Source organism: Magnolia sinica, chromosome 8, assembly GCF_029962835.1.
Source record: "Magnolia sinica isolate HGM2019 chromosome 8, MsV1, whole genome shotgun sequence".
Taxonomy (NCBI): domain Eukaryota; kingdom Viridiplantae; phylum Streptophyta; class Magnoliopsida; order Magnoliales; family Magnoliaceae; genus Magnolia; species Magnolia sinica.
This window is the reverse complement of record NC_080580.1, coordinates 16,269,975-16,342,063: the sequence shown is the minus strand read 5'-3', so window position 1 is coordinate 16,342,063 and position 72,089 is coordinate 16,269,975. Positions and strand designations below refer to the sequence as shown.

At 42.8% G+C, this 72,089-nt stretch overlaps 1 protein-coding gene and 1 pseudogene across 1 annotated transcript; both read left to right on the top strand.

The window, feature by feature from the left end:
• Positions 1-26,499: 26,499 nt before the first annotated feature.
• LOC131252988 (histone H2B-like) lies at positions 26,500-48,560 on the top strand (annotated as a pseudogene).
• Positions 48,561-62,028: 13,468 nt separating this feature from the next.
• On the top strand, positions 62,029-62,719 carry LOC131252986 (histone H2B). Its single transcript, XM_058253803.1, has one exon. It carries the CDS (start codon positions 62,112-62,114, stop codon positions 62,541-62,543), a length of 432 nt encoding a protein of 143 aa, XP_058109786.1. The 5' UTR covers positions 62,029-62,111; the 3' UTR covers positions 62,544-62,719.
• The last annotated feature ends 9,370 nt before the right edge of the window (positions 62,720-72,089 follow it).

Below are 72,089 nucleotides of genomic sequence, written 5' to 3'. Positions count from 1 at the left end.
AGTTGCAACATCTATAGCATATTACATGTCTGCATGTATGTGGCATGCAAACTTGGGTCACATAAGCGAGTGTAGCATGAAGGTAGTTTCTGACCATTGTTTAATTTCAGTTTTTAAAAGCATTGATTTTGGTATGTGCGAACATTGTATATATGGTAAATAGTTTGGGCATAGACTAACAAAATCATATTAGGGTTGAGAATCTCTGAATCCTCTATCCTAGCATTTTTATAGGGTCTAACCAACTATAAAAATGAACAATTGGCTAGTGGTGACTCTTATCAAACATAATACTCTCTTAATCACAACCCACGCTTCCAAAAGCCCTCGAGAGAGGCACCCGTGGAAAGTGAGTTGATTCCGTCCGAGTTACAGCATCCACAATGGGTCAAAACCCACTAGCGAGAATCTGATTCCCACCAGTGATGTGGCACCACTTAATTTGCCAGGTTTGCCCTATGGCAACTGAGGTGGCAACTGAGGCTTGGAAATGAGGGAAAGGAGCTACACTTTTATTAACTAGACCAATGAAAAATTCGTACCTATCTAGTATATAAAAGTACAACACATTGCCTTCATTTCTTAGGTCTCTTTACTCCCAAGAGAGGCGAGGGTTACTGTGAGAGGTGAAGAAGTAAGTTGGAAAACAAAGGTTTTCTAGGTTGAGAAGTGTACTCAAGGGCTTAACATGAGGATTCTCTCTACACCAAGAGGCTACTAGTCTTAAGAAAGTTTGTTGACAATCGAAGTAGGGTTGGAATCAATGATGGTTGGTTAGTTCTTTTCTTTCATATGAGAGTTTTTGGTTTCCCTCTTTCTCTCCCACATCTCCACAAGTTTACACCAACAACCCACATATAACATTCAAGCATCTTACCTTTGCTATCTTTCGCCCTATTTTTTTTAATTCTAACATTAGTCCACTTAGATTTGGATGTAGCATCTTATAGAATTCCTTAGATCCTCGAAAAATTCAAGTCCCATAAAGTAGAGACAATACTTTGTGCGGGTGGAAAAAGGGTGCTTAACTCCTTCCTTTTCCATCACTGAGCCCTTATTTAGAATCTTTAGCTATAGACCAACCATGGAGTCACTGGTGTTAGGTAATTTCATGAATTTTGAACCCTAAGGCGATTATATGGTTTATAACTGACAGTAGATTCTAAGACTCTTTTGGCTAGTAGCAACTCCAAATTGTATGTATCATTATACCTGAGTCAATACCACACCCCATTTGCATAACAAAATCAAAAGCCAAAGAGGTGAACAAACATCACTCGTGTGGGAGACATTCATAGGTTGTTAACATAGCAGAGAGAGAGATGTGTGTGTGTGTGTGTGTGTGTGTGTGTGTGTGTGAGGCTCATAAATCTCTTTTCCCCTATAATCTCTCCAAAAAAATTTAGGCCCACCATGATGTATGTGTTACATCCAATCCATTCATCAGTTTTGCAAGCTCATGTTAGGACATGAGATGAAAAAATGAAAAGGCCAAGCTATATGTCCTAGAGGGGGGGTGAATAGGACAATGCCAAATAAAAACTTATAACAGCGGAATAATAAAGAAAATGATAGCCAAATTAAATAACAATGCAGGAAAGTAAAACAACCTCAAAATTTAGATCTTGAGAGGTTGATACAAACGTTATTCTAAGGACAACCTTACACCAAAAACAGAGTTTATGGTAGGACAACCTTATTTCTAGAAAGGTCTTTGTATCAAGTCTCAAATCGAAGAGGAATACAGAATTAAATATAAACTGAAATGAAATAACTTGTAATTAAAAATGTATTGTTCTAGGGACAGCCATACACCATAAAAATGGCAGGGCAACCTTGCTGGAACAACTTTCAAATGAAATTAAAAATCAAGCTTATAAAGGAATAGCAGAAAGTAAATTCTAAGCTATTACAACATTCTCACAAAGCTTGAAATAATTACAGCATTCACTATGATATAAACAGGTGACACATAAAATTGGATCAAGGGACACTGTTAAGGAGCCACTACATGCGGCAACGAGCCACATGATCTGGATAAGGACTTGTGATATAACGTTGGTATCCTAGCTTCGCCAATATGATGGATGGAATGAACTTAATAATTACTTAGTTAAAATGATCATTCATCGCATCACATTAGTTTAGAATGTGGCAAAACAGCCGTTGAAGTCGCATGTTAAGGAAGTGTTGTCATTTGCGAACCAGGTGATCGAAATCACGTGTTGAGGGAGTGTCGAATGGTAAGAGCATGCATCATGTCATATCTTCATATGCGCATTTAACAAGAGTATTTAGAAAATATTTGATTTATTATTTTATCATTACATGCGCTGATTGGGTTGATAGTATGTATAACTTAAAATTAATGGAACCACTGAGTTAGCTACTCACTCCCACTTGGGACAGTGTTTTAAAATACCAACTAGGCATATCATTGATGCAGGTACTAGTGAGACCTCAGACAGGTAGGCTTATATCAGGTTATGCCAACACCGTTATGTTTTGGAGGATTGGGTGTAAATTGGAAGCTTTACACTTTAACCATCTTGGGTATGTATATTGTGGCTTGTATAATTCCCATTTTGGACGATCACCACCATTGAAATTGTATTTTTGATTGATAGATCTACTATTCTGAATTTTTCATTATCTCTATCGCACTTTGGATCCGCTAAGTGAATTGCATTACTCTGATTATCCGTGTGCGGAATGAATGTGAATCTGAGGTTACATGTGCATTCTCCTTAGGTTAACACCCGGGAACTCAGGATCGGGATCTCTGTACTCGGGTGCTAATTTTCGGGGCATTACATTATCTATGCGAAAAAGTCTCTTGAAAATCGTTTGTACTTGAAGTTACAGTTGTTCAATCTGAATATGGCGGATGGGGCTACCGTTGAGTCCCAAATTAATAACTTCAATGAGTTTGATTTGCAAATTGTTAGATGTGAAAGAAATGATGAAATACGAAGATCAAGCATGTATATTGTTGAATTCTCTCACAGTATCATATGAGTCGTTCAAGGACTCATTGTGCACCGATAGAATGATCATTAACGTTGAGACCTTTATCTTAGCTCTTCTGTCGAAGGTGATGAGAAAGAAAAAATGGTGGGTACTTCTACAAATGCACTGGTTACAAGGGGAAGAAATTCTGAGCGAGATAGTGGATCTTCAAGATCAAGGTCCGAATCCAATGACAAGGGCAAAGGCAAGTTGAGGTGTTGGAATTGTAGTATGTCAAGGCACATGAAAAAAGATTGTCAGAATCCTAAGTCGAGAAAGGAGAATTCAAATAGTTCTTCCAGAGAAGCCAACACTGCGGAAACCAGTGAGGACACAAATGGTGGTGACATGCTAACCACATCAAAATTCAGGTACTTCGACGAAGAGTGGATTTTGGATATGGAAACTTTGTACCACATAACACCTAATCAGAGTTGGTTCACCAGTTACAGTGAGTGCGAGGTGGCTAGATATTTATGGGCAATAATAATGCTTGTAAATTGGTAGGTGTTGGATCGGTGCACATCAAGATTTTTAATGGCATGGAGCGTATTTTGACCAAAGTGAGACACGTTCCTGATTTGAGGAAGAGTTTGATATCTCTAGGAGCACTCGAGGCACTAGGGTGCAAAATTACCGGGTTTGATCGTGTCCTTAAAGTTTCAAACGAGACATTCAGAGTCGTAAAGGCATAAATAAATGGAAACTTTTATAGGTTGATCGGGAGTACTTCATCTGGTAGAGTTGCAACATTTATATCATATTGCATGTCTGCATGTATGTGCCATGCACGCTTGGGTCACATAAGCAAGCGTGGCATGAAGGTAGTTTCTAACCATTGTTTAATTTCAGTTTTTAAAAGCATTGATTTTGGTATATGCGAACATTGTATATATGGTAAACAGTCTGGTCATAGACTAACAAAATCATATTAGGGTTAAGAATCTCTAAATCCTCTATCCTAACATTTTTATAGGGTCTAACCAACTATAAAAATGAACAATTGGCTAATGGTGACTCTGGTCAAACATAATGCTCTCTTAATCACAATCCATGCTTCCAAAAGCCCTCGAGAGAGGCACCTGTGGAAAGTGAGTACGTAGATTCCGTCCGAGTTCCTGTATCCACAATGGGTCAAAACCCACTAGCGAGAATCTGATTCCCACCAGTGATGTGGCACCACTTAATTTACTAGGTTTGCCTTGTGGCAACTGAGGCTTGGAAATGAGGGAAAAGAGTTACACTTTTATTAACTAGACCAATGAAAAATTCGTACCTGTCTAGTCTATAAAAGTACAACACATTGCCTTCATTTCTCAGGTCTCTTTATGCCCGAGAGAGGCGAGGGTTACTGTGAGAGGTGAAGAAGTTAGTTGGAAAACCAAGGTTTTCTAGATTGAGAAGTGTACTCAAGGGCTTAACATGAGGACTACCTCTACGCCAAGAGGCTACTAGTTTTAAGAAAGTTTGTTGACAATCGAAGTAGGGTTGGTATCAATGATGGTTGGTTAACTCTTTTCTTTCATATGAGAGTTTTTGGTTTCCCTCTTTCTCTCCCACATCTCCACAAGTTTACACCAACAACCCACATATAACATTCAAGCATCTTACCTTTGCTATCTTTCGCTCTATTTTTTAAAATTCTGACATTAGTCCACTTGGATCTGGATGTAGCATCTTATAAAATTCCTTAGATCCTCGAAAAATTCAAATCCCATGAAGTAGATACAATACTTTGTGCGGGTGGAAAAAGGGTGCTTAACTCCTTCCGTTTCCATCATTGAGCCCTTATTTAGAATCTTTAGCCACAGACCAACCATGGAGTCATTGGTGTTAGGTAATTTCATGAATTTTGAACATGAGTAGATTCTAAGACTCTTTTGGCTAGTAACAACTCTAAATTATATGTATCATTATACCTGAGTCAATACCACACCCCATTTGCGTAACAAAATCGAAAGCCAAGGAGGTGAACAAACATCGCTCATGTGGGAGACATTCATAGGTTGTTAACGTAGCAGAGAGAGAGTTATGTGTGTATATATAGATATATTTGAGGCCCATAAATCTCTTTTCCCCTATAATCTCTCCAAAAAAATTTAGGCCCACCATGATGTATGTGTTACATCCAATCCATTCATCAGTTTTGCAAGCTCATGTTAGGACATGAGATGAAAAATGAGCGAGATCTAAAAATAGAATGGGCCATACCATAAGAAACATTAGGTTAAAATACTCTCCATTCAAAACATTCCTAATGCCCACCCTAGTGTTTATATGTAATCTAACCAATTTATAAGATCATTGCCACAAGGATGAAGGGAAGGCACACATATTAGCTTGGCCAAAACTTCTATGGGCTACAAGAAAGTTTTAATGGCGGGCTTTCAATCACACTATTTTTTGTGGTGTGGCCCACTTAGTTAAGCATTTGCCTGATTTTTGACCTCGTGTCATAACATGAGTTGGCACAATGGATGGATGGGGCGGATTTAACACAAACATCTTGGTGAGCCCCAAGGATTTGTTGGTTAGGGCTTACCTTTTTCATGGACGGTATTTTACTCATAAGAGGAAGGATAGTTTTAACATTTATGAACAATATAGGACTTAATTTAACTACTATTAATAGAATTTATCATAAGGTAGCTTAATGAAACTTGTTTAACTAAATGAGGTGGTTCCAGCTCCATGGCTTTGTGGTAGAAAGACTTTGTTTCAACACTATGTGTTTATACCCTTTTTTTTCCTATACACTTACATGGCCCAATGAGATCCTGCCAATGTAAACACCCCACCTCAGGCTGATAAGTTGATTGAGTTTGAATATTTGGATGGTCAACCAAAACCCAAATCTTAAACCCTAACCCTGGAAGTCTAAACCCTAGAAACCTTAACCTAAACTCAACCTAGTTAGCCTAATCCTAAACCTTAGGAACCTAAAACCCTAGAGCCAAGTCAACTCACTGGGTCAACTCACCTGGTCAGCCTACCCAATCCAACAACCCAGTCAATTCACCTAGTTAAGCCCAAACCATGCCCGAACCAAATCCCAAAAGTAAACCCACCGAAGAACTGTGTAAAACCTCAAAATAACAACCTTCACGGTAGAGCCTCCACATTCTTGGAGGAGATTGCCTGCAAAGCAGGGAATCCGAGTGGGGACTGATGGTAGCTAGCTTGCCGCCAGCCACGTGTCACTCCCCCTCTTTGGGGTGGCGTCCCTCAAGCATGTGAGATATCCATTTTCCAGACCCTAAGTGTACGGTTGAGGTGTATTTACTCCGTGCCCATCTCTTTACCCAAAATTACCATTTTACGTACTCATAGGAGTATCGAAATTCTTGCCTGTTATATATAACTTGCATAAGTGAAGCTTATCCCATAGGATTACCAACAATTATAAGAAAACTAGGTTTGGAGGCTATAAATAGCCCCTCCTCTTCTCATTTCAAAGGATCCAGTAAATTCAGAAGATTCAGAGCATTCAGGGAGGATCAAGCATCCCTCCTCATCCTTTAAAGCCTTAGCCATCTAGCCATCCCTCTATCAAGGAGAGTGAGAGAGAGAGAGAGAGAGAGAGAGTCCAACCCTAGTCTAATCTAGCCTAGTCAGAATTCGAGTCTCCTAAGCCACCTAAGTTCAAATATGAGCCACTTGATCTAGCCATATGATACTATTATCCATCTAACTATTCAAGTTTCATTCAGTTTTATCAAATTAAAGCATTAGCATTATGCAACACTCATTTTCTTATTAACCCCCTTGCTCCTCATATACATCATCATTACATTGCATTTCATCATTTTCTGATATTTGACTGGCAGGCGTATGCTCTGCGGCTTGCCAATATAGCAGGCCTACTAAAAACCTTTAGCTTGTTAGCCATCATTTTATCACACATGTCACATTTCATCATTTTCTTAAATCTAACTAGCGGGCATATGCTACGTGACTTGCTAATATAATCGGAGCTTGCCCACCATAAACCTTAGCCAGTTAGCCGTCATTTTATCATAAGCATCAATACAACATCAAGCATTCTATACATCCCATTTGTACATACATTGCACCTTGCACTCGATCATTTCGGATGTATGATCTACGGCTTGCCTATATAATCCAATCCTGCTCATCAGAAATTCGGATCGATCAATCATCATTGTCATTGCATTACATTACATTTTTTGCACGTAAGAAGTAATCTTATTCCCCATAAATTAGTCAGATCCTGCAAAGTAAATATTGAACATTTGTATGGGCAGAAAGGGTGCTTAACGCCTTTCTTCTTTGTAACTGTGGTCAAGAGTCATCTTAGGGTTAATGATATTTAAATTCTCGATCCTAAGGGCTTGTTTGGGAGCGTGGATTTGTAACCCCCTGGATTCAGAACCCCTGGGATTTAGAAACCCCCTGGATTTGCAATCCTTCCAGTGTGTTTGGCACCCTAGAGTGTGAATTAACTTTAATCTAAAAGTACCTATTCGTAGTATATTTATAGAGATTTGAATTTAATTACTAAATCAAATTTAATATCTCTAATTAGTGAGATATGTAATTTTTGATACAATGGTTGTGATAAGCCCGCTGAAATATATGTTTTGCCCAAAAATGATGAAATTCCAAGTCTCGAATGGGCCACAAGCACAAGATCATGTCTGAGTGACTAACCAACGATTTTTAATCGTTGATTTACATGGACAATGTTTGGACGGTGCTGATCATCATTAGTGGGCCATGTGCCCAATAGAATGATAGTGTATAGTGACACACATGTTACACCTGCAACTATTGAAATGATTTTAGGTGTAATCCAAGCTCTCACCGTGGATTGCAAACCCCCTGGATTTGAAACCCCCAGTTAACTTATGCTGCCAAATAACCAGGGGATTGGAAACCCCCTCCAATCTCCTCCAATCCACTGTGCCAAACGACCCCTAAGCATTTATACAAGGTCTAGCTGACTGTGGGATTGAAATAATTGGTTATTGGCGACTCTGGTCAAATACAACACCCGCTTACCCTCAAATGAAAGCCCTTAAGTGAGGCAACCCGTGGAAAAGCAAGCCGATCTCCCATCTCCTAGGAAATCCTCCCTAAAGTGTCCACAACCACGTTCTGCATCATGCGCTAGATAATGGGCAAAATCTTACTCGTGCCTTCCACATTGCTTATATGCGATTTGACGCGATTAGATCACATGATTCAGAACATGCCACGTGGCAGTCGTGCCATTTGTGGTGTATATGACTTCAAGAGGAGTTAGAGATGTGCACATGAGAGAGAAAGAGAGCATTAAATGCTAAAGTTGTATTAAAATTATACTATGTAAAAGTAAAGAGTCTCATTAAAGCAAATCTCTTTCACCATTAAATGTCAGAATCTCATTAAAGACGATCTCTATTTAGCATTAAATGATAGAGCTTTGCTAAAAGCAACTCTCTACAGATGCCAAACCAAGTGACCTAAGGATTACAATAAATTTCCAATATATGAGTCCAGAGACATGAGGACTTCAACCGATGTATGCGAGACATATCTTTTGTACCCATGGCCATACGTAATAGGCCACACTTATGTGAAAGGATAAATGAGATTTCCATAACCGATTGTCCAAATCTTTCATAATGTTGAAGATTATATAAATAACATTACACAGAGCTCTAGGCCTCACGCCATTACAACCAATAACAACTTTATTTTCCTGTTCACCATGGATGTTTATCTTTTTATTTATTTATTTTAGTTTATACCCATCGTTGCTCATAACATGGGGCCCATAGTTAGCTTTAGTTAATAGTTCATCCCTCTACTATTCATCCACAATATCCCAATGGATCGCAACAAAGATCACTCACTTTCAAATGGAAGGATACAGGTAGAGCTGGGCATGTCTGACCTAATCCGGTGGATCCGACTTGATCTGACCAGATTCAACTCAATTCGAACTGAACCGACGGCCTAGATCGGTGCGGTTCAAGTAGGGTCAATCTGATCCGACCATTCATCGGATCGAGTTCGGTTTAATGCCAATGCGGACCAATCCGATTAGATCCGGTCATATAGTATGAAGTTAAAATAGATTGAGAAATAAAGGATTGAGGATAAAATAGAGTCATTGGATGTTTGCATCATCAGTGCTTCTACTTTTTTTGATGGTATGGTCCACTTGATGTTACGCCCCAAACTCGAAAACTGGGATTTATAAAATTCCCATTCGCCGAATTCGGTGCCGACAGCCTTCATATTACCCCATTCTCGGCTCCCAGTGCGCATACGCCAAATTTCGATCCTGGGATCCTACAAGGAGGATTTTTCAACATACATTTGTTTCACAAGAAGCATAACCACAAGTTTACCCAAATCACAAAAGCAACATCATCATCACATATCGACCGTTATAAATATTTGAATACAATGCTAAAAGGGAAATACATATATATATATATATATATATAAAATCAAAGCTCCAGAAGACAACTGCATGCTCCAAGCTCAACGCTGTTGTGAGGTAACGCCACTTGCATGCATACATCGTGCATAAGCTTATAGAAAGCTTAGAGGGTGGTGTAAGTGTGTGTAAGTGTCAAGTATTTAATACAATGCCATAATCATACACTATCGAAAATACTGGTAAGATCATAAATCATACGATATTAGAGTAAGTGAAAACACTGACAAGTCCATGAGTCATACAATATCAGAGTATGCAATACAGATCAGCTATGCAAATGAGGAGTCATAAAGAGCCGAATATCAGATGCCGATGATGCAATGCAATATACAATTCCTGATGAGTTCACGAGTACCGTCAGCCGTATCTAGGCCATATAAGTGCAGAAACATAGTAACTCCAAATGTCATATGCCGCGGATGTAATGCAATATGCGGTGCGAATGAAATGACCATACTGGAGTGTGAAGTCGGGATGATAGTACGTAGTATTGCAGGCTATGGGGTCCATTACAAAAGACTTCTATCCAAACCAGTCTCATACCTAATTTGGATAATCAGACTCAATGTGGTAAACTCTTGATCTCAGGTTAGTCGCACACCTCAACCAAATCATGGCCATTGTGAAGGTACACATAACAAATAGTTGCGCACCACCAGCCCGAGTGAATATCCAAACCAGTCCCATACCACATATCAATACTGTACATCTCTGGGATCATCACCAAAGCCTATTACACTTTACGCCAACTTGTCGCCCTTATTCGAGCACACAACTGGGTAAGTGGAAAAGACCTCACTATCCGCCTGCCAATATCGGGCCCGTTTCGTCGATAGCAGACCCATTCCTCAAGCTGGTCAAACTTAATCTAAATATTACCCCCTCACTCAGGCGGGTAAGGTCACACCCCCTCCCAACCGACCACGACACAGTGGGAGACGCGGCCTACTGGTATACGGCCTTCATGCGCTCATACATATCCATTTGGTCTCTACATTGAGGCATCCTCTGGTACCAATAGGGTTTAGAAATTTTCACCCAAGGCCATCTATGGCAGCCCGATGTTAGTAACAGATTTTTGGTGTCCCATCTGGCCATCCATGATATGCCTGTGGAGGCCACGACCCTGATGTCGCTAGAGCATATAGTAATCATAACACACAATGCAAAATGCATGAGTTATACAATCCAGTCATGCATCAATCCTACACATACCGTGTGCTCATGTGAGACAATCTCTGCCTATTAGGGAGTCTTATAACAACCTGCCCAATGACATATGCTATGGTCAACCACATCTCATAATAAACATGTAGATGATGCATATAAACATGTATCATGATGCTATGCTGTCACATACTCATAAAAGGTATCGACAATCGGCCTATACAATCGGCCTCGACAATCGAAATTGACCTCGAAAATTGAAATCGGCCTCGATAATCAGAATCGACCTCCACAATCGAAATCGGCCCTGATAATTGGAATCGGCCTCGACAATCGACCTCGACAATTGGAATCGGTCTCTATAATCGGAATCGACCTCGATAATCAAAATCGGCCTCTACAATCGGAATTAGTCTTGATAATCGGAATCGGCTTCGATAATCAGCCTCGACAATTGGAATCGATCTTGATAATTAAAATCAGCCTAACAATCGGCCTCGACAATCGGAATCGGCCTCGACAATCGACATCGATAATCAGAATCGGCCTCGACAATCAGAATCGGTAATCGGCCTAACAAAGGGCCTAAGGGCAGGTCACAATGTGGACATTTAACCATCATCACCCATTAATGTGGACATTTAACCAAAATTGCTGCCAAGGAGTGACCCACGTAGAGCCAAACTATAGTGGGCCCATGGCCTCACACAATGGCCCGATATACATCACCATGGGCCTCTCTCAAGGGCCTAATACACATCATGATTAGCTTCACTTACAGGCTATATATGCATCATATTGGGCCTCACTCATGAACCTTATTGTAACAACCCATCCAACCAGTACATGGGCCCCATATATATCAAATAGACCGCAATATATGGGTCGAAAAATACATCTCATTGGGCCTTACCAAATGGGCTGAAAATACATCACAATGGGCCTTATCATATGGGTTGAAAATACATCACAATGGTCCTCAACGCATGGCCCGAAAATATATCACAATGGGCCGCTCATATGGGCCTAATATACATCACCATGGGCCCCAAATACATCACAATGGGCTACAACCCATGGGCCTCAATATACATCATATAGGCCGTAACCCATGGGCCTCAGTATACACCAAGTGGGCCGCATCAATGGCCGCACTAATGGGCCTCATATACAATGAGTGGGCCACATTAATGGGCCGCACCAATGGGCCTCGACTTTCCAAAAATGAATCATATCGAAAGATCATCTAAACCACACCCTAAATGGCGGAGATGATGATTAAAAAAAAATCATCTGAACCATACCACAAATAGTAGTGGAGATAATGATTTTCACTGCTAAACAATTACCAGGGCCAGGGCCCACCATAGTGTTTATTCTCCATCCAATCTGATCATAAGGTCACAAAAACCTGGATTAAGAGGGAAAACAATTTTCATATTGATCCAGAACTTCTATGACCCAAAATGGGCCACACCATATGGGCCGGAAATACATCATTAAGGTGGACCCCATGGCTTGTTGACATCGATACAGCAGCTATATAGCTGGTGTGGCCTGCTGGCCCACCATCCAGATGGACGGTTTGGATATAACACAAACCTTATGCTCAGACCCACAGAACTTGCTAACGCAAGAGTAGCAGCAGTTGCGTGTGGGGTACACATAGATGGACGGTGAGATATAACACATGTCATGATGGGCCACATATGAATGGTCTGGGTCGAACACATACCCATGGTCAGACCCAAGAGCTGCTGACGTATACAACAGCTATGGGCTGATGTGCTAGCCCTCACCATTCAACAGATGAACGGTCAGATAAAACACATGCCACGTGGGACATTTAGATGGCAGGGATATAGGATACGCTCATCAAGGTGGGTCCCACCCACACGTGTGGGGTGGGCCATGTCCTGGATGGACGGTCGGATGAAACACATTCATCATGGTGGCTTCACCCACCACCGTCCAAATGCATGGACGATTGGGATAAAACTCATACATCACATGGTCCCTCGTGTGGGGTGGGTCCCACCGTCCAAGCAATGGACGGCGTGCTGTACATGTACATCATGGTAGGCCTCAGAGAACTTGGTGACATTAATACAACAGATGCCATGTAACTGCTGTAAACTTACAGCACTATGCACGGTAGGTGGGTCCCACATATAATATTATATATATATATATATATATATATGTATCTAATACTTATTATTATTATTATTTTTCTCTTTGGCTTGTAGCTAATGTCCAGGCCACGGACGTTCACCTGACGGACGGTTGGGATATAACGTATATCTCATGATGGGCCCACAAAACTTGCTGGATGGGCGGTCTGGATGGCATGCCACCATGGTGTGGGGTCCAAGCAAGTGGACTGGATGAATGAAACATTTACATAATGGTGAATCCCACGTCCATACAGAACTTGTTGACGGCAGTCCATTAAGTGGAGTTGGTGGGACCCACAACACTTCTGACGTCCAGCAGCAGCTATAAAGCTGGGGCCCACCGTCCAAGGCATATGGACGGTGTAGATCAAACAAACCCATCCCTTTAATATTTCTTCTCTCTTTCCCTCATTCTATCTCTATTCTCCCAAGCTTCATACGTCCAAGCAATTCCAAGAACAACAAGTGTGGCCCATTTTCCCACCCTCTCATCTCTCATCCTCACCATCGAAACTCCATCATCCATCGTTGGAGGTTGATCATAGGAGTTAAGGAGGCTAAGGAAGCAAGGAGAAGGCCGATAGGTGGGTGATCCACCGTTAATTCTCTCTTTAAGGGGCCCACTTATGATGGGACCCACTTGATGTATGTGTTTGTGATTAAAGAGGGGTCCATAGTGGCGGGGACCCTCCACTCCACCGATCTCTCTCTCTCTCTCTCTCTCTCTCTCTCTCTCTCCTTTCATTGTGATGGTGTGGATCCCACCAATATGTATTATATCTACCCCATCCATCAACATCAGACGGTGTGGCCCACCCTATTGCAGGTGATGATCCACACCATCCACTGTTTAGATGGACCCAATACACCCTTCTTTATATATATTATATTTTATGTAATATATATATATATATATATGATATATATAATATAATATATATTGTATATATATAATATAAGATATATATTATATATGTATATACATGTAGGTGGGCCACGTGCATGTGGGACCCACCATGATGCTGTGTTTATCCCAGCTGTCCAGCATCCAGAGACCTCCGTAGTACCCCATTCTCGGCTCCCAGCGCCCATTCACCAGGTTCCGATCCTGGGATGCTACGAGGAGGATTTTTAACATTAGTTTGATTCGTAATAAGCATAATCAAAGGCATAACCCACAAATAACAACCAAAAACTCCATCACATTTTTACTATGATAAAAAATTTTACAAGTACAATGAGCATAAAAGAAAATACAAGGTGATCAAAAGGCTCCAAAATAATCTAATGTGCGCTCCTGCCTCAGTAATACTGTGATCTAACGTCACCTGCATGCAATGGTCGTGCATAAGCTTACAAAAGCTTAGAGGGTGGTAAAAGTGTGTGTGCAAGGTGGTAATGCAGTTAGTATCAGAGTAATGCGGAACATGCTAATGAAAGCCAAGAATACCATTAGCCATACCAAGGCCATGCGGTGCAAAAAGAATGATGTTGGCCATACCAAGGCCATGCAATGCGAAATGCAACTCAAGCATATAAATCCTCATCTAAGTCCACATATCAATACAACTCAACTCGAATATCACCGGGTCTAGTACACTCCAAGCCGATTACGCCCCATCGCGCACAATAAGGTGAGTGGAAAAGACCTCACTATCCGCCCGCCAATATCGGGCTCGGCTTGTCGATAGCGGACCCATTCCTCAAGCGGTTAGACTCGGCCTAGCTTTGCCCTCTCCTCTCGGGCGGGTAAGGCGCACCCCTTCCAATCGACCACGACACGGTGGAAAGCGCAACCGTTTGGTAATCGGACTCGGCGCTCATGCACCCACTCTGCCTAGACGTTGGAGCAACCTCTTGTACCACAAGGGTTTAGGGACTTTCACCAGGGATATCTATAACGACCCCATGTAAAACAATATTTTGGTATCCAATCTTGCCAACCACGATACGTTAGTGGAGGCTACGACCCTGAGTCGCTAGGGCGTACAGAACCATATCACACAATGCGAATGCATAAATCATACTATCCAATCATACAGGAATCCTGCGCGTATCATGCGCTCATGTAGGGCAACACCCCGGTACGGGGCCCCTAGACAATCGTCGAAGGCATATGCTATGATCAGTCACTTCTCATATCAAGCATACATATGATGCGTATGATCATGAGTTATGGAGCTATACTACACATGTTATAAAGTAATGCATTATCCTTACAACGCAGATGGCCTAGACGGCCTACACACAACGAGTACAGGCCTATCAATGGGCCCTAGGGAGAGTCGTAATGTGGACGTTTAACCAACATTTAAACGTGCAATGTGGACGTCAAACCAACATTGCTCCCAAGGCACGACTGTCATAAACATCATTACATAAACCATGTTGGGATCACACATTGCAATGGACCTTAGGTACCTCCCATTAGGCCTTAAATACATCAAATGGGCCATATCACATGGGTCTTATATTCATCAAGTGGGCCACATCAATGGACCGCACCAATGGGCCTTATGTACATTGCAATGGGCCATAACCTGTGGGCCTTAGAATGCATCAAAATGGACCTAATCACATGGGCCTCATGTGCATCAAATGGGCCACACTAATTGGCCCAATATATATCAAATGGGCCTCAACCCATAGGCCCAATACATCTTAATGGGCCTAAACCCATGGGCCTTACATATATATATCCAAGTAGGCCTCAACCATGGGCCACAAATACATCTAATGGCCTTACAACATGCCAAGGTGGGGTCCACTTGGACTATGGATCTAGCTCATTCTCTAAGCTCATACCATGAAATGAGCTTTCAGAATAGTTGAATGGGTTGGATGCAACACATGCACAATGGTGGGTCCCATGTAAATGGATGGCATGGAGAGAACTCATACATCATTGTTTCTAACTGTCCAGCACTGGATGGTGTTGTGAAAACACCAAAGAAACCACCGTCCACGACTGTGGACGGTGTGAGTGAAACACATACAACAATGGTGGGTTCCACATGAGGCCCACCATAACGTTTGTTTGCAATCCAAACCGTTGATCAGGTTACACAGTCCCTAAATGCAGAGGGAAAAATAAATTTTATAATGATCCAAAACTTTTGTGGCCCAGAAAAGGGCTTCAATGGCAAACGTGCATCATCACTGTTTTGCACGGTGTGGGCCACATGAGTGCTGGATGGAGCTGAAATTTGGAGGGGGCCCACTTCTGGGAGTGTCCCACCTCGTGAACGGGTTGGATGACAAATAAACATCAAGGTGGGGCCCATGGCTAGAGCCGTGGGTTGATTCCGCCCCCCGTCCGCTGGTGCGCAGGCAGCGCCTGCTGCCAGCAGCAGCGTAACTGCTGCATCTCTTCTTCTTTTTTTTTGAAATCTTGTTTTTCCAAGGTTTTTTGTACATCTTGCGAATCCACTCCGTCCAATGGCCCTCCATGGCTCAAGACAAGCAAAACAAGCCTAATATTGGGCATATTTCGGCGTATAAAAATATCAGGGAAGGTTTCAATGGTGAAAACCACTATTTGATATGGTATGTCCCGCCAGAACCTCGGATTGACTCTGTTTTCGGTTCAACGCCTGAAATGAGGTTGAGAAGGGAATGGACGGCGTGGATTGAATATATGCATCAAGGTGGGGCCTACATGAGTGGGCCACCCCAAGGCTTTAGAGGTGGGCCCTGCTTAGGTGGGCCACCTCATGAAGGATGGTGTGGATACAACACACACAAAGTGGGCCCCACTCATAAACGGCTTGGATAAATTACTTACTTCATGGTGGGGTCTATTCAAGTGGGCCACACAACCTCATTATCATCACTAAAAAAACATAAAAAGGGAGGGAGAGAGAGAGAAAAAGAGTGGGACACGCATGATGGAGGGACCCCGACACTATGGGCCCTCCCTTGCAACCAAACATACATCAAGTGGGTCCCATTACACATGGGCCCATTAAATCAAAATCCAACGGTGGAGATCCCTTCTCCACTAAAATAGACGGTTTAGATGACCCTAGGTATGCAAGGAAAATAAACATCATGATGGGGTCCATGGAGAATGGCCCCATCATGGAATGATTATGATGATCTAAGTGGGCCATCGGCCACATCTTAGGGTCCAAAGTGAGATCCAAACCATTGATCGGTTGGCCTCACTTGGCTCATCTTAAAAACATTAAAACTACCATATCAAAGCACCCACCGCTTGATCTTCTTGCTCCCTTGGCTTCCTTAGCTCCTTAGCTTCGATTCCAACGGAGGAGATGAGGTTTGGATGGTTGAGATGGGAGATGAGAGGGGTAGGAAAGGTGGGCCACCTTTGTTGCTTGGAAAAGTTTGGAGAGACTCATACGTATGGTGTTTCTCTTGCTTGGGAGAGTTTGAAAATGAGAGAGAGACTTGTAAAGAGAGAGAGAGAGAGAGAGAGAGAGAGAGAGAGAGAGATTGTAAAGGGAGAAAGAGAGTGATGGGTGATGGAGTGAGTGATGGGTGTGTAAAAGACTTTTTGACTTTAAGGGTTTTGGTGTAAGAAAGGTATGGGCTTGTAAGAACTTTTTGACTTACGTGGTTGCTTGGGAATAGGTGAAAGGTGATGTGTACTTGACATGTACTTGACCCTTGATGGGATTGATTAATGGATTGAGGTAACATGTTGTAGAGATTCTCTTGGGTTTTGCAACGCGTGACTTTTTCCTCTAACCGAACGCGGGCTCACATCTCCTGGCCTGGGTATTGCCTCGGCGTGCGAGACGCGGCATCTGAACCGCGGCGATGGTATGGTCCCTAGCGTACAAGTCTCGGGTCAAGCCAACTCTGGTTGATGGCATGAGTCTTAGGGTCAGGCGCAAACATTGGATAAAGGTCGAAGGTTACCAGAATTCGATCGTGAAAGCCTATGGAATGGTACGGTATAGGATACGGGGCTTACAACTCTCCCCTCCTCGTCCAGCGTCCAGCGTCTCTGGATGCTGGACGTGAGGCAGGGGTAGCTAACAGGGAGTGCGTGTACTGTCAGGGGTGTGTACTAACAAAGCTAACAAAAAAATGCTTTTGAGGTGGGCCACTCATGCAGGCCCCACCTTGACGTATGTATATAATCCATGCCATCTATCTTGTTTCCCATCTCATTTTAGGCGTTGAGCCGAAAAATGAACTCAATCCGAGTTTCTGGTGGGCTATAGCATAGCAAGCAAGGTTTTTTAACCATTGAAATACACTCTAATGTTGATGTACATCAAAACCCATCCAATATTGGACTTAATGGGTTTGTATAGAGCTATGGAGACCAATGGCTGGGCCAGATCCACCTGATGCGGGCCCCACCCGGGGAAAACCATGAAAATTCCATTTTTTAAAAAAATAAATAAATATATATATAGCAGCATCACCTGCTACCGCTGACGCGTGCAGCAGGCACTGCTGTTGTAACACCCTGAAAATCGGGGGTCGTGCATACACTTGACTCCCGAGTTCCCGGGGTCACTTATAACTGGTTTTCATTAATATGCGCTTAAATCAAGTTTAAATGCGCAGCTTAGAGTTACCTGGAACATGGAACACAATCACAACTAGTCTACTGAAATAAAAAGAGATAAATATAGATATATATATATATATATATTTTCTTCACCTGGGTCGTGTGACCTCATGAACAGGTTGGGTGCAAATAAACAGTACGGTGGGCCCAAGTCCACGTAACCTTATCAGCGGGTTGGGTGGAAAATAAACACTTCAGTGGGCCCCATGTCTATGTGACCTTGTCAGCAGGCTGGGTGGAAAATAAACATTATGGTGGGCCCCACACGGGACCCATTGATGTATGTGTTATAATCCACACCTTCCATAGTGTGGGCCCCACCATGAGGTATGTACCTCATCTATGCCGTCCATCCTTCCCATACGGAATTCATCATGATGCATGTGTTGCACCCAAACTGTCTAATCATTTTTAAAGGATCATTTTTAAGACTTGAGAGAAAAATAAGATAGATCTATTTATCATGTGGACCACGATGCATGGTGAGGATTGAGCGGCTACCATTGAAGTCCCTTGGGACCTTATGATCAAAATGAATGGGAAATAAATGTTACGGCAGGCCTTGGGGATTTTAATGGTGGAAATCATTATCACCACTTAAATTTGGGCGTGGCCCATGAGATGTGGCCCACTTAACTTAAGTATGGCCCATTGTAATTTATACAAGGCCTACTAGTACGGCCCACTTGACGAATATAAGGCCATGTGACTAGGCCCATCTTGATGTAGTTGTGGCCCATCCGTTGGGGCCCATCTTGATATATACAAGACCCATGTACATGAGGCCCATTTGATGTATTGGAGGCCCATGGGTCAAGGCCCAATGAGATGTACATGAGGCCCATTATAACGTGATTTCACCATGATTTATGTGTTGACCCTTATAGTGGCAGTGCCTTAGGAGCAATGTTGGTTAGATGCACACATTGTAAGGATGATGTCTGTTAAATGTTCGCATTGTCACTCTCCCTAAGGCCCATCGATAGGCCCAAACTTGTAGTGTGTAGGCCGTCTAGGCCCGTCTTCATTTATGAGCAGAGTCCATCATCATATAGCATGTTTAGTATAGTTCCATGATTCATACTCATACGCATCATATGTATACTTGATATGAGGAGTGACTGATCATAGCATATGCCTTCGCGTAGATTGTTCGTAGGCTTCCTGATAGGCGAAGTTGCCCTACATGAGCTCGCGGTATGCGCAAGATTGTTGCATGACTGGTAGTGTGATTCATGTACTTGCATTTGTGTGATTGTGATTATTATATGCCCTAGCGACATCAGGGTCATAGCCTCCACAGCACATCGTGGGTGGCCGGATTGGATACCGAAAATATTGTTACTAAGCATCGGGGCACATAGATGTCCCTAGGTGAAAATTTCTAAACCCGATGGTACCAGAAAATGACTCCAACGTCGAGACCAAGTGGATATATGAGCGCACAAGGGCCGAATACTAGGAGGCCACGTGTCCCACTGTGTCGTGGTCAGTTGGAAAGGGGTGTGGCCTTACTCGCCTGAGGGTAAGGAGCAATACTAGGCTGAGTTTGACCAGCTCGTGAATGGGTCTACTATCAACGTGTTGAATAGGTATTGAGACTATTGGTTAGACGGATAGTGAGGTTTCTTACGGCCTGGGAAAGGGGCAGTGCCATTTGGAGTGTATGAAACCCTGGTGATTATCCAGAATAAGACTTGTACTGATATTTGATGAGTTGTTTGAGGCTGTGAATGAGGATTGATATGCTTGAGTTGTATTATGCATCGCATGATCTTGATATGGCCGATAGCATTCATATCTTGCACCACATAGCCTTGGTACGACTGCTTGCATTCATATACTCATCAGTATGATTTCGCATTGCTCTGACCTCGCATTCTGAGCACGCTTATATTACGCACACACTTACACCACCCTCTAAGTTTTCTATAAGTTTATGCATGATTGATGCGTGCAGGTGATGCCAAGACGCAGTCGTAGCCTCATTAGAGTTGAAGCGTGCAGTGGAGCTTGATTTTCGATTTATGTATTTTCCTTTCACGCATTGTATTCAAAAGTTTTTTTATCATAATGGATTTTGTGATGGTGTTCTTGTGGTTATTGTTTATGGGTTATGCTTATGGTTATGCTCATTATGAATTAAATTGATATTAGAAATCCTCTTTATAGGATCCTAGGATCAGAACTTGGTAAACGGGTGCCGGGAGCCGAGAATGGGGTTTTACGGAGGCTGTCGGCGCCCGATTCGGCGATCGAAAATTTTGTGAGCCCGGTTTTCGAGTTCGGGGCGTGACAGCTAACGTCCAAGCTATGGACGTTCACCTGACGGACGATTGGGGTATAACATATTGATGTTTTATTTAAACCAACCTGATTTAAATGGCATGCCACCATGGTGTGGAGTCCAGGCAAGTGGACTCGATGAATGAAACATTTACGTAATGTTGGGTCCCACGTCCATACAGAACTTGCTGACTGCAGTCCATCAGGTGGAGTTAGTGGGACCCACAACACTTCTGACGTCCAGCAGCAGCTATAAAGCTGGGGCCCACTATCCAGGGCATATGGACGGTGTAGATCAACATATATATCAAGTGGGGTCCACGTACATGTGGCCCACTTAATTGGATCAAGTAGATATTTGTATTTTCTCTCCATCCAGGCCTATCCAAACGGACAGGCAGGTGGATCTTGCCCGCTGGATAGACAGCGTGGATGAAATGCCTACATCATGTGGGCCACGTTCTGAGCATCGTGGATCTTCAACATACATCATGGCGGGCCCCACGTTCCCAAGCAATGGACGACATGGATATACGACACATGCATCAGGTGGGTCTCACACACTCCAAACTGCTGGATGGTATGGATGCAATATATCATCAAGGTGGGCCATCAAACTAGGGAGAAGAGAGAGGGGAAAGAGAGAAAAAGAGAACGGATGGAGGGACCTCGCCACTATAGGCCCCTCTAGACGATACAAACCATACATCAAATGGGTCCCACTACAAGTGAGCCCACAAATCATCAAATCTAAGCAAAAGAAACAATTCTAATCCTAGAAAACACCCACCTCGAATTTTCCTTCCTCCTTCCGCCTATAGGCTTTAAAACTTTAAAGGGGTCGATCTAATAGTTAAGATCAGCTTTAAAGGGTTAGATTTGGGTGGTAGGGAGTGGGCCATATTAGCTTCTCTCCCATGAAAGCCATGGACGTTGGACTCTCGTAGAGTTACTTGAAAATGGAGAGAGAGAATGAGAGAGAGAGGGGTGATGGGAGAGAAGTGATGGGAGAGAGGGATGATGAGTGATGGATGAGTGTACTTGGTTGTAAGAGAGATAGTTGACTTTAGCAGAGGGGTGGTTGTACTTGGGGATGAGACATGATTGATTGATGTGTACTCGAATGATAGGACATGTTCTCTTAAGATTGCACGACATTTTTCCTCGAATTGAATGCGGGATCACATCTCTTGGCCTGGGTATTGCCTCGGCGGGTAATACGTGGCTTCGGAATGCGGCGACAGCACGGTCGCTAGGGTACAAGTCTCGGGTTGAGCCGACTCTAGAATACGAGATACAACTCAGGATCGCGTGCAACTGCTATCTATGGTCACGGATCGCCGGAATTTGACCAGGAGGACTGCGGAAGCCTACGGAACGGTACGGGCTAGAATACGGGTCTCACACTTGAGCTTTGAATATGCATAAATTTTGGGTTCAACTCCTAAAATGATCTAGAAAAACGAATGGATGGTGTGGATCGACCACATGCATTCACAGTGGGCCCACGTGCACGCCAACTATACTGCTATGTGTGGCCTGGATAAATTTCAAATTAATTGCTTGTATCACACGCAAGCTACTGACAAGTGACAGGTTGAGTAGCCAGTGAGACTCCCTATTGAAGTGACGTCACCAGGTTTTGTGGGACCCACCATGATGTATGTGTTGTATCCACACCATCCATCAATTTGTAGAGATCATTTTAGGCCATGAGACAAAGAATGAGTCAGATCTAGATTTGGAGTGGACCCCACCACAAAAAAAAAGTGGGAAGAGTGACTCTTACCATTGAAACCTTCCTAAGGTCCATTATGATGTTTATTTGAGATCTAACGTGTTCACAAGTTAAGACAGACATGAACGAAGGGAAAACACAAATTTCAGTTTGATCGAAAACTTTTGTGAGCCTTAGAAAATTTTAATGGTGGGCGTCACTCTCTCCACTGTTTTCTATGGTAGGGTCCATTTGAGCTTTGGATCTGACTCATTCTTTGGCTCCTACCCTAAATTGACATCTCCAAATGAATGGATGGTGCAGATACAACACATATATCATGGCGGGTCCCATAGAACTTGGTCACGTCACTTCAGTAAGGAGTTTAGGCTCTAGCCTCTAGCTACTCAACCTGTCAGTAGGCAGTAGCTAATCCGCGTCCCACGCAAGCTACACAGGATAGGCTGTTGCAGTCTTGTAGATACGTGTCGTGCGAAGACGAGTGTATACACGCCTCAAGCTCTGAGTTGTACGAACGGCTCAAATTAGATCAAAGTTACATTGACCCCACCATAACGTTTATTTTCCATCTAATCTATTAATAATGTTAAAAATAACTCTAGCCTTCCAGCGACGGACGAATCTCTGTGCATTGATAGTCCTGGGCACATGTGGTTGTGTTATCATTAAATTGGAACCGTTAATCTGTGTGACCCCACCAATATTTTATATATATATATATATATATATTGAAAATAAATATCTTAATGCCCATTTTTCAGTTAGAACATTGGAAAATGAAGAGAGAAATTTTGGATGGTCCAGAATAAAAAGGGAAAAATGACTGTTAGCTTGATCGATTGATACTTCAATTTGTGTGGATCGTGGGACCTGCGTCGTCTGTTAGTAGGGCCCTACCTTCATCGACTCTATAATTACTTGCACGTTGGAGTGGAAACAGATCGAGACATGTGAAATGCATAACGTTCTAGAAACTCCTCAACGGACGGGAATTATGCCATTTCTCATTGGAGATGTGATGGAGACGCATATACTTTTATCCCACCAATATGGCTTACTTTTCTGGGATTCTCGTTCATGGGCCCTAATAATTCACTGGTAAACTGATCAGGTGGGCCACACAAGTATGAGAAAATGGGTAGCTAAAACAAATCAACTAGTATTCCATACTCATCATATTTACGTAGCCCGATCCGAACGGTACCGAACCTGATCCGATTCAATTTTCTTGACCGAGTCGGACTCGGTTCGGGTCAGGCTAGTAGTGCATCGAATTGGATCGAGTCAGATGACCTAGTCTCGGTCGCGGATTGAATCGAGTTCGGGTCAGGCCATGTAGAATCTGGACCAAGTCGAGCTGGATCTAATCCGATCCGACTCGGTCCGATCCCCAGCTCTAGATATAGGGCTTTCCTGTTATGTACAATATGATTCCGTCGATCATCTCACCATGGAGCCTAGTCCATACTAGATGATGAACGGATAATCGATTCATGACCATCTCACCACGTGCTCAGTTCTGATTGAGACCACAAACATGATGTCACCTCATCGACCATCTTGCCATGAAGTCCAATTTTGATTGAGCATCAAACATATTGTTAAAGGTCCACCCTTCATTGGTTGTCTTGTTATGATGCCTGGTTCTGATTGATTGATGAATAAACACTCATCACATACATCATGATCGTCTCGCTATGAAGCTCGATTCTGATCGAGCAATGAATAGATCGTCATTCACCTAAGTCAACTATGAGTGCCATTATTATAAAAATAATTAATAGAAGAACACTTTTAATTTTTTTATATATATTTTCTCTATTAATTTATTGTTGAACTTCAGTACGGAATCACGCTGAAAGAAAAATCCTTTTTAGTCCGTAGGCTCATGTCTATTGTCATAGGTAAAAAGAACTCATTAGGAAGGATTAACATCATTTTCTTTCATAAATCGCAAGAAGGAAGTACAGTATCAACGGTTGAAAGGACTCTAGATTCCATGTTTAGTCTCCAATCTGTTAGTCTTGATGAAGGGGACACTAACAATTTAATCAACCCTTGAGTCAGGTAGCCTCTGGCATGCCTGCACATCTTACTTACACATGTGCATCAAATCCAAGTCCTTGCTCACACAAGTGTCCTAGTTTTATTGAATTAAGAGCAACACTATAATTATACAATTGAATGCCCATGTGGAGCATATCCACCGCACATTTAGTGGGATACCATGAAAATATCAGACTAATCTAGCAAACACTGACCATTTGAGTGATGGACTTTAATATGGACGATTAGGATTATTGTAAAGCCCCAAATTTCAGGGTCGAGCACATACTCGATCCTCGATATTTCAAGTGTCACTTATACTTTGCAAAAGCATGAATTTACTATACTTTTAACATGATATTCGAGCAATCATAGAATTAAGCTAAACAATGAACTATACTCTGAAATAAATGTAGCTAAAGTAAATAACAATCCTCAAACATACAATGAACATCCATTCAAAGCATATGGTCCATATCCGGGGCCCAATATATATAATTTCAAAATAAGTAGAAAATTTGTCAAGTCTAAAGACTATCAAACAAAAGAATATCTGCCAAATCGAGTCGAGCAGCTAGGAGAACTCCTCTAGGTCTATGTATGTGTCTGCCTCAATAATCTCTGCATCTACAACAACGTCTGATTGGTGTTTTGAAATACCGTCCCATAGTAGGAGTAAGTGATCAATTTAATGGTTCCATTTATTCTAAGTTGCATATGCTATCAACTCAATCAGCGCATATAATGATAGCACATATAAAAAATACTTCATATCTAATCTTTTTAAGTGCATAAATGTTATAATGGAATGATGCATAAGTCTTACAATCCAACATTTCTTCAACAAGTGACTTCAATGCTTATTTCATAAATGTCACTCCCTCATTACGCAACTCCGTCTCTATTCGTAAATTACCTATCCTAATGTCACATGGCTCATCACTAGCATTATAATAAGTACAAATGATATGCATGATTAATCAGATAGTTATTAAGTCATATTCATTCAGCATATTAGGGAAGCTAGGATATCACTATTATATCATGGGTCTTGTCCGGATGACGAGACTTGTAGCGGCTGTAACGACTATTCATTCATGTCTCTTGATTTGTTTTTGGGTTCGTCAACCCATTCAATCACACATGCTAGGAAAGCTGCTTTCATCATTGTTCAATAATTAGTATGAGGAGGCTTGTCACCCTAATGTAAGCTCACTTAGAAAGTTGGACGTGGATCACTTTTGCATTATTAACGTAGTATCAGCTGGGGAGACAGAAAAACAGAGAACATTTTACAGTTTGTGTTGCAGGAAAGTTACGTCAGTAACTAGTAGCTACTGGAAGGTGCTGGTTGGGCCTATCATGATACATTTGGCTTATCCACGTTGTCCATCAAGTTTTCTAGATGATTACAGGGCATGAGCTGAAAAATGAGGTAGGTCCAAATCTCATATCTCATGTGGACCACCCAATAGGAAACCGTGGTGATTGAATGCCCATCGTTAAAAACTTCCTGAGCCCACAAAAGTTTTGAATGAAGCTGATATTTGGGTTTTGCCTTAACCATGTCTTGGTGACCTAATCAAAAGGTTCGATGGAGAATAACCAATACAGTGGGAAGTTTTCAAAGGTGGGCGTTCAATCAACACTGTTTTCTTGTGGTGTGTTGGACTTGAGATTTGGAAATATCTCAAATTTTTTTTTTTTTATAATAACCTAAAATGATATGAAAAAATGGACGGACGGCGTGTATAACATACATATATCATGGTAGGGCCCACAGAGCACTGTACAGTAGCGAGTCGTCAGTGGACAACCTACGTTCAGGAAACTCGCGTCAAAGCGAGGGCATTTTAGTAGTTATGTTGCAACCTCGGGTTTCTTTCACAATCCGCACGCCCAGATTGAAAAAGCTCCAACCACATCGTAGCCGTCAATACCCGCATCCAATTCCTCATATCCAACGCCGAAAACTTACTCCAGCTCAGCAATCCGCGCCAAACCTAACCCTCCAATAATCCCCATCTCCCTCTTACTACATAAAGCTTCCCATCTCCCCCCATCTCTCATCGCTCTCCTCTACTCTTCCAAACCCTTCCTCAAATTTACGATCTTGCCCCTCTCTCTCTCCCCAATGGCGCCCAAGGCCGAGAAGAAACCAGCGGAGAAGAAGCCAGCAGAAGAAAAGAAGGCAGAGAAAACTCCTGCAGAAAAGAAGCCAAAAGCAGAGAAGAGGCTTCCAAAGGAAGGAGGATCGACCGGAGACAAGAAGAAGAAGAGATCGAAGAAACACGCTGAAACTTACAAGATCTACATCTTCAAGGTCTTGAAGCAGGTTCATCCCGACATAGGGATATCCGGCAAGGCGATGGGGATCATGAACAGCTTCATCAACGACATCTTCGAGAAGCTTGCTCAGGAATCGTCAAGGCTGGCCCGCTACAACAAGAAACCCACGATCACATCGAGGGAGATCCAGACATCCGTTCGTCTCGTCCTCCCAGGCGAGCTCGCCAAGCACGCCGTCTCTGAAGGGACGAAGGCCGTCACGAAATTCACCAGCTCTTGAACTAGGGTTTTTTTATTTTGGTGGGCCGATTCGTGGTGGCATGATTGTAATTTCTTGGTCTTTGAAGGTTGTTCCGATGCGTTTAGTGGTTAGGATCTCATCTGAGGTTTTTGATGTTTTGCAATTGCTGTAAATGTCTGATCTTCGTTTTAGTTTATGGAATTTGATGTTTTTGTCGACCTTCTCATTGAAAGTTTGTGATTTTGAATGCGTGGTGGAAAGCGTAATCGGAGTTTTTTTTTAATACTCTGGCAATGTATGACGCTTGATACACAATTACTGAGCCTAATGTCGCGAACTCTCTACACATTGATATTTTCTAGAGAGTTGGGCGGCCAGATCGATCCATTAAGTCAGGTGGGACACATCACATGAAAGACGATGGGAGCCTAAAGGCTTTCTATGAGGGCCTCGATGGTGGGCCACACATTGTGATTTTTATTTATTTATTATTATTTATACACACGCACTCACGCTACGGTGGTTTTTCTCTGCAATGGGTAATCGAATCTTCAAACTCCTGTGGGTACGCCACACATTGTCAATATAGGTTTTAAGCACAATTTTGTATTCTTTTCATTGTGTAGTTCATTTGAGTTCTTTCATCAGGCTGATCTTTTGTTTGTACGGTGGATACAAGGGTTTTCATCTAATTAACGGTGTGGATTTCATATATACATGTTAGGGTTTGAGAGATTGGGTGTTTTACACGTTGATAGATGATTCTGGTTCCAACGAGGGTCTGGTTATGTTGCCACTGAGAGTGTGTGAGGTCTCTCAGCTTTTGAACATGTGAGTGATACTGTTTTGATCTGAGCTTTCCATCTGGTGGACCAGCTTATTTGCATTGTGGAATTAGGGACCTACTCAACTCACCAAGCCCATATAAATTAAAAATGGATTTGGTCCGTTGATCAGAAGGTCTTTATTGATTCCATTAGTGGCCCACATGGTAAGCTGATCTTCATAGTGGGGCCCACGTTTTCATGGTACGGATTGGTGACATATGGGCGCGAGATACCCTGGATGGATTCCCAGCCCTTGAAAGGTTGGCATGTGTGGCTCTTTGGTGGATAGGGCCCACTGGATGAGTGGTCCGTTGTATCAGCTTTACCGTTGAGTACTTTTAGAGAGTAAATTGGAATTAGATGTGTAATTGTTACTATATATTCGATCTGAGTGGGGGACCGCCCATGATTTGTATGTAGAATCCAAACCGTACATCCGATGAGCCTGCCCAGGATAACGGCACAGTTAGGGGATCATCTCTATCCGAAACTCAGGAAGCACGCTGCAGCGGAGTAATTAGAAGTGTACGCAAACCGGGCTAGCTTGGTTAGCTCTAGATTCAACTTGAACAAGCTGGATTCGAAGCTGATTTTTTGAGCTTGAAAGTGACGAATTGAACTTGGATCAAATCAATTTAGTGACTCGGTTACTTTGATATTGATATTGCTATTGCTCACCAAGTGTACGATGAAATGACTCAAAGAAGTGTAACAGGCAGCAAAGAAGGTATGTATATGAAACCAACATTTTTTTTTCTTTCTTCCTAAGTTGTAAGATACCTGTAAAACCATTACTACTGTCTCAAATGTAATGAGATTTTGAAAATGCAGTTTAGCCGTTTGTGAAAATGCTGCAATGATGAACCCAGCTCCAACCCGGCGTGATCTGGCCCAAGCTGCTGACCAAACCGAGTTGAGCTGGCTGGTCAGCCTCAAGGACCGAGCCGACGCAAGGTTGAGACGAGGCCAACTCGACTTGATTTGTCTCTATGTAAACCCCTGTGAGTGATGTACAGTCGCCCCTGGAACCTGCATAATCACGTGTTGTCTTACCGGACTTTTGATGCGTCCGTTCTTCCTGGTGGGCCACATGTCATGATTAGATTGGATGGCATATACACAAAATGGTGGTCCCCACATTTAATCTGAAAGTTTCTACCGTAGGCACTCGATCAGGCCTTACATAAAGGGGCGCATCCAATGGACGGTCTGGATGGCACCTATACCATTATACATCACGGTAACCCATCACGTGTCCCAACGAATATCATCATTCACTCTCGCACCTCTCGGTTTCTTTCTGAACCGGAATCCTCCCTGTGGGAAGCGGATTGCGTACTAACTTAGTACGTGGAGCCCACCAGTTGCGTATGTAAAATCCACTCCGTCCATAAAGTTCTATCCTCTAGTCTACATTTTGAGGCAAGATATCAACAAGACACGCGACTCATATGGGCTACACCACGTGAAAAAATGAGGATGCAATGCCAACCGGAGATTTATGTGTGGGGCCACTATGGCTATATCTTTCATCAAAGCCGTTAATCTGCTTTATCAGAAGGATCAGGATGAATGAAATGCAAAAATCAGCCTGATTAGATGGCCCACTGCCTGAATTTAGAGGTTTTAAGAGAAATATTACATTGTTTAGTGTAGCCCATGGGAATCTTTTATCAGAGAAATATTTTGCATCTACGGTTAAAATAAGTTTTACCATTATGGACGGAGTGGATTTACAAATATAGCGTGGTGTGCCACAGAGCCTGGGTGTTACACGCGCTGCTCGTATGACCTATGAGGCTTCGGTGGATTCCTGACTGTGGGGCTCACCATGCTGTACGTGTCTTACATCCAGCTCAGTTTAGGCCGTAATTCCAAAATTGAAGAAGATTCAAATCCCAGGTGGACCATACCACAGAATTAGATGTGTAAGGAATCCGACACCAATAAAAACTTCTTCGGGCCATCTACATGTTAGATGTCAAGTAAACATTACAGGGGCCATAGGAGGTTTTTAATGGTAAAAGTTCAATCACTACTGTTTTCCTATGGTGTGGTCCCCTTGAGATTTTGATCTGACTTAGCTTTAGGTTCAAATCATAAAATTATCTGGAAAAATGGATGAGAGACATACAACAATTTAGTAGAGGTGTACATGAACCGAGCTAGCTCGGTTAGCTCGCTCAACTCTACTCAAAAAAGCCCGATTCGACTCGGTTTGAAGTTGAGTTTGAGTTGAGTCAAGCTGATTTTTTGAGTTCGAGCTGAATTCGAGTTGGCTGTAGCTCGACTCGACTCGGATCGAACCCAGCTCGAATCGAACCAGTTCAGTGACTTGGTTACTTTGATTTTGATGTTGCTCACCAAGTGTTCGATGAAATGACTCAAAGAAGTGTGACTGGTGGCAATGAAGGCATGTATATGAAACCAACATTCTTATTCCTTTTTTTTTTTTTTTTAGAACTCCAAAACAGTGAAAATCCAAGACGTTACAAAGGTGCAGTCTAGGTGTTTGTGAAAATGCTGCAATGACAAACTCGGCTCGATCTTGCCTCTAACTGGCTCGAGCTACTAACTGAATCGAGCCGAGCTGGCCAGTCAAGCTTGAGGACCAAGCCGAGCTGAGTTCGAGCTTTGCTCAGCCAGTGGCCGAGCCAAGCCAAGCTGACCCCTGCTCAACTCCGTTTGACTCATGAACACCCTTACATGTTAGGGTCCACGGAGCACCCACCAGTAGCCATTGGCCAGTGGGAGGTGAGTAGCCAATCCGTTTCCCTCAAATATTGGATTGAACTATCGTGGCCCCAAGAAAATTATAACGGTGGGCATTCATGATTCAACCCACGCCGATTCTAGTGGTATGATCCACCCGGGCCCACCATAGATTTGGATCTGTTTTCTTTTTCGACTCCTGCTCTAAAATTATCTGAAGAAACGGATGAATGAGTGGATAGAAGACTTAGATATCAAAGGCTCGACCGGGATCGACCCAACTTGATGCATCCCCGCATCCACGTCCGCGTGAAAGCGGTTTCATAGACGAATCCGGCAAGAATTTACGACAGCAACACAAAGCCCTGTGGGCCTACTGAATTTTTAGTGGGAAATCCACTCCGTCCATCAGTTCCACCGGATCATGCTGGATGAGAAACCAAGATGAAACAGATACAATACTCAAGTGTGCCACGACACAAGAAACAACAGGATTGAATGCTCACCGTTGAAACCTTGATGGCCACCTGAAGTAACAGCTGAGGCTTATATGTAGGTATTTCTCTCATCCTGATGGGATTCACCTTATAAACGGTTTGGATGGCATTTAAACATGAGGGTGATCTCAGGAAAGTTTCAATGGTGAGCATTTTAATTCCCACTGTTTCTTATGGCATGGTCCACTTAGAAATTTAGATGTGGGTTATTTTTGCATTCTTAATGTAACATCAGCTGGCGACACTGATGGATGGAGAAGATTTCACACGGACAATTCAAGGGCGCGGATTGCCCACCAACGCTGTTAGTAACTAAGTAGCTGCTGGACGGTTCTCTTTGGGCCCACCATGAGATATGCGTCTTATCCACGCCGTCCATCAATATTTCCACATGGTTAGAGGGTAGAGTTGAAAATGAGGTAGATCCAAATCTCGTGTGACTACGCAACAGGTGTCGGCAACGGATTCGGCGATCAGGATTCCTGTGAATCCGATTTCCGGGTTTGGGGGCGTGACATCTAACTCGAACAGATCCGAATCCCTACTAGTCTGAACCAATCCGATTCCGACTCTGTCAAGAAAATCGAGTCGGATTGGATTGAGCGAGGTTCGATCGTCCATTTTTTCAACGGTGTAAAAATCCTTATTCTCACTATTTCTTATAGTGTGATCTACTTGATTATTAAATATACTTAAAATTTAGCATCAACCCCTCAAATGATCTGAAAAAACTGATGGACGGTGTGGATAAACCAAAAAAAAATAAATTAAGACGGTCCCATATAGTTTACCCATACCGTTCCATAAGTTCCTGCGATCCTCCCGATCGAATTTCGACTACCTTCCACCCTTACCCGACGTTTGCGCCTGATCCTAAGCCGAGTCCTGCAAACCGGCGTCGGCTCAACCCGAGACTTGTACTCTAGCGACCGCGCCGTCGCCGCGGTTCCGATGCCGCATCTCGCGCGTCGAGGTGATACCCAGGCCATGAGATGTGGGCTTGCGTTCAGTTTGAGAAAACACCGCGCATTTTGCAAATCCAAGAAAGATTTCAAATCATGTCTCATCAATCCCATCAATCACACCTCATGTCAAGTACACATCACCCCATCCCCAAGCAACCCCTAAAGTCAACATCCTCTTACACAAAGTACACCCATCACTCACCTTTTCACCCATCACACCCATCTCTCTCTCTCTCTCTCTCTCACACACACACACACACACACACACACACACATCTCTCACTCATTTTTTTCCTCCCAAGCAACCCACGTCCATGGCTCTCCATGGGAAAAGCTTTGTGTGGCCCACTTCTATCTCCCATCTTCACCATCCAAGTTTGATCTCAACCGTAGAAATTGTTCATTTGGAGCTCTAGCATGCATTGGTGGAAGAAGGAAGAAGAGATCTGAGGTGGGTGATTTTTTTTATGATTTTGAATGTTTAGAGGGCCCATATATGGTGGTACCCATCTTGATATATGCATTGTAAAGAGCGGCCCATGGTGGCGGGGTCCCTCTACCATCCGATTTTCCTCTCTTTCTCTCTTTCTATGTGTGTTGGTGTGTGGCCTACTTGATCCATGCTTCACAGCCATGAGGACCCACCACGATTTGTCTCCACACCGTCCATCCATTGAAGCGGATTCAAACCTCAAGTGGACAGCCATCCATCAGGAGATGTGCGGACCCCACCTCGATGTTTGTGTTGTACCAAGCCAGACCGTCCATCAGTGGGCCCGATCTGATTGGGGCCCAGTTGCTGGGGCTGGTACGTCCAGCCTCTAACGCTCCTGGACGAAGGAAAAACACAAATGTCTGCTTGATCAAACACTGCTGGTGGGTCCCACACGTGTGGACCCACCTCGTGCCCATGTTGTAGCTGGGCCGTCCATCTGCTGGACGGCCAGCACCTGCTGCTGTTGTCGAAGTCCCGTGGGTCCCACACATCGGGCACATGTGCAGACTTCAGGCCGTCCGTCCAGTGTTTCTGGATGCTGTACGGTCATATATTTATGTGTATATATTATTTAATAATATTATATTATATCATGTAGGCCCCACGTGGGACCCACCATGATGTATGCCTTCACCATCAGGGGCGGTGGGCCCCAACTGATGACGTCAGCAAGTGATTGGGTCTGATGATCCAGCTCGACCATCTACTAGGGCGAGCAATCCGTGGCTGTGTACTGGAGCCAGTCTCGTGGGTATTATCCACACCGTGCATATGCATGGTCCCACGTGATGCGTGTGCTTCATTCACGTCGTCCATTTAAATGGGACCACCACTATTTATGTACTTTTGATGGACGGTGGGCCTGTAGCTGCTGCACGTACAGCAGGAGCTAGGGGTTACCGTGATGTATGTATAATCCACTTCATCCGTCCATCTGGACGGTGGCAGATCAGGCCACCACTGATGGATGTATTTCATCCAAACCGTCCATTCATTTCATGTGGACAATCCCACCGTGATGCATGTTTTGCATTCAACGATTGCCCTTGCACTTTCTCACACGCACATGTTTATATATATATATATATATATATATATAATAATGTATATAATATTTAATATATTAATAATATCATATTGGTGGGCCACACGTGTGGACCCATCACCTCATATGCATCTGATATGCACCGTCCAGATCGTCAGACTCTCTGGACGGTGGCTTTCTCCGTGTTATGTTATATTATAATATAATGTAATATATTATATTATATTATATGATAATATATTATATTATATTATATTATCTATGTTAAGGTGGGCCACTACGTGGACCGCACCATGATGTATGTTGCATCTGCACCGTCCATTTGCCAGACGGTGCACCAGCCATGACGTCCAAGCCGTCCATCAGATTGGACGTGGGCCCACCATGCGGCATGTGTCTTATCCTAACCGTCTATACATTTGGTGAGCTCGTCCTTGGGCTTGACACTAAAAATAAATATAATAAAAATAATAAAAAAAATAAAGCTGATTCAATTCTATGGTGGGCCACGTATGTGGACCTCACATTGATGTATGTTATTCATCCAACCCGTCCATCCACCTGACGTACTAGCCACCCCACCATTCGATGCATGTGCTGCATCTACACTGCCCATCGATGGGCCCCACGACACCAACAATCCTGTGGGGCCCGCTGGTGTATGTGATACATCTAAACCGTTCATCCATTTGGCTAGCTCAAGGCTCGAGACTGAAAATAAGACAGATCTAGTGTCAAGTGGACCACACTGCCAAAACAGTGGGATTGAACGTCTACCGTTGAAATCCGTTGGTTCCAGAAGTTTTGGACCAATGTGATATTGTTTCCTCTCAGTTCGGGTCCCTGTGACCTTGTGAACAGACTGGATGGAAAATTCATGTTATGAAGGCCTATGTAAAATCTTGTACCGTGGAAATCACTGTCTCCACTGCTATTTGTGATGTGTTCCAACTGACCTTTTGATCACTCTCACCACCGTGATTTGTGGTATGATCCAGATGATCTTTTGATATGATTCATTATCCAGATAATGCTCTAAAATGATCTCCATAGATGGATGAATGGTGTAGTTGTTGTGGCCACTTGATAGGGCCCTGATGTGATGTATTTGGGGCCCATTTGGAAGGGCCTGATTGATGTATGAGACCCTTATGTAAGGCCCATTGAGGCTTGTCGTGGCCCATTATGATGTGAATTGGCCCATTATTGCGGCCCATTGTGATGTCTTTCCGGTCCATGTGGTGCGGCCCGTTGGTGTGGCACATTTGATGTATATTAGGCCCATTGATGCAGCCCATTGATACAATCCACCTGATGTGTATGAGGCCCATTAGTGCGGCCCATATCATGTGGCCCACCGTGATGTGTTCGTAACCTTTGGTGAGGCCCATGATGATGCATATCAAGTCCTTGTGTGAGGTCTGGGCCCACTATATGTTCGACCCTATGTGGGTCACTCCTTGGGAGCAATGTTAGTTAAATGTCCACATTGATGGGCAATGATGGTGAAGGTCCACATTGTGACTTTCCCGGGCCTTGCGACTGATTGCCGATTCCGATTGACGAGATCGATTTGTCGATTTTGATTATCGATCGATCCGATTGTCGTGACCGATTTGCCGATTCTGATTATTGATTGATCCGATTGTCGTGACCGATTTACCGACTCTGATTATCGATCGATCCCGATTGTCGTGACCGATTTGCCGACTCTGATTATCGATCGATCCCGATTGTCGTGACCGATTTGCCGATTCTGATTATCGATCGATCCGATTGTCGTGACCGATTTGCCGACTCTGATTATCGATCGATCCCGATTGTCGTGACCGATTTGTCGACTCTGATTATCGATCGATCCGATTGTCGTGACTGATTTGCCGACTCTGATTACCGATCGATCCCGATTGACGTGACCGATTTGTCGATTCTGATTATCGATCGAGGCTGATTATCGTGACCGATTTACCGACTCTGATTATCGATCGATCCCGATTGTCGTTGCTGATTTGCCGACTCTAATAGTCGATCGATCCCGATTGTCGTGACCGATTGCCGATTTCGATTGACATGACCGATCTGCCGATTCTGATTATCGATCGATTCCGATTGTCATGATCGATTGTCGATCCCGATTGACGTGACCGATTTACCGATTCTGATTGTCGATCGATTCTGATTGTCTTGACCGATTGCCGATTCCGATCGATGCGACCGATTTGCCGATTCTGATTATCGATTGATTCCTATTGTCGTGACCGATTGCCGATTCCAATTTGACGAGGCCGATTGTATATACTGATTCCGATTGTCGAGACCGAGTGCCGAGGCCGATTCCGAGTGTCGATTCCGATTGTTGAGGCCGATTTTGTTTGTCAAGGTCGGTTTTGATTGCCGAGGCCGATTGTCGAGGCCCATTGTGATGCATTTGAGGGTCAGGCGATGAAGCCCATTGTAATATATGTTAGGCCCATGTGAAAGGCCCATCGTGGTATGTATTATGCTCTTGAGTGAAGCCCATGGTGTTGTATATCAGGCCCTTTGTGCGACCATGGGTCCACTATCTGTTAGGCTCTATGTGGGTCACTCCTTGGGGGTAATGTTGGTTAAATGTCCAATTGTTGAGGTCGATTATCGATGCCGATTATCAGTGCCGATTGTCGATACCGATTATGAGTATGTGACAGCAAAGCATCATGATACATGCTCATACGCATCATTTGCATATTTGTTATGAGATGTGATTGACCATTGCATATGTCATTAGGCGATTGTTATGAGACTCCCTAATAAGGCGAGGTTATCTCACATGAACACATGGTATGCACAGGGTTGATGCATGACCGAATGGTATGACTCATGCATCTTGCATTGTGTGCCCTAGCGACATCAGTGTGTAGCCTCCACAGCATATCGTGGATGGCAAGACGGGACACCGGAAATCGATCTACATGGGGTGCTATAGATATCCCTGGGTGAAAGTCCATAAACCCTCTCGTTACAGAGGTTGCTCCAACGTCTGGATCGAGTGGATGTATGAGCGCATGAGGGCCGTATATCGTTAGCCGCGTCTCCCACCGTGTCGTGGTCGGTTGGAAGGGGGTACCGCCTTACCTTCCCGAGAGGAGAGGGCAATGCTAGGCTGAGTCTGACCGCTCGAGGAATGGGTCCGCTATCGACAAGCCGGGCCGATATTAGCGGCGGATAGTGAGGTCTCTTCCACTCACCTTGTTGCTCGCGATGGGGCGGCAACTGGTTTGGAGTGTAATAGACCCGGTGATTTCCCGAAGAGTAACCATACCGATATGTGGACTTATTGAGCAGGAGTTGCATACTCATTCATTCATTCATTCACTATCCACTCAGGCTGGTGGTGCGCAACTATTTGTTACCTGTACCTTCGTAATAGCCAGGATCTCGGTTGGAGCGCATGACTAACCTGAGATCAGGAGTTTATCACATTGAGTCTGACTGTCCAAATTTAGGTATGGGACTGGTTTGGATAGAAGTCCCTTATGATGGACCCCATAGTCTACGATACTACGTACTATCATCTCGACTTCACACTCCAATATGGTCATTCCATTCGCACCATATATTGCATTACATCCACGGCATATGGTATTTTGGGTTACCTGTGTTTCTATATTTATATGGTTTAGATACCGCATCTGATATTTGACTCTTTATGACTCCTCATTTGTACATTCATGCCTTGCATTTCATAGCCTTAGTACGGCTGATGGCACTCATGGACTTACTAGTTATTTCCGCTTACTCTGATATCGTATAATTCATGATATTATTAGTATTTTCGTTTATTCCGATATTGTATGATTTATAGCATTGTATTACATACTTGACACTTACCTTGTACACACACTTTCACCACCCTCTAAACTTTCTATAAGCTTATGCACGATAAATGCGTGCAGGTGGTGTTAGGTTGCAGCAGTGTTGAGCATGGAGCGTGCAGCGGTCTTTTGGAGCTTTGATTTTTGACATATGTATTTTTTCCTTTCAGCACTATATTCAACTGTTTATAATAGTGGATATGTAATGATGATATTACCTTTGTGATTTGGGTAAACTTGTGGTTATGCTTCTTATGAGACAAATGTACATTGGAAAATCCTCCTTGTAGGATCCCAGGATCGGAATCTAGCGTATGCAAGCTGGGAGCCGAGAATGAGGTACTACGGAGGCTGTCGGCACTAGATTCGGCGATCGAGAATTTTGTAAGCCCGATTTCTGGGTTTGGGGGGTGGCAGAAGTTGGTATCAGAGCATAATTTGGGGATGTCTGAAGATAACATCACATATCTATTGATAGCTACCCTACACTTTATGATTGTTGAAAACTTAGAATGGTTAGATCCCCAAGTTCGAATAACTTAGAGATTTTCTGACATAGCTCCCTACCGTTGAGATTTTAAGGCTGCTTAGTATTTCCATTTCGATCGTTTCGATCCAAGATCCGAGTTCAGTGGGGTCACCATTTTGTTGATGAGGTGTCTTGGGAGCGAGGTTGAGATTCGTGGGCATTATTCCCATCTCTTAGGTGTTCAATTTTGTGGGTATATTTTGCGATAAGATTTCCCTCCCTTTGAGAGCTCTGTATTGGTTGTGTTGTAGGTTAAATTTCGAGGACGAAATTTTTATTTGGTGGGGAGAGTGTAAGGCCCGTGTCCTACTCCGTACTGTTCCATAGAGCTTCTGCGATCCTCCCGATCAAATTTCGACAACCTTCCACCCTTATCCGACGTTTGCGCGATCCTAAGCCGAGTCCCGCAAACCAGAGTCGGCTCAACCCGAGACTTGTGCCCTAGCGACCGCGCCGCGCCGCGGTTCCGATGCCGCATCTCGCGCGCCGAGGTGTACCCAGGCCATGAGATGTGGGCTTGCGTTCTTTGAGAAAACACCGCGCATTTGCAAATCCAAGAAAGATTTCAAATCATGTCTCTCAATCCCATCAATCACACCTCATGTCAAGTACACATCACCCCATCCCCAAGCAACCCCTAAAGTCAACATCCTCTTACACAAAGTACACCCATCACTCACCTTTTCACCCATCACACCCATCTCTCTCTCTCTCTCTCACACACACACACACACACACACACACACACATCTCTCACTCATTTTTTCCTCCCAAGCAACCCACGTCCATGGCTCTCCATGGGAAAAGCTTTGTGTGGCCCACTTCTATCTCCCATCTTCACCATCCAAGTTTGATCTCAACCGTAGAAATTGTTCATTTGGAGCTCTAGCATGCATTGATGGAAGAAGGAAGAAGAGATCTGAGGTGGGTGATTTTTTTATGATTTTGAATGTTTAGAGGGCCCACATATGGTGGTACCCATCTTGATATATGCATTGTAAAGAGCGGCCCATGGTGGCGGGGTCCCTCTACCATCCGATTTTCCTCTCTTTCTCTCTTTCTATGTGTGTTGGTGTGTGGCCTACTTGATCCATGCTTCACAGCCATGAGGACCCACCACGATTTGTCTCCACACCGTCCATCCATTGAAGCGGATTCAAACCTCAAGTGGACAGCCATCCATCAGGAGATGTGCGGACCCCACCTCGATGTTTGTGTTGTACCAAGCCAGACCGTCCATCAGTGGGCCCGATCTGATTGGGGCCCAGTTGCTGGGGCTGGTACGTCCAGCCTCTAACGCTCCTGGACGAAGGAAAAACACAAATGTCTGCTTGATCAAACACTGCTGGTGGGTCCCACACGTGTGGACCCACCTCGTGCCCATGTTGTAGCTGGGCCGTCCATCTGCTGGACGGCCAGCACCTGCTGCTGTTGTCGAAGTCCCGTGGGTCCCACACATCGGCACATGTGCAGACTTCAGGCCGTCCGTCCAGTGTTTCTGGATGCTGTACGGTCATATATGTATGTGTATATATTGTTTAATAATATTATATTATATCATGTAGGCCCCACGTGGGACCCACCATGATGTATGCCTTCACCATCAGGGGCGGTGGGCCCCAACTGATGACGTCAGCAAGTGATTGGGTCTGATGATCCAGCTCGACCATCTACTAGGGCGAGCAATCCGTGGCTGTGTACTGGAGCCAGTCTCGTGGGTATTATCCACACCGTGCATATGCATGGTCCCACGTGATGCGTGTGCTTCATTCACGCCGTCCATTTAAATGGGACCACCACTATTTATGTACTTTTGATGGACGGTGGGCCTGTAGCTGCTGCACGTACAGCAGGAGCTAGGGGTTACCGTGATGTATGTATAATCCACTTCATCCGTCCATCTGGACGGTGGCAGATCAGGCCACCACTGATGGATGTATTTCATCCAAACCGTCCATTCATTTCATCTGGACAATCCCACCGTGATGCATGTTTTGCATTCAACGATTGCCCTTGCACTTTCTCACACAAACATGTTTATATATATATATATAATAATGTATATAATATTTAATATATTAATAATATCATATTGGTGGGCCACACGTGTGGACCCATCACCTCATATGCATCTGATATGCACCGTCCAGATCGTCAGACTCTCTGGACGGTGGCTTTCTCCGTGTTATGTTATATTATAATATAATGTAATATATTATATTATATTATATGATAATATATTATATTATATTATATTATCTATGTTAAGGTGGGCCACTACGTGGACCGCACCATGATGTATGTTGCATCTGCACCGTCCATTTGCCAGACGGTGCACCAGCCATGACGTCCAAGCCGTCCATCAGATTGGACGTGGGCCCACCATGCGGCATGTGTCTTATCCTAACCGTCTATACATTTGGTGAGCTCGTCCTTGGGCTTGACACTAAAAATAAATATAATAAAAATAATAAAAAAAATAAAGCTGATTCAATTCTATGGTGGGCCACGTATGTGGACCTCACATTGATGTATTTTATTCATCCAACCCGTCCATCCAACTGACGTACTAGCCACCCCACCATTAGATGCATGTGCTGCATATTCACTGCCCATCGATGGGCCCCACGACACCAACAATCCTGTGGGGCCCGCTGGTGTATGTGATACATCTAAACCGTTCATCCATTTGGCTAGCTCAAGGCTAGAGACTGAAAATAAGACAGATCTAGTGTCAAGTGGACCACACTGCCAAAACAGTGGGATTGAACGTCTACCGTTGAAATCCGTTGGTTCCAGAAGTTTTGGACCAATGTGATATTGTTTCCTCTCAGTTCGGGTCCCTGTGACCTTGTGAACAGACTGGATGGAAAATTCATGTTATGAAGGCCTATGTAAAATCTTGTACCGTGGAAATCACTGTCTCCACTGCTATTTGTGATGTGTTCCAACTGACCTTTTGATCACTCTCACCACCGTGATTTGTGGTATGATCCAGATGATCTTTTGATATGATTCATTATCCAGATAATGCTCTAAAATGATCTCCATAGATGGATGAATGGTGTAGTTGTTGTGGCCACTTGATAGGGCCCTGATGTGATGTATTTGGGGCCCATTTGGAAGGGCCTGATTGATGTATGAGACCCTTATGTAAGGCCCATTGAGGCTTGTCGTGGCCCATTATGATGTGAATTGGCCCATTATTGCGGCCCATTGTGATGTCTTTCCGGTCCATGTGGTGCGGCCCGTTGGTGTGGCACATTTGATGTATATTAGGCCCATTGATGCAGCCCATTGATACAATCCACCTGATGTGTATGAGGCCCATTAGTGCGGCCCATATCATGTGGCCCACCGTGATGTGTTCGTAACCTTTGGTGAGGCCCATGATGATGCATATCAAGTCCTTGTGTGAGGTCGTGGCCCACTATATGTTCGACCCTATGTGGGTCACTCCTTGGGAGCAATGTTAGTTAAATGTCCACATTGATGGGCAATGATGGTCAAGGTCCACATTGTGACTTTCCTTTGGGTCTTGTTAGGCCCATTCTCATCGATCCCGATTGTCGGGATCTATTTGCTGATTTTGTTTATCGATCGATCCGATTGTCGTGACTGATTTGCCGACTCTGATTATCGATCGATCCCGATTATCGTGACCGATTGCCGACTCTGATTATCGATCGATCCCGATTGTCGTTGCTGATTTGCCGACTCTAATAGTCGATCGATCCCGATTGTCGTGACCGATTTGCCCATTCTGATTATCGATCGATCTGATTGTCGTGACTGATTTGCCGACTCTGATTATTGATCGATCCCGATTGTCGTGACCGATTTGCCGACTCTGATTATCGATCGATCCCGATTGTCGTGACCGATTTGCCGACTCTGATTATTGATCGATCCCGATTGTCGTGACCGATTTGTCGACTCTGATTATCGATCGATCTGATTGTTATGACCGATTTGCCGACTCTGATTATCGATCGATTCTGATTAACATGACTGATTTACCGATTCTGATTATCGATCGATTCCGATTGTCATGACCGATTGCTGATTTCGATTGACGTGACTGATTGCCGATTCTGATTATCGATCGATTCCGATTATCATGACCAATTGTCGACCCCGATTGACGTGACCGATTTGCCAATTCTGATTATCAATCGATCTCGATTGTCATGACCGATTGCCGATTCCGATTGACGTGACCGATTTATCGATTCTGATTATCGATCGATTCCGATTCTCATGACTGATTGCCGATTCTGATTGACGAGGCCGATTGTATATACTGATTCCGATTGTCGAGACCGAGTGCCGAGGCCGATTCCGAGTGTCGATTCCGATTGTTGAGGCCGATTTTGTTTGTCAAGGTCGGTTTTGATTGCCGAGGCCGATTGTCGAGGCCCATTGTGATGCATTTGAGGGTCAGGCGATGAAGCCCATTGTAATATATGTTAGGCCCATGTGAAAGGCCCATCGTGGTATGTATTATGCTCTTGAGTGAAGCCCATGGTGTTGTATATCAGGGCCCTTTGTGCGACCATGGGTCCACTATCTTAGGCTCTATGTGGGTCACTCCTGGGGTAATGTTGGTTAAATGTCCACATCGACGAGGCCGATAGTCGATGCCGATTGTCGGATGCCGCTTATCGATACCGATTATGAGTATGTGACAAAATATAAGATCATGATACATGCCCATACGCATCATCTCGCATGTTTGTTATGAGATGTGGTTGACCATTGCATATTTCATTAGTGATTGTTATGAGACTCCCTAATAAAGGCGAGGTTATCTCACATGAACACATGGTATGCACAGGGTTGATGCATGACCGAATGGTATGACTCATGCATCTTGCATTGTGTGCCCTAGCGACATCAGTGTAGCCTCCACGTGCATATCGTGGATGGCAAGACGGAACACCGAAATCTGCTCTACATGGGGTGCTATAGATATCCCCGGGTGAAAGTCCCTAAACCCTCTTGGTTCCAGAGGTTGCTCCAACGTCTGCATCGAGTGGATGTATGAGCGCATGAGGGCCGTATACCGTTAGTGCGTCTCCCACCGTGTCGTGGTCGGTTGGAAGGGGGTACCGCCTTACCGCCCGAGAGGAGGGGGCAATGCTGAGCTGAGACCACCTCGAGGAATGGGTCCGCTATCGACAAGCCGGGCCCGATTGGCACGCGGATAGTGAGGTCTCTTCCACTCACCTTGTTGCTCGCGATGGGGCGGCAACTGGTTTGGAGTGTAATAGACCCCGGTGATTTCTCGAGAGAGCCATACGATATGTGGACTTATTGAGCAGGAATTGCATATTCATTCATTCATTCCTTCACTATCCACTCTGGTGGTGCGTAACTATTTATTTATGTGTACCTTCGCAATGGCTAGGATTTCGGTTAGGGCGCATGACTAACCTGAGATCAGGAGTTTACCACATCGAGTCCGACTATCCAAATTTAGGTATGGGACTGGTTTGGATAGAAGTCCCTTGTGGTGGACCTCGTAGTCTGCGATACTACGTACTATCATCCCGACTTCACACTCCAAATATGGTCATCATATTCGCACCGTATATTATATTGCATCCGCAGTATTTAGCATTTGGGTTATTATGTTTCGTATTTATATGGCCTAGAGACTTAAGCAGGATTTATATATTGCATTGTACCTCGGCTCTGATATTTGGCTCTCTTTAACTCCTCATTTATATGGCTGATCCGAATTGCGTACTCCGATATTGTATGACTTATGGGCATACCGGTATAATTCTGCTTACTCTATATCATATCTTGTCGGTATTTCTATTTATATATTGTTCGATTTATGGCATTGTATTGCATACTTGGCACTTACCTTGTGCACACACTTTCACCACCCTCTAAGCTTATAAGCTTATGCACGATAGATGCGTGCGGTGGCGTTAGGTCGCGGCGGCGTTGAGCTTGGAGCGTGCAATTGTCTTACGGAGCTTTGATTTCGATATTGTATTTTCCCTTCAGCATTGTATTCAAATGATTATATTAGTGGATATGTGATGATGATGTTGCCTTTATGATTTGGTTATACTTGTGGTTATGCTTCTTATGAGATAAATGTACGTTGGAAAATCCTCCTTGTAGAATCCCAGGATCGGAACCTGGCGTACAAACGTTAGGAGCCGAGAATGGGGTACTACGGAGGCTGTCAGCACCAAGTTTGGCGATCGTGATTCATGTTTACTCAATAGGATAAAATATCTCACTGCGAAAGCTTCCTGAAGAAGCTTCATGGGCGTGTTTGTTTTTGAGTGGTCCGGTGAAATCCCAGTGAAATGGGCCATAATGACGCTTTTGCCCATTTGACTGATGGAAGGGCGGCGTGCAGATGGCGGATGGAAAACACAGTTCACTTGCAAAAGATTTCGCAGGGAAATCTCGCGCGGATGCCTACTGCTAACGTGTAAAGCGGTGAAACGGATTGGCTACTCCCCTTGGCTGGTGGTTGGTGATCTGTGGGCCCCACCATGATATATGTGTTTCATCCATTCTGTTCATTCATTTTTATTGATCATTTTAGTGCTTGATCCGAAAAGTGAGAGGGATATAAATATCAGGTGGACCACACCACAGGAAAACAATAGTGATTAGATATCCACCATTAAAATCGTCCTAAAGCGCACTGTACTGTTTATTTGACATCCAATCTGTTGATTAGGTCATACAGACCTAGAGGAAGAGAAAAAGCAAAGATCAGCTTGATCCAAAGCTTTTATGGCCCCAAAAAGTTTTTAATGGTCAACGCTCATTCAACAATTTTTCTTGTAATGTGGTCCACCTGAGATTTTGATATAACTCATTTTTTGTCTCGTACCATAAAATCATCTGAAAAAATAGATGGATGGCATGGATGGAACACATACATCATGGTAGGGCTCACAGAGCACCGACCACTATCGCACGTACCGCTTACAACGAGCCGGTCATAGGCTAAAAACAAACGTGCGGAGTGTCATTCCTGGGCATTTGCAATCCCCTCCCCCCCCCCCCGGTAATTTCAAACGGACGAATTCGTGATGATGCCTGGTTACCTTACCAATGCATTTCCCTGAGCAAATAATAAATGCTCAGGGAGAATGTAATTACCCGTGAAATGTAAAAACAAACAGGCCCTATATGAAGGGAAGCAGATTGCGTAGTCAGTACGGTAAGCATACTGAGTAAACTCAGTGGGCCCCAGTGACATTCATGCATTGTATCCACTCCGTCCATCTCTTTTGAAACATAATTTTAGGGCATTACCCAAAAATGGAGCATATCCAAACCTCAAATGGACCACACCACTGGAAATAGTGTGAATTGAACATCTACCATTGAAAAATTCTTGGGGACAACATAGGGTTTAGATCAAGCTGATATATGTGTTTTCCCTTCATTCATGTCTTTGTGATCTTATGAACAGGTTGGATGACAAATAAACATCATTTAGGGCCTTAAAAAATTTTCAACGGTTGAAATCGATACTTCCACTTTTTTCCAGTGGTATGATCCACTTGAGCTTTGTATATGCATCAATTTTGCATTGAACCCATAAAATGATCTGGCAAAACGAATGGACGGCGTGGATGAACTACATGCATTCGCGGTGGGCCCAACTGAGTTTACTCAGTACGATAAGAGCGTACGAGTAACTCAGTACGCAAAGCGAGAAGTACTGCTATAGCACATGCCAGCTATACAACTGCTTTAGGTACGTGTCGTGCGAAGACGAGCACTGACAGTCCTTAAGCTCTGTGTTGTACGAACGGTTCAAAGGAGATCAAAGTTACATGGCCCCACAGTGATGTATTTATTATATCTATACCGTTTATCTATTTTTAGAGATCATTTTAGAGCATTATCCAAAAAAATGAATCAAATCCAAAGATCATCTGGACCACACCATAAATAGTAGCGGAGATGATGATTTTCATCGTTAAACAATTTGTAGGCCCACCATAATGTTTATTTTCCATCCAATTTGTTCATAAGGTCACAAAGACCTGAATGAAGTGGAAAAACAAATTTCATGTTGATCCAAAACTTCTGTGAACCCAACAAGGGTTTTAATGGTAGACGTTCAATCCCCTACTGCTTTCCGTAGTGTGGTCCACTTAATAGTTAATCTATCGTATTTTTGTCTCAAACCTTAATAAGATATTGCCAAATGGATGGACGGATTGGATATAACACATACCTCCTGATTAGACCCACAGAACTTGCTTATGTCCGCTTCCGTCTCTGGGTCTGACCGTCACGCCTGTAAACAGCCGTATGCCAACCTTCTTCGATCAATGTCTGCTTCGTCGATCTTTCTTTTTCTCTCCTTCGTATATAACTATCCAATGTATCTCAATGTATATCTCTTCGATAGATAAATCTCTGAAACTCAACTGCAGAAAAAAAGGTATTTGATCTACCGTAGGATATTTAACTAGTTTTTTTCTTACCTTCTTCTTCATCAGAAAGGGAGGGAGAGAGAGAGAGAGAGAGAGAGAGAGAGATGGAGTTGGGGGCTCAAGTACATATTGGGGTTTTTTGGCGCCAAACGAAAAGCCAAAGATATGGAAATATTTTGTAAAATAGAGGATATTTACATCCCGGGTCGGGTCGGCTCGGACCCTTTCGGTCCGGGTCGGATCGGTTCTGTCCGGATACACCACTCTCCGATTCGAACCGAAAAATGATCGGATCTGCATGAACAGACCGATCGGGCCGATCTAGTGTCGGTTTTGTTCGAATCGTATCGAGTCGGGTCGGATTCAGGATCGGGTCCAATAAGCCCACCTCTACTACTCCCCCTGCCACCAGCCAATGGCTAGTGGTCGGTGCTCTGTGAGCCCCACAATGATATATGTGTTTCATCCATGCCATCCATCTATTTTTTCAGATCATTTTATGAGATGAGACAAAAAATGAGGTATATCCCAATCTCAAGTGCGCCACATTATAGGAAATTGTGTTGAATAAGCGTCAACCATTAAAAACCTTTTGGGGACCATAAAAGTTTTCGATCAAGCATATCTTTGTTTTTTACCTTCATCTAAGCCTGCATGACCTAATCAACAGATTGGATGTTAAATAAACAGTACAGTGGGCCTTACGAGGATTTTAATGGTGGATATGCAATCACTATTGTTTTCCTGTTGTGTGGTCCACCCGAGATTTTTATCCATCTCATTTTTGGGATCAAATCCTAAAATGACCTGTAAAAATAGATTAACGGAATGGATGAAACATATACATCATGGTGGGGCCCACAGAGGACCGACCACTGGCCACGGGGCTGGTGGTGGCAGGGGGAGTAACCAATATTTCCACATGGTTAGAGGGTAGAGTTGAAAATGAGGTAGATCCGAATGTCGTGTGACTACGCAACAGGAAACAGTGGCGATTGAATGGCCACCATTAAAAGTTTCTTGGGTCCACGAAAGTTTTGAATGAAGCTGATATTTGTATTTTCCCTTCATCCATGTCATGGTGACCTGATCAACAGATTAGATAGAAAATAAACATTACGGTGGGCCTGGGAAGTTTTTAACGGTGGCCGTTTATTCACCACTGTTTTCTGTGGTGTGGTCTACTTGAGATTTGGATATATCTCATTTTTTGGATCGTACCGTAAAACGATCGGGAAAAATGGATGGACGGCGTGGATAAAACACATATATCATGGTAGGCCACTGTCCAGTAGCGAGGCGTCAGTAGGCAATCCACGTTCAGTTCAGGGGCATTTTAGTAGTTATGTTCCAACCTCGGGTTTCTTTCACAATCCGCAAGCACAGATTGAGAAAGCTCCAACCACATCGTAGCCGTCAATACCCGCATCCAATTCCTCAAATCCAACGCCGAAAACATCCTCCAGCTCAGCAATCCGCGCCAAACCTAACCCTCCAATAATCCCCATCTCCCTCTCCCTACATAAAGCTTCCCATCCTCTACGCAATCGCCAATCGCTCACCTCTACTCTCCCAAACCCTTCCTCAAATTTACGATCTTGTCCCTCTCTCTCACTAATGGCGCCCAAGGCCGAGAAGAAGCCAGCGGAGAAGAAGCCAGCAGAAGAAAAGAAGGCGGAGAAAGCTCCTGCAGAAAAGAAGCCAAAAGCAGGGAAGAGGCTTCCAAAGGAAGGTGGATCGACAGGAGACAAGAAGAAGAAGAGATCGAAGAAGCATGCCGAAACTTACAAGATCTACATCTTCAAGGTCTTGAAGCAGGTTCATCCCGACATAGGGATCTCCGGCAAGGCGATGGGGATCATGAACAGCTTCATCAACGACATCTTCGAGAAGCTGGCCCAGGAATCGTCGAGGCTGGCCCGCTACAACAAGAAACCTACGATCACATCGAGGGAGATCCAGACATCCGTTCGTCTCGTCCTCCCTGGCGAGCTCGCCAAGCACGCCGTCTCTGAAGGGACGAAGGCCGTCACGAAATTCACCAGCTCTTGAATAAGGGGGTTTTTTTTTTTGGTGGGCCAATTCGCGGTGGCATGATTGTAATTTCTTGGTCTTTGAAGGTTGTTACTATGGTTTTAGTGGTTAGGATCTCATCTAGGTGTTTGATGTTTTGGGTTTGCTGTAAATGACTGATCTTCGTTTTGGTTGATGGAATTTGATGCTTTTCTCGACCTTCCCATTGAAAGTTTGTGATTTTGAATGCGTGGTGGACAGATTTTTTCTAAATTTTTTATTATTATTAATACTCTTGAAACGTATGACGCTTGATACACAATTACTTACCCTAATGTTCTGGACTTTCTACGCATTGGTATTTTCTAGAGAGTTTGGCGGCCAGATCTATCAAGTCAGGTGGGTCACACCACGTGAATGACTCTGGGAGGCTAATCATAGTCATTTTATGTGGGCCATGATTGTGTGTATCTTTCTTCAATTATGTTCGTCGCGTGTGGCGCACATGAATGAGGGGAAGGAACCGAAGTTATCGTGTTCAAGAATTCAGGCGGGCCATACATTGTGATCTTTATTTATTATTAATTTTTATACACACGTACACACATTATAGTGGATTTTCACGACAATGGGTAATGAGTGATTAATTCAATACTACTGTTAATTGAAGTTTCATCCATAAAATAGGTACAAAAGTATACAAAAGTAAGTGATGATGGCATATTAAAACATAAAAAGTCTTGAATTGAATTATTCAAAACATAAGTCTTGAATTGAATTATTCATATGCATGGATGATATGATATGCCTGTGTATGGCATAGGATTAGTAATAGTACTATTGAGGATGTTAACTTACGTGCAATGGTTGGTTTGAAGCACACTCCAACAAATGTCATGATGTGCATAATTAGTTGCGAAGTCTCTGTTTAGATTATGTTGTTTGTTGCGGCATTAGGTGGTTCTTCACTAGCATCTCTTGTTTCAGTTTATGTTTCATTTATAGTAGGGTTAATTGCTTAGGGACATCTATGACTAGGACAAAGGTCATCACTTGACCCGGGACATCTATAGCTATGGCAAAGGTCGTCACTCGACCCATCATCATTGTGATAGGGTCACGACCTTCATAAATGCTCTGTCATCATTGTGATAGGGTCACGACCTTCCTACATGCTCGTTGATCACCATGAAGAGTCTCAATACATAATGTTTCACTAATATGGTGGGCTTGTTATCCATTGTTTTGTTAATGTGACAAGCATGTCGCTTTAGTGTAAGCTAATAGCTTAAGCATAGTATTCTATGCTACCATGTTCGGCCCTCAAGTCTCGTCAGATCGTATCACACTAATGATCATGAATGAATCTCATTCGTTTGTGGCAAGGTATTCTGGATTTCATAATGTGTCTCAACATTAGTCATACATGCGATCGAGCCGTGCAATGGGCTAATCTGATTATTTAAGGGGAACCCTGGACAGACCAATATTGGGTGCAAGCAATTCATATAGTTTTAACTATTGCTAATCACCCAAGTTCTGCCTGGTGAGCCACATGAGTTGGGATGGCTAGATTTGCCGACTATTCGCCATTTTCAAAGTTACGCATGGCTTGGCCTCTTTATATCATAGCTTGATTTATAGAATACAATTAAATCAGTAATATAGTATTTATTTGACATTTGCAGGGGTTTAATATTTAGTTCAAATAATCAATGTATCTTAAGACAAGTGTAGGTTGGAATTTACAGGTGTCCACATTCAATACACAAAAAAATTATGCAAAGAATAAGCCCAAAGTTGTATATGCATTAAACGACCTTGAAATCTACTATTGCCATTTACAAAACTTAACCAATCACCAACAAAGTAACCATTAAAATGAGCATGCATTTTGTCATACATGTGAGCTACTGATAATAACAAAAATATGGATTTTTATAACAAAGCATATAGGGCATACTTGACTTAAAGATTTCTCTTAAATCAAAACGAATCATAATCTATCACCATCCAGGGTTGATAAACAAAAAACAACGAGAATAGTCCACACCTTGCGTTAGCTCGCTCGAGTTAGGTTTGCTCTTAGGGTTAGGGTTTTGGGAAGAATCACTGAAAGCTAAACAATTTAAACAAGCCTTTTGTAAGGATTTGGAATATTAAACCTTAAACACTTAGATTTTGGAAATTTTGGCTCGAAATTTACCTTCAATCGCTTGTGAAAAAGATCTAAAACGGGTTTGATTGCGGCTAGATCTCTGACTGAATGGGAGGGAAGCAAACCCTCATAATTGATCTCCCTCTCTCACACAACTCTCTCTCTCTCTCTCTCTCTCTCTCTCTCTCTCTCTCCTTTATAAGTCTAGGACAAAAAAATCGTATAGGGAGAGGGGGTGTGAATTGAAGGGGTATTTATAATGTTAGAATGAGTGCAAATGGCCCCAAAAGCTAAGTTTCATTATATTAACCCTACGGGAAGTTTTCAACCACCGGGGCCCATAGGAGGTTGCACAAGTCAATCTAAGCTAGGGGATAGGCGCCTCACTAAGCTAGAATTAGGCTAAAAGAGTAACGAGGTTAATTTAGTCTATTATTCAAGATCCGGGCCTTATCTGACTTGGCCCCGGTTAGATCTTTATTTTATTCATGATTGTCTTGATTAGTTAGCGATGAGTCGGTTAGATTTGGGCCCTATGTAAGTAAATCATGGGGCTAAACTTGATGTTCAAATGATCGGGCGGATTCGTTGGCTTCCTATGGTTGATTAAACGGACTTGTGCGGTTCTTTACTGGTTCCACCCATGTTTAAACTAATATTGAGTGCTAATGGTCAGTAAGTGACATTATAAGTTAATTACACAATTTTTTTAAAAAGGATTTTTGGAAATCCAAAACAATGAAAATCCAGGATGTTACTATTTGGTATGATGGTTGTGTGACAAGCATCGTACTTGACATGATGTCGATAGTAAACTCACACTCTTGTTGAGGTGGCAGACCCGATATGGGTAGAAAAACATCTTCGTATTCGTTCACTAACGAAGTTTCAGATAATGTTAGTCAGTCATAGTTTTACTCACAAATAACATAATAAATTCACAGTGTTCGAATATCACCTTTACCAGAAAATTGAAAGGGGGTTCCCCTTCTATTTGCACAATGATTGCCCTAGTGTCACAATTGACTTCGGCTTCCATCGGGGTCGGCCTATCCATATCAATGATGATGTCGGAGTGATAGATGCTCCCAACTAATAAATCAATTAGGACTTCCCTGCCCTTCGGGGTGATGGGGCAGTAGGGACACAACTTACTGGTATTAGAACTCTCCCCTGTTGCAGATAGCACTACCTTACTTGGTATGGTGATTGTGTCCAACTTTAAGCATTTTACAAGCCCATTTGAAACAAATGATGTAGTGGCCCCCGTTTCTATCTACAAATATATAGGGATGTCTTGGATGAATGTCATACCTTCGAATGCCGATGGGGGAGGCTCGATTGTCACTGGTTACTTTGCCATTAGCACATGCACCCTAGCTTGTTGCACTTTGTTCGCACTCGTGGCAACCAATCTCTACTTAGATGATTCAGGTGTAAAGGAGGGCGGCCTGCCTGCTGCGAAGGGTGCATCACTTGTAGTGGATTGACCAAAACGGCACGATTATCCCTCATCTTCATGAAGTAATATGTGATCAAGTGGCCTATCTTGCCACAGAAGGAGTAGGTTTGAATCGTACTTATGGGACCTGGCCTCAATGCTAGAGGTGGTGGAGTGTAAACCGATTGAGCATCAAACTAGGGCCTCTGTGGGATGGCAATGCATTGGAGTGTTTCGTCCTTGTCCGACCCCCCGATTAGAACCGAGCTCAGTTTATCCGTTCGCCATCCTTCTCCGAGCGGAGTGCCATGTCGACCATGTTGGTGTAGGAGGTGGCATGGGAGCAACACATCTTGGTCAGTATCCTAGGCCATATCCCGTCTTCGAACCTCTTCATTCTGGAGGCCTCATCTGCCACTATCGATGGCGCGTATTGAGAGAACTTGGTGAATTTGTTCTCATACTCAGCTATGGACATACCGCCCTGTCGTAACCAGTTGAACTGGATCTCCTCTCATTGGTAAGTGAGGGAAAAATACTTGTCATAGAAGCTGGTCTCGAAGTCATCCCGGTCCATACGTAGGTCTCTGGCACTGTCCTAAGGACGCTATCCCACCCCGAGTCAACCTCCTACTCAAAAGCGTAGGAGACTAACTCCACCTACTCAGCCTCGGCCGAATCATCTTGGAGATGCTGAAGCCAATGCTCCCGAGGGTTATGAGTTCCTAGGAATATCGTTAGCCTTAGCTTTTATAACCGCTCGAAGAGGTTATCCTCTCTGAATGCCAGAGCTCGGGCTGCAGGTGTCGCACTTGAGGTGACAGTTTTACCCTGGGTAATCATGCCCACTAGGGTGGATAGGGTCTGCTGCTGCTGTTACATCAAGAACAACATTAGCCCCACCATGTCTAACCTTAAGGAGGCCTAAGGTGCAAGTGGTGAAGGTGGGGCAACATGGTTTTGGTAAACCATCGGAGGTGGATTTGGCCTTGCCGCGTAACCCTCGCTAATGACCGATTGTGTATATGGGACCTCTAAGTGGCTTTGCCCTAAAGCGGATTGCGACTGTTCGTGAATGGCCTCGAAATCTAGGCCTGAACTAGGGCCAACTTGGTCACCCAGGAACATGTTGCTGTCCTCAACTAGCCCACCATGAGTGAGCCGGAGAAGGTGGCGACTGCCTTTAAGTGGCATATCCTATATTTAGTTACGGGGCGATCATCAGACACACAGGTATGCTACACATTTATTGTTACATCTTCTATTCTAATTCTACACATATACACTATTGCATGAGCAAACCAAAAGTAAAAACAATTTCATTTATATTAAAAGGTCATTTGCTACATTGTCTCCATACACACATTGCTAGTAAAACGGAAAGACAATGGAATAAAATTTTTGGGGAACTAATTTCACCCCAAAACTAGCACAACCCTAAAACACAAATATCCATCATACACCACTCTGCCTCTAGACAAAATTCAAATGACTATAGCCTAGGATCTACTGATCTTATGACTCAAGCGATGGAGGCGGCGTTCCCTCTTTCTGGACACAGCACAATATGGCCTTATTGTACGATAGATCTTTTGGTTCCATCACTCCTGTTTTTCCTCGATGTCGACCAGCTTGGCCTTAACTTCAGTCACGTTGGCTTAGACTTTTGCCAACTCCTCCTGCATTCGATCGAGGTGCTCCCCGATGTTTAGGGGTGCCGTGAATTCTTCATGGATGCTCTTGTCTTTGCTCCCCTCTTTTCCTTCTTCCGATTCTTTCTTGGGATGAGTGTAACACACCATACTTTTCGGTACTCGGGTGTTACCATTTAAATCAAATTTAACATGATTGCATGTGAGAACACATATAACCTATAACTTACACATTGCTTGATCACTCACAATTCACCCATCTTAACCTTCTGACTCAAGATCAATCTTCCCTTGATTGACCATTGACATATTGACGTAGGACTACACCATTAATGATTATTCAACCCACGATCTAAATCCACTCATTGAGGCATGTGATAACGTACTTGAACAACTTTTATCGATCCAGGTATAATGATAAACCAATCCATCGATTTCTGTCTTAAACCAACAAAAACAATCTTCATCTTAACTATGGAATAATACAAATCATGTAATCAACCTCAAGATCAAGTACAAACTAAATCATGTATTAATCTAACCATTAAGAACACTTTTTGTCCATCGATTACACCATCTATCCGTGGATTTTCAAAGTGGGCCATTACATCATCAGAGAGACTTAAAAAAAAAAAAGGATTTCAATCACCTTGTTAGGTAAATAAAAATATATATCACCATTTTTAAGACTCGAATCTCCAAATGCACCATCCATCAAATTCCCTGACTTACATCTACATGATCCAACACTAGGTCATCTTAATTTAGGCAATTAAAATGCAAAGTAACCATATATAAATACTTAAATCAATCCAATCATTCAATTTTCAATTAGTTTCGTCAAATCAAAGCATTAGCATTTCATCATTTTCTCGTATACATCAACTCCCTTGCTCCTCATATACATCATCACTACATTGCATTTCATCATTTTCTCGTGTCTTACTGGCAGGCGTATGCTCTGTGGCTTACCGATATAATCGGAGCAGGGCCACTAGAAACCTTAGCTAGTTAGCCATCATTTTTTCATACATATTGTATTTCATCATTTTTTCATATCTAACTAACGGGTGTATTCTCCGTGGCTTGTCGAAATAATCAGAGCTTTCCCACCATAAACCATAGTTAGTTAGCTGTCATTTTATCATAAGCATCAATACAACATCGAAAATTTCATACATCACATTTCTACGTACATTGCATCTTGCACTCGATCATTTTGGACATATGCTTTGTGGCTTGTTGATATAATTAGATCTTGCACATCGTAAATTCAGATCGATTAGTCATCATTGCCATTGCATTGTATTACATTTTTTGTACGCGAGAACTAATCATATTCCTTAGAAATTAGTCAGATCTTGCGAAGTAAAGACCGTACATTTATACATGTGGAGAGGGTGCCTAACACCTTCCTTCTTTGTAATGCGATCTATTTTACTCAGAATTTGTGGAACACAAACTCAAGAGTCATCTTATGGTTAAGGATCTTTGGATTCTCTGTCCTAAGCATTTCTACAGGGTCTAACAGATTGTAGGATCGAAATAATTGGTTAATAGTGACTCGGGTAAAATATAACACCCTCTTTTCCCCAAACGAAAGCCCCCGAGTCAGGCAACCTGTGGAAAAGTGAGCCGATCTCCCATCCCCTGGGAAATCCTCCCTCCACCGTCCACAACCACGTGTTAGCATCACTTGCTAGATGATGGGAAAAATCTTAGTCGTGCCTTCTATTGTTGTTTAACATGATTTGGAGCGATCAGATCAAACGATACAAAAGATGCCATGTGGCGGCCGTGCCATGTGTGGTGTAGATAACTTCAAGAGAAAGAGTTAGAGATGTGCACATAAGAGAGAAAGAGAGCATTAAATGCTAAATTTGTATCATTATTACACTCTATAAAAGTAAAGAGTCTCATTAAAGCAAGTCTCAGTCTCAATATTAAATACCAGAATCCTATTAAAGGCAATCTTTATCTAGTATTAAATGATAGAGCCTTCTTAAAAGCAATTATCTACGAGTGCCAAAGCCAAGTGACCTAAGGATCGCAACAACTTTCTAATACAGGAGTCCAAAGACGTGAGAATTTCAACCAATGTATGCAAGACATATCTTTTGAACACGTAGCCATATGCAATAGGCCACACTTATGTGGAAGGATAAATGAGATTTCCATAACCGATTGTCCAGATCTTTCACGATGTTGAAAACCATACAAACAACATTCTACAAAGAGCTCCAGTCCTCACACCATTACAACCAAGCACATCTTTATTTTCCTATTCACTATGAATGTTTATCTTTTTATTTATTTATTTTAGTTTAGACCCATCATTGTTAAGAACATGGGGCTTGTAGTTAATTTTAGTTATTAGTTTATCCCTCCACTCTTCATCCACAACATCCCAATGGATCGCAATGAAGATCGCTCGGTTTCGAATGCAAGGTTGTCGGGTTTTCCTACTACATAGCAGATGATTCCACCGGTCATCTCGCCACGAAGCCTGGCCCATACCAGATAGCGAATGGATAATCGATTCATGACCATTTCACCATGTGCTCAGTTGTGATTGAGACCACAAGCAGGATGTCACCTCACCAACCATCTCGCCACGAAGCCTGATTTCGATCGAGCAATGAATAAATTGTTAAAGATGCACCCTCCATCGGTTGTCTTGCCATGATGTCATTCTGATCAAGTGACGAATAGACATCCATCACACACATCACGACCATCCCTCTACGAAGCTCGGTCCTAATTGGGCAACAAACGGATCGTTGTTTCTCCAAGTCGATCGTGAGTATCATTATTATGAAAATCATTAATAGAAGAACACTTTCAGCTTTTTTTTTTTTTTCTCTATTAATTTGCTGTTGAACTTTAGTAGTGAATCACGCTAAAACAAAAAAAATCCTTAAGTCCGTAGACTCATATCTATTGTCACAAGATAAAAAGAACTCATTCAAAAGGATTAACTTCATTATCTTTCACAAATCGCCAGAGTGAAGTGCAATATCGGTGGACAAAAGGACTTTGGATCTTATGTCTATTCTTCAGTCTGTCCGTCTCGGTGAAGGGGATACCAACAATTCAATCAACCCTTGAGTCAGACAGACTCTGACACGCTCGCACATCTTATTCACACATGTGCATCAAATCCAGGCCCTTGCTCACACAAGTGGCCTAGTTTGATTGAATTAAGAGAAACACTATAACTATACAATCGAGTACCCATGTAGAGCATATCCACCACACATTTAGTAGGATACCATGAAAATATCATAACAATCTAACAGACACCAACCATTTCAGTGATGGACTTTAATATGGATAGTTAGGATGATTGTAATGCCCCAAATTTCAGGGGATGAGCACGTACTCGACTCCTGATATTCCGGGTGTCACTTATACTTTGTGAAAGTGTGAATTTACTATACTTTTAACCTGATATCTGAGTAATCATAGAAAATGTATCTAAAGCAAGTAACAATATCAAAATATACAATGTACATTCATTTAGAGCATATGGTCTACATCTAGGGTCCAATATATATGGTTTCAAAATAAATAGAAAATGTGTTAAGTTTAAAGTCTATCCAACAAAAGAATATCCGCCAAATCCAACTGAGCAACGACTCGACTATAACTGTCCATTAGATAACTGAAAGTAGGAGAACTCATCCTGGTCCATGTATGTGTCTGCTTTAGTAACCCTTGCATTTACAACAATGTTTGTTGGTGTTTTAAAATACTGTCTTAGAGTAGGAGTGAATGATCAACTCAATAGTTCCATTTATTCTAACTTCGACATGTTATCAACTCAATTAGTGTAGGTAAAAAATACTTCATATCTAATCTTTTTAGGTGCATGAATGTTATAATGGAATGACGCATGAGCCTTATAATCCAACATTCCCTCAACAAATGACTTTAACGCTTATTTCGCAAATGTCACTCCCTTATCACACGTGTAAGCCCCGTGTCCTACCTATCCTAATTTAATGTGGCTTGTCAGCAACATTACAATAAGTGCGAATGATATGCATGATTAGCCAAGTAGTTATTAGGTCTTATTCATTTAGCATAATGTGGAAGCTAGGGTATCACTATTATATCACGAGCCTCATCCGGATCACGAGGCTCGTAGTGGGCATAGTGATTACTCACCCATGTCCCTTGATTCATTTTTGGGTTTGTCACCCTATTCAATCACATACGATAGGAAGGTTGCTTTCATCATTAATTAATAGTCACTACGAGGAGACTCGTCACCCTAACGTAGGCCGACAACTCAAACATGGTATCCCATATCATCATGCTCAGCTCATGAGTCTTATAGGATCGTAGTGCTAACAGTTATAAGTAGATTCATTCAAGGGAAACAGTAGTATTCTACATTCAATCGAGCGTTATCACACATTATGAACACAGTATGATCAGCTATGCATTATATTGATCTGATTGACAAGAGAGAATCCCAATGCAACCGACATTGAGTGCGAAGAATCCTACATAGTCTAGCTACTGCTCGTCGTCCGTGTTCAATATTAATAGATTGAATAAGCCTGAGTGGCCAACCCAATGCAGGTCACTCCTTGGCTTAAACATTTTGTAAAGACGATTTCATAAGAATCGCAATTCTAATCATTAGCCGATATTTAACAATTTGTAAAATAACAGGGTAAGTCAAGCATAAATATTTGTTAACTAAAACATTCTAGGTAAACATTAAGCAACCTATCAATTTAGTGTCCAAGCCTTCAATTCAAGCATTTCATTCATTGAGGCCTTTTATTAAACATGTTGACTATCAAAAGCGAGCAACAATAAGATTTTTAAAAATGAAGTAAGTCTAGCAATATTAGCACACTAAATTCTAATTACAACATATATTCATTATCTGAGGTTATCATGAGTTAATAAAAGGAAACCTAGAAGGAAATGGTTCACACATTGTGATAGTTCGCCCGACTTAGAGCACTCATAAGGTTAGGGTTTTAGGGAAAGATCTCTGGAACCTAAACAATCATATAAATAATTATAAGATTTGAAAAAAATTCAACTTAAGTGATTTACACTTATAAGTATGACTTAACCCTTACCTTCAATTGACGCTGAATGTACTTCGATGAAGGATCCGGGGACGGCTAGTACTTCGATCAAAGAGGGGAAGGATAAACCCTCACATAATCGATCTCCCTCTCTCACTCTTCTTCTTCTTATTCTTCTCCTCTTTCTCTCTCTCTTTTCAAAGATTAAGGCACAAAATTCATAAGGGGAAAGGGGATGCAAAATAGTAAACTATTTATAGTGCCAGAATGAATGCAAATGGCTCCAAAGGCCAAGTATTTATTATATTAATTCTACGGGAGGTCATTTTCAACCATTGGGACCCACCGGGTGGCGTACGTGTTAATCTAAGTCATGGGATATGTGTCCCCTTAGGAGATCTATATTTGAATACAACCATCCGATGATCAAACCTACTGATCAATGAGTAATGTCATAATTTAGTTCGACAGTCACTGAACGTCGATCGAAGTTGTAATTATATGGATGTCTGTAGGGTAATAATGTATACTAGTGTCCTAAATTTGATTACCATCTAACAATCTAAAAGCCACAACTTAGGCAAGGAATGGAGGGTGAACATTTATTTTAAGTCCACGTTATCTCATGAGGCATTCGCACATTTCACACTCTTGGCTTATGAGCCCAAGTTGGATGATCCTAAATGCAATTTCGGCCCAATATCTCTGATGAATATCAAGCCCGATTATACATACATTTTTCTATAGTTTCAAATTTAGCAGACCACGAACGTGCAATATAGACCTAATTTCGTTAAGCGGACCATTTTCGGAATAAGTTAAACCTTAAGATTTCTTGTGGTGCCAACTAATTTCACAATTAACAGAAACAAGTATTCGACCCTAATTACTCTACATCTATCAACATTATTGAAATCAAGGTATCTTGTTGGGCTCTATGACCTGGTGACAAATCTACTCATAGTTGTACTATAATTTTTGTAAATTTTTTTTACTAAACATTACAATTATTTACAAGTACTCAACCCTTGACCAGGTGTTGAAACTCCCGACAGTCTACCACAGGAACAAGAGAACTTGACCAATCTATTATTTATTATTTTTAAAACCATTCATGAATTGCATGTGAATTAAAAAAATCTAGGTATTTACAACCATCCCAGATGGCTAGAAAAACTAAGGTCAAATTCACGTTTTATTGAATCATCTTGTCAGTGAGGCTTTTACACGGTAGTCTACAAAATGGAAGGTTTGGAACAGTTCTCTCCATGAGCCCCCAAATGATGCATGTGTTTCATACACGCCGTTCATCCATTTTGAATTATTATCTGAAGGCATGAGTCCAAAAATGAGGCTGATCTGGATACCAGGTGGACCATGTCATAATAAAACGGTCGTAATTGAACACTCACCGTTAAAAACTTTTGTGGCCCGTAAGAAGTTTTTAACGGTGGGTGTTCAATCACCACCGTTTCCAATGGTGTGGTCCACATGATATGTTGGTCGAACTCATTTTTGGTCTCATGCACTAAAACGACCTGTTAAAATAAATGGATGGTATGGATGAAGCACATAAATCTTGGTAGTTCCCACATAGCACCGTCCAGTAGACCGTGTCAGTAGGCAAACCGCATCCCCACAAAATGTGTTCGGCGGTTAAGATCGTCGATTGAATTTGGCCAGTGAAACAAAACTGATGGGACACGTGTCGCTTACAACAGCAACACAATGCCCTCTGGGGTCGACTGAATTTTCAGTGTGAAATCCACTCCGTCCATGAGTGCTACCGGATCATGTTCACCGTTGGAACCTTGATGGGCCACCAGAAGTAACTGATCAGGCTTATATTTACGTTTTTCTCTCATCCTGATGGAATTCACCTTATGAACGGTTTGGATGGAATTTAAACATGAGGGTGATCTCAGGAAAGTTTCAATGGTGAGCGTTTTAATTCCCAGTGTTTCTTATGGTGTGGCCCACTTAGAAAATTGGATGTGGGTCATTTTTGCGTTCTTAACGTAACATAAGCTGGCGACACTGATGGACGGAGCAGATTTTACATGGACAATTCAAGAGCGCGGATTGCCTACTGACGCTGTGAGCAAGCAGTAGCCACTGGACGGTGGAAGCGGATTGGCTGGTGTACCACACACCAGTTATATAGCTGATGTAGGTACGCGTCGTGCGAAGACGAGCGCTGCTAACGCTCCTCGGGCTCCGAGTGGTACGAACCGTTCAAAGGAGATCAAAGTTACATGGGCCCTAAAATGATGTATTTATTATATCCACACCGTTTATCCAGTTTTCGAGTTCATTTTAGAGTACCATCCAAAAAATGAATCATATACAAAGATCAACTGGACCACACCACAAATAGCAGTGGAGATAATGATTTCCACCGTTAAAAATTTCATAATGCCCACCATAACGTTTATTTTCCATCCAATCTGTTCGTAAGGTCAAAGACCTGGACGAAGAGGAAAAAACAAATTTAATATTGGTAGACGTTCAATCCCCAACTGCTTTTTGCAGTGTGGTCCACTTGATCGTTAGATATTAGATGTCTTTGTTTTTCATCTCAAGCCTTAGGACTAGCTCGGAAAATGGATAGACGGTTTGGATATAACACATACCTCGTGATGGAACCACAGAACTTGCTGACATCATTACATCAGCTATATAGCTGGTGTGTGGTACACCAGCCAATCCGCTTCCCTGGACGGTGCTCTTTGGGCCATCATGATATATGTGTCTTATCCACGCCGTCAATTAATATTTTCAGATGGTTTTAGGGCTGAAAAATGAGGTAGATCCAAATCTCATTTGCGCGACGCAACAGGAAACAGTGGTGATTGAATGCCCACCGTTAAAAGCTTCTTGGGCCCACAAAGGTTTTGAATGAAGATGATATTTGTGGTTTCCCTTCATCCATGTCTTGGTGATGGAAAATAAACATTACAGTGGGCCGTAGGAAGTTTTTAATGGTGGCGGTTCAGTCACCACTGTTTTCTTGTGGTGTGGTCGACTTGAAATTTGTATCTATTTCATTTTTGGGATCATACCCTAAAATGGATGGACGGCATTGATTTAACACATATATCATGGCAGGGCCTACGGAGTAGCGAGCCGTCGGTAGGTAATCCATGTTGAAACTCGTATCAAAGTGAACGGCATTTTAGTATTTATGTCCCAACCACGGGTTGCTTTCACAATCTGCAAGCACAAATCCCGAACACCCTTCACCTGTTGAAAAAGCTACAACCACATCGTAGCCGTCAATACCCGCTCCCGAATTATCAAATCCAACGCCGAAAACTTACTCCAGCTCAGCAATCCGCGTCAAACCGAACCCACCAATAATCCCCATTTCCCTCTCCTACATAAAGCTTTCCATCCCCTCATCTCATATCCGATCGCTCTCCTCTACTCTCCCAAACCCTTCCTCAAATTTACGATCTTGCCCCTCTGTTTCTCTCCAATGGCGCCCAAGGCCGAGAAGAAGCCAGCTGAGAAGAAGCCAGCAGAAGAAAAGAAGGCGGAGAAAGCTCCTGCAGAAAAGAAGCCAAAAGCAGAGAAGAGGCTTCCAAAGGAAGGAGCATCCGGAGACAAGAAGAAGAAGAGATCTAAGAAGCACGCTGAAACTTACAAGATCTACATCTTCAAGGTCTTGAAGCAGGTTCATCCCGACATTGGGATCTCCGGCAAGGCCATGGGGATCATGAACAGCTTCATCAACGACATCTTCGAGAAGCTGGCCCAGGAATCGTCGAGGCTGGCCCGCTACAACAAGAAACCCACGATCACATCGAGGGAGATCCAGACATCCGTTCGTCTCGTCCTCCCTGGTGAGCTCGCCAAGCACGCCGTCTCTGAAGGGACGAAGGCCGTCACGAAATTCACCAGCTCTTGAAATAGGGTTTTTTTTTTGGAGGGCGATTCGTGGTGGCATGATTGTAATTTCTTGGTCTTTGAAGGTTGTTACTATGGTTTAAGTGTTTAGGATATCATCTGAGGTGTTTGATGGTTTGGAATTGCTGTAAATGTCTGATCTTCGTTTTGGTTTATGGAATTTGATGTTTTTGTCGACCTTCTCATTGAAAGTATGTGGTTTTGAATGCGTGGTGGACAGCGTAATTGGAGTTTTTTATACTCTGGCATCGTGTGACGCTTGATACACAATTACTGACCCTCCTAATGTCTCGAACTTTTTACACATTGATATATTTTCTCGAAAGCTGGTTATATCAAGTGATTGTGTATTTGTGTGATTCGTTATGCCCTGTGGCAAATCAGCCAGATTCATTAAGTCAGGTGGGACACACCACATGAATGGCGATGGGAGGCTAACCATGGGCTTTTTATGTGGGCCACGATGGTGTGTATGTTTCTTTAAATCTGTTCGTCGGGTGTGGCTCACATGAATGAAGGAAAGTATCCAAAGTCATCCTGTTCCAAAATTCATGTGGGCCACTCATTGTGATTTTTATTTATTTATTATTATTTTTTATACACACACTCATGCTATGGTGGTTTTTCTCTACAATTGCTATAACAATTATAGGTATAAACATGGTACGGATAGCTAATGTGGTGGTTTTTCTCTAGAAGTGCTATAATAATTACAAGCATAAATATTATACGAAATGCCAATGTAACGCCATATAAATCATCCAAGAAGTGTCGTTAAAGCATCGCACCATGTGATAATGGAAATACATCATTCACGGCAAGTCCATTGAGGCCATAAGGCTATATGTGAGTGGGCTTTCAAACCATTGGCCCTACTCAACAAGGCTGCACACAAGCAGTCAAAACATACTACTATTGGCATCCAAACGGGGCGGTCATCCTAGACCTCCTTAGGACCATCCCCAAACACCACTGCTAAAAAAAAAAACTAAGCATGGCCCTAAGATAATGTCAACATAGGCAAAGTGTGAGACCCGAACGACAGATCCCCATACATCTAAAGAGTAGGTCCCATGGTGGAAAAGGTGCGGCTACAACAAATACAATAAGGTAGTCCTAATGGAGCGGGTATAACATCCCTGGTAATATGGGCCCATGACATTGCGACAATACACGCATCAAAGAGGAGCCATGGTTAAGTTAGATTGTGAACAAACATCAGAGCGGGCCCCATGGTTGAGTCGGATTGTGAATGAATTGGTGGCCATCATTAGTCCCACTATTGGGCTCAAGCCTAAGAATATGATTTGACAAATAGGAATGGGCGACGTGGGTAGAACACATACAACATGATGGGCCTTATCAAGAAGGTTTCTAAGGATGGGTGGCCCAGTCCAGGTGGACGGCTAGGATAAGGCATATACAGCACGGTGGAATCCACAACAGGCCGCACATGAGGCCAGCGGGCCTATAAAGGGTGCAGAGTGTATGTCCAAACACCACTGCTTCCATCTAGGGCTGCCCAGCTGAAAGTTGGATCTGCTGCATTTGAGCATGGCTAAAGGGACGGGTGGTGTGGATTCCTCACGAGCGCAAGTGGGCCCACCTGGGTATGAAACAGGCATCACGGTGGACCCCACAAGGGTTTCAAGGGTAAGCATAAGTTCCCCAGTTGATAGCAACGGTGGGGCCCACCTAGCTTGGAATCAAACTGATATTGTTTTCCCCCTTCAACCATGCCTGAGCGTGACCATAAGAACTAGTTGGTTAGCTAATGGCATCACGGTGGGTCCCAACGATTAGCAACGGTAGCAGTTCAATCCCTGCTGCTGTGGTGCGTAGTCCACTTGATATGTTTATCTGCTCCCAACCACTTAAAATAGGCTAGAGATGGTGTGGATCTTATGGACACATCACATGGGTTCGGTTCTGATCGGGTCGAAATGGGTCTGATCGGGTCGGATCCACCAGATCGAGTCTCTTTTGCCCAGCTCTAGGGCTAGTTTTGGACCCACGATTTGGATGGCCTTGATTTTTTAACTCTGCTCCATCTACGCTGTGGGAAGGGATTTGGCAGGTAACTCGAACGGCCTTGATTTTTGGGAAAGACTTTTGCCATAGATTTTTAGGACTTTGTTCCATTTACAAAGGAACCCATGATTTGGACCGCCAATTTCCATATATATATATATATATATATACACACACACATGGAAACGCTCACCTGCGAACCAGTTCGTATGTATTACATACGAACTTTTTTGAGAACCCATCATACGTAATATGGATCCAAAATTTGAACCGTTCATGTGAAGCAGCACCTCGTGAAACCCCCTAGGACCAAGTTTTACTTTGATCTAAAACTTTGATGGGCCATGAAAAATGAAAACAGTTTCCTCAAATGAAAACAATTTCCTCCCTTGATTTGTATTTCTCTTTGCTATGGCCCATCAGAATTTTAGATCAAGGTGAAAATTTGCCACACGAGGTTTCATGGGATTCCGCATCACATGCACCGTTCAGATTAGACACCCATGACACGTGTGCAAAGGTGCGCAGGGGAGCATGACTCTCTCTCTCTCTCTCTGTATATATATATAGCTGAGTCGGGCCGAACTAAAATTTATCCGAACTCAGTTTCGGGCCGAAGAAAATGGTCCGTCCCGACCCGAACTCAGTTCCGAGTTGGGCCGAGTCAAGCTTTTTCGGGCTGAGTTGAGCAAGTTAATCGGGCTAGCCCGGTTCGTGTACAGCCCTAACCACAACAGATGGATGGCATGAACACAACAGATAGACCATGGCAGGACCCAAAGATGGGCCCCACACCTCGATTGGAAGGCAAATAAACGTTACAGTGTGCGCTAGGAAGGTTTTGATAGTAGACGTTCAATCATCATTGTTTCTCATGGTGGATCACCTCTAATGGACTCCACACCCCTGACACGTGGACGGTAGGATATATGATACATCAGTAAGGTGGGACCCGAGGATGGGTTCCATAGCGGCGGCAGCAAGGTTGCCCATACAGATTTGGATTTATTGCATTGACAATCAGCCCATTAGGGCCCTTGGCCTGCTTTCGGAGTCAAAAGTATGGGTAGTTCGGACGCGGATTGCGTCCCAACCCCGCCGTCTCCAGCTGGGAATGGCAGGAGCTTTGAGTGGCCACCGTGTTTTATGGTTCTTATCCACACTGTCCATCCATTGTTTCGTATAATTTTAAGGTACAGGCCCAAATTTGAGGCAGATCCAAGTCTCAAGTGGACCACAACACTGGAAGCTCTCACCGTTGAAACTTTTCTAGGGTCCACCGTGATGTTTATTTTCCATCTAACCTATTCATAAAGTTACATAGAACTGGATGAAGAGAAAACAGGACAAAACACCAATATCAGCTCCATTCATTACTTCTGTGGCCCCCAAGAAGTTTTCAACGGTAAGAGTTTAATCCCCATTGTGTACTCCACTTGAGCCATGGATCTGCCTAGTTTTTAGGCTAACGATCTAAAATGATACGAAAAAATGGATGGACGGTGTGGATATGACACATACATTACCGCAGCCACTCAAAGCTCCTGCCTGTTCCCAGCTGAAGACAGGCGGGGGTAGGACGCAATCCGCGTCCGGGTAGCTCTGGGAGAGTTTTCTATCACATGGCGGGAGTGTACAGTGGGCCCCACAGACTCCAGATGACGTGGAAAACGAAATCAGGGTGGGCCCATGAACACCCTGATGCCAATGGTGCAGTCCATTTGAATTTGGATCTGACTCATTTTGGTCGGCCCATCAGGGCCCATAGCCTTTTTCCACGGTCAGATGGGGTGGGCCACCCGAGTAATTCACATACATGATGGTGTGTTCCAGTCCCTGGATCAGGTGGCAAACAAACATCACTGTGGGCCCATGGTTTCAACGGTGGACGTTTCAGTTGGCTCCATCAGTGTGGTTCATTATGATTTGGGTTTGCTTCATTTGTTAAGACCTGGGGATGATTCTACACGTGCCTGGGTAGGTCCCACACGATCCAGGGTGGGGCCCACCATCTGTCCAGTAGGATATAAACATTGCAATGGGCTTAGGAGGGTTTAATGGTGAACTTTCAAACCCCACTCTTTTCTGCGGTGCGGTCCACCTGAGAGCTGGATCTGTCTCATTCTATGGTCCAGCGCCTTAAATAGTATTTCAAACTGGATGGACGGTTTGGATAACACGCATACAGCAGGGTGGGTCCCACGAGGTGGGCCTCAGCTTGGCGGCGCGGTCCATTATCGTGGCCCCAGAAAGGTTTGGATCAAGCTATAATTTGTGTCTTCCCTTCATCCAGGTCGTGTGTGACCTTATGTAAAGGTTAGATGGAAAATCAACATCATGGTGGGCCTTACGAATGCTTCAACAGTGGGAGTCTCTGTCCTCGCTGATTTCTCTGGAGTGGCCCACCTGAGATCTGAATCGGTATCATTTTTAGGGCCCAATGCCTTACATGACCTAGAGAAATGGATGGACGGCGTGGATGAAACACATATCTCATGGTCGCTAGGCGTGGCCCCACACCATCGGCCCCTCTTTGTTTGAACGCCAGCGCTAGCGCTGGATGATCTGTTCGAACGTCAGTATATATACATAATATATACCGAGGAATGCTCACCTGCCCATCAGTACTCGTGGGAACTTTCTAAGTGATACGTGTGTAATATCTAAACGGTCCACCTGATGCAGCACTCGATCAAATTCTTAGGGCCCAACCTTTATCTAGATCGAATACTTTGGTGGGCCATGAAAAAATCAGAGAGGCAAATCAAAAGAGGAAACTGTTTTGTTTTGCCATGGCCCACCAAAGTTTTAAATCAAGATAAGAGGGTTTCATGAGGAATGCTTACCTGAGCATGAGCATGAGTTCTCACTATAACTTGGAGAGCTTTTTTAGAACTCATCTCACGGTTACGTGAGTGTAAGATTTGAACTGTCCACGTTGTGTGGCGATAAAATCACTGAGGCCCAACTTTTACCGTATCCAATACTTTGGTGGGCATTCCTTCCATATATATATATATATATATAGAAGGTTCTATACGGCCGAGGTCATGGGAACTCCCCATGAGGTCCAGCTGTGTGGGCTCCACCATGATGTATGTTGAACATCTACCCCATCAGTCAGATTCACCATTTCATAGTAGGCCTAGGGCTTAAAAATTAAGTCAATTCATGACTTGTGTGGGCCACACCACATACAAAAGTTGAGAGGGGTTACCCTCCATTAAAACATTCATAATCATTTTTTGGGCCCACCAAGATATGGTTCACAAATCCAGCCCATCCATTATGTGTGTCCCACTTGGATGAGGGGTCATACCAAGTTTTAGATGCATCCAAATTTCAAGTGGGCCCCACCAAGTGATTTTATATGTTTTAGGTATGTCTTCACATAATTTTAGATTCTATGGCCCACCGGAGTTTTGTATACGGCTGATTTTTGGGATGTCCGATAATTTAAAGGGGACCCATCAAATGTATGGTGTTGATGTTCAACATACATCATGGTGGGGCCCACATAGTTCGACCTCATGGGGAGTTCCCATGAGCTTGACCGTATAGAGCATTTTCCCATATATACAATGTTGTCGAATAGCATATGCGATTGTGTGCGATTGCGTATGCGTGTGCGCATATGCGATCGCACAATCGCATATGTGGTCGCATATATTTTTTTTTACATTTTTTTCAAAAAATTTAAAAAATAGAAAAAATCAGAAAAAATCAAAATAAATTATTATATGTCATTGGGACATGAAATACATTTAATTTAAGCAAAATAAAACCAATTACATACATTTACAAATTACAATTTTACATAATGAATTAAATATTAAGTTAAGTCATCATCATTCATCAACAATTCTACTACATTTTACAATATAGTTATCTTCTTAACAATTAACATTTAACAAATATGAAATATCAAATTCAACATTCAACACTACATAATATATAATATATCAAGTTATCAACAATCAACATCAACACACTTAGTAAACATTAAACAAAATTAAGAAGTTATTTATTTATTATTTATCTAATTAATAATCATATACATTGATCTAGTAGCCATTGTGGCATATCACCACCAGGTCCACCACCACCACCACCACCATCATCAGCATTAGAGTCATCTCCTTCTTCCACATACACTTCTTTTTCTTTCGTTTCTTCATCATCTGTATGTACTAATACTTCATCAACATTTAATGGTGGATGATCTTCAATTTGATCATCATCATCACATTCTCCTTCTTTAATCTCCTCAATCTCATCAATCGGTTGACGGCTGCTACTACTTGCCCCCCCGTCCTTCGCCTTCAAGTGGTACTACCTTCACCATGTCCGTTTGGCCTTATCAATCGGTTGGATGGCAAAAAAAAAAACATTATAGCAGGGCCTAAGAAACTTTTAATAGTTAATCACCACTGTTTTCAAGTGGTGTGGGCCCCACAATCAGGGCTTCGCCTACTGAGTTGTTACCCCAACCTCAATGAATCTGCGCGCCATGCCATGCCTCCATCTATTTTGAGGAATAATTCAATGGATTCTTCCCCACCAAGCTTCCGATGCTACCTACCTTCCACTTTATACATGGCTATGGGTATGATAAATCAATAGCGTCCATATAATGGTGGTTATGATAGAATGACCGTGGTGAAAAATACATGCTAAACAGTTAATCGCAACCTTCATTTGGTTGCTCTTAATTTCGGCAATACAAGCAAAAGTAGTTAGCGGATACAATCATGTAATTGTGGTGTCTTTAAATTGTTGGGCATGAGATTGCTAGGTTATGATCCGTTCATGTAGTTGTTGTTCATGCAATTCAATCAAACACTAAGCCGCATATGTGAATGAGGGCTATATTTCATTTGAGTGTACGATTAAGAAGTATAGGTGTGCTAGAGTCATACTTAATTTTTTTTAATTGAAGCCGGATGCCCTACACTGAGATGGACTGATTAACACCAGATTCAAAAATCCAGCCGTCCTCTTAACTACTCCTCTTAGAATGCGCCAACAATCATAACTTTCACATCGGGTATCGCAATGGACCGTGTTGTACAGCGTTGGAATCGCAATGCACACATGGTTGTCAAAGTATAAGTCTCGAGTCATTGTGGTATTAAAATAAGATCACAATTAAAGCTCACTGATTCAATTTGTTTCAGGTATGTCAACAACAGAAATGAAGGTTTGATTGAACTGCTGGTGTTCCCTTATATTAAGAAAAATAGACTGGAGACTTGAACCTTCGATATGTCTCCTATTTTTACTCATGGCGTAAAATGATATGTTAAAATGGATGAACGTGAATAAAACATTCACATTCAAATGACCTTATAGATCCAAGGACAGGACGGACCATTTCTAGACAGGACCTGGTGGGGGTGGTACCTAATCCGTGCATGCGGGCCCACAGAAATGTCGGTGACGAATTAAATCACTTCATCTTTTTGACAAGACCACCACTGACTGAAATCAAAAAATTGGACGCAGATTGGCTAGTCCCCCACCAGTAGCTCTTGGGCTGGTGTTCATAGCTGGCGCCATAGCATTGGTATGTTAGAGTAGGTCTCATCATGCCTACCGAGGTAAGTGAAATGATGTTAACAAATGGCGTTAGAGCCTGTTTCACCTGAGTATATGCTCGAGATGAGAAAAAACATTGGAATTCTCTCCCACTCTCCCTCTCTCAAATCTAACAAAAACCCAAATTCTCTCCCGCTCTCCCTCTCTCAAATCCAACAAAAACTGGTATGTCTCTATTGCATCTCATGATGTGCTAACCCTAACGCATGAATCGAAGCTCGAATCTAAAGCCTCTCTCAAGCACACCATAGGAGCCCTCCATTATTCGAGAGAAACCCAAACCCTCCACATCGGGTCTGTCTGATTCTCTCTCTCTCTCTCTCTCTCTCTCTCTCTCTCTCTCTCTCAATCTTATTTGCAACAGCTTGGGGATTTTGGGGATTTGGAGATTTCTCATTTTTTGAATGTGGATTTGGTCATTTTTCAGCTTCGTATGTGAATTTTTAGGATTTGGGGATTTTCAACTTTGGAAGTAGATTTTAGAATTTGGGGATTTTTCAACTTTAACGTGGAAATTGATTTAGGGAATTTAGCACTTCTTCTTCTTTTTCTTTTTCTTTTTTCTTTTTTCCTTTTTCTTTTTCATTTTTTTTTTCAAATTGAATGTTGGAGGGCTGTTCAAAGTGGCACCTACTTGAAACCCTTTTGTCGTCAGCCCTACCCGAAACCCTCTTTTGTACAGCCTTGTGCTCTTCCCCAGATGAAATGAAATATTCGTTTGTCTGAAAAAAAAAAGAAAAAAGTAGCACCTACCTGATGAGTACCCTGAATTTTGAGGCTTGGGAGCATAATGTTATCATGAAATTTGAGTAGGGAATGGGTTCAAAACATGTGACATGTTGGTGGGAAGGAGAAGGCTGCATTTTTCTTTTTCCTCCCCTCCCTCCATCTTCTCCCTCTATAGATAGATGAACAGGTATAAAAATGTTGAGGCTTGCCTATTCCCACAATGCAATCATTTAGAATTCCCCACTATATGTAAGTCACATGGCAAAACTTTTATCTCAGTCCATGAGACTAAATACAGAGGTTGGTTAGAAATGTCGAAATTCCATATGAGCAGTTCTTTTAGATGGTTAGCATCTTTGGTCATTGAGATTCCTTCCCATGTGGTCCATGTATGGGGTGAGCTTTTGGAATCGTCTGGATCATCATATGGTCGGCCAGTAAGAAGAGCCTCAACATTTTTGAAACAAGTAAGTTGTTTCGTTTTTTGTTAGAAGATGAAAACACCAATTGGGCTTTGGATTAGGAATAGCACGAAATCTGAAGTTGATATGTTACAGCTTTAAAAGCTTATAGAGCTATTGTTTTCATAGGTTGGGTTGAAATCAAAAATAAATTATGTTTCTCTATAATGTGCAGGAAAGGGAAAGTGAAGAGGATGATTAAGGAAGAACATGAACCGGGGCACGAGGTTCTTGCACCTAGTCCTAATGGTAAAGAAGGAATTGACTTGCCATTATTTTGTTTTTGTTTTTTGTTTTTTTTTCAAGACTAGGATTTCACTTCTTTCAATCTCATATATATGGATGGGAATCTTTCTTTCTTACAGGTTTTCTCATTTGATGATCACAACTATCTCAGGTTCTTTTTTTTCTTTTTTCTTCTTACAAGTCTGCTCATCCAGTAGTTGTTATTATATTTATGAGTTTGCTATTTTGCTGTTGCAGGTCTTTTGAAAGAGGCACTGGAACGTCTTAACATGATGCAAAAAGTGAAAATTCAACCCAACAAGATGAAGATCTTTTTTTTCTTTTTGTAGGAATATATATGTAACAAGCGATGATCCACAAATTCAAGATTGGTGAATGCTTTAAAAAAAAAAAAAAAAAACTACATATGTGAACTTTTTTTTAATGAAAAAATGTGCCATCAGACATTGATTATAGAAATAAAAGTTCCCTTTTCTCAGATG

Excerpts from the sequence above, each read along its gene's own strand:
- LOC131252986 (XM_058253803.1), top strand. The coding sequence starts at position 62,112 with ATGGCGCCCAAGGCCGAGAAGAAGCCAGCTGAGAAGAAGCCAGCAGAA.